At 45.3% G+C, this 72089-nt stretch overlaps 1 protein-coding gene across 1 annotated transcript; it reads right to left on the bottom strand.

The window, feature by feature from the left end:
* Window positions 1–21425: 21425 nt before the first annotated feature.
* On the bottom strand, window positions 21426–69676 carry LOC142301613 (TRPM8 channel-associated factor homolog). The gene is made up of 7 exons (XM_075342641.1): window positions 69060–69676; window positions 67639–68594; window positions 62480–62574; window positions 54149–54362; window positions 43228–43467; window positions 25289–25623; window positions 21426–21671 (listed from the first exon to the last, which is right to left on the bottom strand). Exons 1-7 carry the CDS (start codon window positions 69674–69676, stop codon window positions 21426–21428), a joined length of 2703 nt encoding a protein of 900 aa, XP_075198756.1.
* Between the last annotated feature and the right edge of the window lie 2413 nt (window positions 69677–72089).

Here is a 72089-nt window from a genome sequence, read left to right as displayed (position 1 = left end):
CTGTGAACTACACAAGTCCCCTGAGCAGCATGCACCTGTTCAGACAATTAAAACATCCAGGCCCCTTGAGCTGTTGATGGTGGACTATCTGCTGATTGGGACGGCGAGCAGTGGCTATCAGTACTGCCTAGTCATGGTGGATCACTTCACAAAATTCGCTGTCGCGGTCGCTACCAAAGACCAGACGGCTGAATCGGCTGCTCGGGCCATCTGTCGACAGTTCATCCACGTCTACGGGTGCCCGGAGAGGTTTCACTCCGACCAGGGGGCTTGTTTCGAAGGCCGAGTCATCGAAGAGCTGCATCGGATGTATGGGATCCAGAAGTCGAGGACCACTCCTTACCACCCACAAGGGAACGGTGCATGTGAACGCTTCAACCGGACTCTACTCCAGCTGATCCGCACCTTGGCCGATGATAAGAAAGACCAATGGCCCCAATTCCTTCCCGATCTAGTATGGGCCTACAACAACCAGGTCCACTCCGTGACTGGTTACACCCCCACACACCCTTCTCTTTGGCCGCCCCAGAAAAGGGGTCCATGACCTGAACCTATTCCGCCCTGGAGATGATGTCTGCCATAACTACCCCTCCTGGCTAAATGCTCACCGACAGAAGATGGAGACTGTACACCGGCTGGTGAGCCAACAAATCCGGGGCCAGATACATGCTGACCCACTCCCCGTGCAAGAGCAACCCTTGAAGTTAGGACAGCTAGTCTTGCTCCGTATCAAGAAGCCACAAGGGAAACTTCGAGCCAAGTGGGAGACTGAAGTCTACCGGGTAATCAAACGCCCTACCCCAACGGGCATGTATACCGAGTGCAGGGTGAAGACAGTCGCAACATTCGCACTGTGCACCGAAATATGTTGCGTCCCTGCCGATCCCAGCCTGACTCCCCTACCACAGTACCCGGAGGGGGTGACGCTGCCAACACGACTGACGTCACGGACGTTTCCCAGCATAGTGATCACGTCGATTCTGAGACCGGTGACCCACCTACACAACCCAGTTCTTCCCCCGGAGTGCTGACTGAAGTGGGGCGTAAAGACAGTGACAGGGAAGGGAACAACCGACCCTTGAGACGCACTGACCGCACCACTGCTGGGATCCCGCCCGGGCGGTCTTACAGGGACCAGTATGTGGCCCACTTCTCAACCAACCCCTGTGACATCTGCAGTCATCGCTGCCTGGGAACCGACGGTAGTTGACAGGGACTGCCAACCTTTAAGTGGGGGGGTATGTAATGGGATCAACAATTCAGACTGCATCATTAATGTAGAAATGGATTTGAATATTGCTTCAGCACTTGCCCACAAGGGGGCAGTGTCAGACTGTGCAACCACAAACACAGAGGTGGGAAATCCCCTACTGCAGCTTGTGTGTTTGAACCAGGAAGAAAAAGTGCGGGAAGGTTGTTCAGCTCCGGAGCTCAGCCAGAGGGGAGCTGCGTGTGGTCTTCCTGTACAGAGGGCTCTTTTGCCACCGGAGTCTTGGAGGAATCACCCTGTGGAAGTGGTTTCTGCCATTCCCGGTCTGCAGGACTTTGTTTTCACCAAGGATCTAACCGGACTGCAGAGCATCGCACCCTGAGTGCAAGTGCAGGGGCTGTGATCTCCCTTCTTCTGTTCGGCATGCCCCGGGACTAAAATACTGACTAGAATCCGTTACCAGCGGGAGAAGATCAAAGGAAAAGACCGAGGAGCTGCATCCCTTCAGCGCTGCACCGGGACCCATCATCGTGAGACCCCAGGCCTGCGACGTGGGAGCGGCATCTTCTTCCGGGATAGACTGGTACGTGATTGTAGGGAAAGTTAGGGAAAGTTGCCGCCATTTCTTTGTTGTTTTTTTTTTTCCCTTTCCTCTTGCTGCGTACCCGGAAGGAGTGAAGATCCGGGGACTCCACTATACACATGTGCGCAGATAGTTCGGTTGATTGTATTATAAATATGCTTCCTAGTAAAGAAATGTTACTACCGGTAAAATCTGAGTATGGGGATTTTGTTGGAATAGAGCATACACACACACCCGCGGCCCTACCACCGGTCGCTTCAGCTACACAGACGTTGTTTCTGTTTTCAGGACCTGTCACCTATGGCTCTGACCCTGCCGGTACGAGCCCTTAAAAGGACTGATAGAAAGTGCTATCCCTAAGCTGTCCAGCGCTGTGTATGGAGCGCATACAGCTGTATCGGCGATAGGACAAAGGACGGAGCTGCGCCAGTGATGTCTGACACCAAGGACGCAGAAGAGATAATGGCGTCCAGACGGGCAGATACTCGTTTTTATAATGCAGGGACATGTGACATGGACATCCTATCACACATGCCGTTGCTTCTCTGGCTAAAAGTCCACTTAGCTGTGTGTGTGTCTGGGATTGGCTGACATGCTGGCCCGCGCGCGTTTAGGGAAGGAAGACAAGAAAAAAAAAAAAATGGCGATCGCCATTATCCATACAGCAGTGATCTGAAGGCGCTGTTCCCGCACACTATACACTGAAATTTCATAATAGTGTGAGTCACAGAGTGACTTACACTATTACAGCGGAAAGCCAGCTAGGAATTAGCTGTTTTTTTGCTGCTAGAACCGTTCTCGAACGTTTCTAGAACTATCAAGCTTTTGCAAAAAGCTCGAGTTCTAGTTCGATCTAGAACAGCCCCCAAAATCACTCGAGCCTAGAACTGGAGAACCTCGAACCGCGAACCGCGCTCAACTCTACTCATCACTAATAGCCTTATCAATCTGTCACTTAAAGGGAATCTGTCAGCATGTTTTTGCTATGTAAGCTGAAGCCAGCATGCTGCAAGGGTTAACACAACATGCCTGTTTTGTCACAGTCTAATATTTTGTGTATTTGCTATGTTTGTTTAAGCAGCAGAACCCCTATCATTACAGGACTAGAAACCTATGGGCAGAGAAATCCAGAACCCCTCCAATCATTTCCAAATGAATTGATAAAGCAGGCAGAATCTAAAATTGTGAATCTGATAAGACCCAATGAAGAGTGAATCGATTTTGCACAAATCAAGTTTTGTACAAAATTTTTGAAATCTGAATAATTCTCAGTTCATTTCTGATAAATTTAATAGATTTGCTGCCACTGTGTTACAGTTAGCAGAAGAAAAAAAGGAAAGATTACCTGACTTTAAGCGTGGTCCATAATACCTTGCATTGATGGCCACTTTATAGCACAGTTAATCATGAGGGACTGTAGATCCGAGGTAGATGATGACTGATAACCACTATAAAAGCTCAAGCAGGAGATACTGCTGCTGTTTTGTGGGAAATGAAGATAGGAGATAAGAGCTCAGTCAGTTTATTCGGTTTATTCTAGTTCAGCCTGTGATAATGTTGCTTAGTCCGGGGTCAGACTCGGCTCAGGCTCTGCCGCGAGGGTGACCTAGCTGTCATTCTACTGTGCCCAGATTCTCTCACATGCAAGAATTGGAGCACAGGTGTGGAGAAGGAGGAAATAGTATTGCCATCTTCTCTATTGTCTGTCTCTGCATATATTGGACAGCACGTAGATGACATCCGAGTGCAGTATGATGTTTCACACTCACCCATGGACGTGTATGGGTGCGAGTGAGCCGAGATATACTGCTAATAGCAGCATGCTGCAATTTTTTTCTCATGCTATTTCGGCATGAGAAATAAAAAATTGCAGATCTGCTCTGCCTCATTAAATAAAATTAGTGTGCAATGCAAGATTTTCCCCACACGGCACTCATCCGATTCATACGCTCATGTGACCCCCAGCTTAATTGTGAGGATTGTTGTTATTATAAGAAAATAGATCAATTTAATTACAAGAAATTGATAGAGACAGAGTCAGTGCTATGCAGGAAGCTGCTGCTGTCAATGCTGAGGTATACGCAGTCTCCTCTAAAGCTACGTTCACATGTCCTGTAATTATCTGTTAGAACAGATCCTGCAGAGATCCGGTATTACCCCATTTGCCAACCCACCAGGGCATTGGGATGAGCGGAGGTGAAGCGCAAGGATTGGCGCATCTAATGGATGCGCCACTTCTGAGGCAGCTGCAGTCTGCTATTTGTAAGCTGGGAAGGGACCAATTACCATGGCCCTTCCCGCCCTGAGAATACCAGCCCACAGCTGTCCACTTTACCTTGTTTTGTGATCTAATTTGGGGGGGGGGAGGCAGAAAGTTGTGAGGTTTTTTTTAATTATTGCATTTTAAATAATTTAAAAAAAAAACAGAGTGGGGTGACCTCTGTTTTGGATTAACAGCTAAGGTACAGCTGCCAGCTGCAGGTTACAGCTGCCAGCTGCAGGTTGCAGCTGGCAGCCAAAAATAGGGGGGACCCCACATCCCTTTTTTTCCCATTTAATTTATTTATTTATTTTGTGGCTAAATACAAGGCTAAACACTCTTTTGTGCCATATGAAAGAAGGCACTAAAGGTGCCAGCTTAGACTATGTAGGGGGTAAGACATTATATAGGTTTTTGTCATCTATCTATCCATCCATTCTATTCATTTATCTAGCTTTTGATAGTATGTAAAACTTAATGTTAAAAAACGCATTGTGCACACAAGTCCGTGTGCCGCAGGTTTTTAATCGCACACACTGACTTGTATTGGCGAGGTATGCAGGCACTTGTAGCATGCTGCGATTTGCCCCCCGCGCAAAGAATTTTGCAGAGGAAAAATTAGCAGATGTCCTCTGCCCTAATGTTTAACTTATATGCAAATGTGTCTGAACGCTAATATTCTGCGCACCCACAAGAGAAAATGACATGCTGCAGATTTGAAGCGCACTACAGGTCAGAGTATGCTGAGTAAATTAGAAGCTCAGAGGGCAGGAGAATTCTATAGATCCCAGCTACTTTGCTGGAACTGTAGGATACTGTATTTTTGATGTAATAATGAAAATATGCAGCAAAACTCATTGTGTGCACACAGCCTTATAGATTCACATACATTTTGCTTCATAAGCCTAACATCTTGTATTGTTTATGCTTGCAAGGTGGAAGCAAAACTGAACTTTGGGATACTGAAAATGGCAGGAAAATATAAAGCAGTTAAAAGTCAGCAAAACCTGTTTGGCTACAGCTTTATCACTGCCAAGAAATCAGGGTTTGGCTGCAGACAAACCCTACAAAAGCGCAACATATGAATATAGCCTTGAGTGTATTATATTACACCACTCTGGGGCCATACGTTTATATTTTCTAGTTGAGATGCCACTATGTTGTATGAGCCCTCTGCCATCTAGTGGCTTGTCAATGTAATACTTTACATTTAATAGTACTAAGTCATGCTTCAGCTTGTGGTTTTTATGTACACTAATAAAATATATCATTTTGTCTTATTTTGTACAATAATGGAGTAATTCTTATATGGACATATTGTAAGGTTCTGTAGGCTCTTTTTTAATTTGTATTTGCTTTTCTTGTGTATTAACCATTGATTAATACACAATAACCATTAATTGTCAACCATGTTGAAGCCGCTTTGACATTCCAAATACTTTTTGCATTAAAGCTTGAAAGGTTTTGGAAAAAGACCTATGAGAGTTCAGTGTTAGGCTATGTGCGCACTTTGCGTCGTCCTAGTTGCAGTTCTAAACGCATCCTTTGGCAGAAATTGCTTTTGCCAAAGTAGCTTTTGACCACAAAATCGCGGTAAATACGCATGCGTTTTTACCGCGTTTTAGCCGCATTTTTAGCGCTTTTTACCTGCTTTTCCATTGCGTTTAGACAGATGTGTTTTGAACATTAAGACACAGCTAAATAAAGTTTAAACAGTCAAACACAATGAAAAAAAGGAACACATAATTATTGAAATCATAACGAAAATAGTAATATTTCATATAATTATAGCGGTTTTATACTATTTAAGGCTAAAATAGCAAAAAAAATATATTTTTCAATAATTTAATTGTTGGACTATCTGTGTGTGCAAAGGGACATATCATTTCATTATTTTGATGTCAGAAAAGCATGCGTTTATGTAGTCCAAAATGCATTCTTTCTGCAGCTAAAAAGCAGGTAAAACGCTGGAATTTTGATGTTGCTTGCTTTTTACAACTTCTCATTGACTTCAATGTTAGCAAAACACAGCCCAAATGGCAAAAACCATAGACATGCTGCTTCTTTGAACTGAAATGAATTTTTGCCCAAAATTATGCAAATTAAACGCTGCGTTTGGACACGCAAAGTGCGGACCAGAAATTCACATTTTCCATAGACTTTGCAGGAAAATCAAAACGCATTCCTTTTGGCATGAAAACGCTGCAGTTCAAAACGGACCTAAAAAGCAGCTGAAAAGCAGGTGGAAACGGAAAGTGCGGACACAGCCTTATACCCATCATTTCAGGGTAATTGGAGGTTTCAGGCACTTTCCATTTGTACCAACTTGTTTCAATCCGAAGTATTTTACTCAAATCAGACAAATCAAAACAGCAACTAATTTTTGGAAATTGGCTCATCTCTAATAATAACCATCCACTCTTTAAATAGATAAAATCACTAGTGAAGGAAGGTGTTAAACCACGTACAATGATGAAACTGGCCAAAAATACAAAATGTTTTATGGGTTAATTTATGCCAATTCACAGGGGCTGACACAACTGTATCGAAACAGAACAATTTTAAGTACAATCATTTTAATACTATATAGCATCATATACTGTATACAGCTGCATCTCAATAAATTAGATCATCAAAACTATAATTTATTTCAGTAATTCAATACAAAAAGTGAAATGCATATATTATATAGTCATTACACACAGAGTGATCTATTTCAAGTAAAAAAATTGTTTAAAAGAACAGAGAGTCCTCAGTGGTTGATACCTTTTAATGTACCGCATCTTTATGGAACTAAAGACACTTCTATTAAAAGGTATCAACCACTGAGGACTCTCTGTTCTTTTAAACAATTTTTTTATCTCTACTGGCTAACACGGTACAAAGATATATTTTACCTATTTCAAGTATTTATTTCTGTTATTGTTGATTATGGCTTACAGCCTATGAAAACCCAAAAGTTATTATCTCAAAATAATTAGAATTATTACCACAAAACACCTGCAAATGCTTTGTAAGTGTTTAAAATGGTCCTTTAGTTTGATTCAGTAGGCTACACAATCATGGGGAAGACTGCTGACTTGACAGATGTCCAGAAGGCAGTCATGGACACACTCCACAAGGAGGTAAGCCACAAAAGGTCATTGGTAAAGAAGCTGGCCATTCCCAGAGTGCTGTATACAAACATATTAATGGAAAGTTGAGTGGAAGGAAAAGGTTTGGTAGAAAAAGGTGCACAAGCAACTGGGATAACAGCAGCCTTGATAGAATTGTTAAGAAATGGACATTCAAAAATTTGGGGGGAGATTCACAAGGAGTGGACTGCTACTGGAGTCAGTGCTTCAAGAGCCACCATATACAGACGTATCGGGGTGTGCCGCCCCCACGCCTGTAGCAGCCGAGCTGCTCGGATCCAGACCCACAGTGTGGCTCGAGGGATCCTCCAGACCCGGGGGTCACGCGGACATGCCAAATGAAATGGGGGGGGCGTAGTTGTATGGGCTTGGCCGTATACAGTTCGTGATGCCACCCTCGGTGTGTGGTGAAAGGTTGCACCACCGCTGCTGTTGTGACACCCCGGGGGAGATGTAATGGCAGCTGTATGTTAACCCCTCTGTGGGTAGGGATGGTTGACCCGGGGCCCAGTGGCTCTGTGCAAGGAATGGCGATGGCAGGGGCCTGCGCGCCCGGACGTACCAGGGGATGTTGGTTACTCACAGTTGAGTAAATCACGCGAGTCTTTTGATAAACCAAGGTACTGGTGGCCGGCCGCTGTGGCCGGTTGTACTCTGGTTCCCCACCTGGGCTGGTGGTCGCCGTGTTTTCCCTCTGCACTATTTTTGCTTGTGTTGGACTTCCCGGTATGGAACACGGGAGTCCGCTCCCGGCTTGTTGTGTACCTAAGGAGCTGTGCCCGCTGACGCTAACCCGTGGGATCTATCGGGTCCTGGCGGTTGCCCTATCCCTCTCTGTGGGTGGTTGTCTGCTTTTGGGACTTTGGTTGGGACAGGACCTAAAATCCTGCCCTCAATTGGTTAATTAACTAGGCCGTTGGTTCCAGTCCTGTCTTCAGGGTCCAAGTACCCCCTCTGTGCATGGTTTCCGGGTTGGTTCTCCGGTGTTGGTACCGGCGGGCTCCAACCCTGCCCCGGTCCACCTCGGATCTCCGGCAGCCGTCTTCCCGTCGCCTGCTGATGGAGACCACCATCGTCCACCTAGCCCAAGGCACCAGGGCTCCGACCCTGGTGCCTGTCAACTTGAGCTTCACCTCCGCTGGAGCTACACCTAGCCCCAGCCTCCACTCCTCTCAACTTGAACTCTCGACTTCAACGGCACTGATCTGATCTGCCTGTTTTTCCCGCCCCAGGCTGTCTAGACCCCTAGGTGGGCGTTTCATAACCACCTGGTCCCGCCCACTGGTGTGCCTGTCTTGCCCTGAGGGGGGTGGCCAGGCTTTCAGGTCAGCTGTATGTAACACTGTGAGGGATGGTATTATGCGGGGGCCTCTTGTGTGACTTCCTGGTTTTGCCAGGGTGTCACACAGGACATGGGCTAAAACTGTCACATTCCTTGTGTCAAGCCACTCATGACCAATAGACAATGGCAGAAGTGTCCTTCCTGGGCCAAGGAGAAAAAGAACTGGACTGTTGGTCAGTGGTCCAAGGTGTTATCTTCAGATGAAAGTAAATTTTGCATTTTATTTGGAAATCAAGGTCCCAGAGTCTGGAGGAAGAGTGGAGAGGCCAAAATCCAAGCTGCTTGAGGTCTAGTGTGAAGTTTTCACAATCAGTAATGGTTTGGGGAGCCATATCATCTGCTGGTGAATATCCACTATGTTTTATCAAGACCAAAGTCAGCGCAGCTGTCTACCAGGAAATTTTACAGCACTTCATGCTTCCGTATTTTGGAAATGGAAATGTCATTTTCCAGCAGGACTTGGCACCTGTCCATACTGCCAAAAGTACCAATACCTGGTTTAATCCCCACAGTATCACTGTGTTTAATTGGCCAGCAAACTCACCTGTCCTAAACCCTATAGAGAATCTATGGGGTATTGTCAAGAGGAAGATGAGAAACACCAGACCCAACAATGCAGCCAAGCTAAAGGCTATTATCAAAGCAACCTGGGCTTCCATAACACCTCAGCAGTACCACAGGCTGATCGCCTCCATGTCATGCCGCATTGATGCAGTAATTCATGGAAAAGGAGCCCCAACCAAGTATTGAGTGTATTTACTGTACATACTTTTCAGTAGGTCAACATTTCAGAGGTTAAAATCATTTTTTCAGTTGCTTTTATATAATATTCTAATTTTCTGAGATAATGACTTTTGGGTTTTCATTGGCTGTAAACCATAATCATCAACATTAACAGAAATAAACACTTGAAATAGATCACTCTGTGTGTAATGACTCTATATAATATAATGTGTTTTACTTTTTGAATTGAATTTCTGAAATAAATTAACTTTTTGAGGATATTCTAATTTATTGAGATGCACTTGAAAATCACGCTCACTTATTGCCTGCAGTCATGATTATCAGCAGTGCAAATAATAAGAGACCTCAGAAGCAGCGCAGCGACTCCATGCTGGACTCGTGGAGGATGAGTAAAGTACAGCTGTTTTGCTTTTTTTTTTTTATTAAATTACATCTGGGAAAAGGGCTTTTCATAAACTAACAGAATGATGATGTTTCTGAAGATTTCCATTTGCTCAATAACCTGGGGCTGTAAGTTTTCATTGAAATTATTTGCACTGTTAAAAACACAAGCAATGATTTGCAGGGGAAAAAAAACTTGTTATACAAGTGTTACTAGCTGAAATAACAAAAAAAGCTCAAAGCTAAGACAATGAATGACAAGGATGTCCAGGTACTGTAAAATAGAGCTCTATAGACTCGGCAAACACGTCTCTTTGTAAATACTGAAAGAAAAAAAAATACTGTAGAACAAAAATGTCATTTTAAAAAAAAAATAATTTCAATATAGCGTCAGTCATCAAAGCTAGAAAATCTTTCAGCCATTTTTATCAATGAGATCAGTGCAAAAAGCTTTTACTCTGGACCTATATTGTTGAACTGTGTGTTTCGTCTTTTTTTTTCTCTATGGACTTTAATTTAATTGCAGAACCAAAATTCTTTTGTAGTAAAAGAAATGCATAAAAAAACACTACTTTAAATCTGTATCAAAAATGCATCAAATAAAGGAGAAAACACAGAAAAAAAATACAGTATTCAGAAAGCATTGTTAATGCTTATAATAGGACAGACACCTGCAGAAACCATGCAGACAAAATACAGCAGTCAAAAATGCAGATTTTTCACTTTGTTTTTTTAAAAAAAAAAATGAACAATAATTTCATCATTATAACGTAATTGTACGCATGAAACTTACTTCACAGTTATAGCCATGCGATAAGTAGCACATACTTGTAGAAATAATAATTCAACATATTGATGAATGTCTTGATCAGAGAAATCTTAAGCAATACATGCAAAATTTGGACAACTGGGGGCAATAAAGTTGGAAAGAAATCAGTTACGTTCTGAATGTTCACAGTAGACGGTTGCAGTAATGTTGCTGGATGAACAGCTTAGGCTGCTTTCACACATTCGTTTTTTGCAGTGCGGCACAACACGGCGCTTTGGAGAAAAAACGCAACCGTTTTTTTTGCCGCCGGTTGCCTTTTTTTTCCGCATAGACTTGCATTAGCGCCGTATTGTGCCGCATGGCCTTGCGTTGCGTCCGGTTTTTGCCGGATGCGGCATATTTAGCCCATGCGGCGGCTGGATGGAACGTTGTCTGGCACGTTTTTTTGTGTGGCGAAAAAAACGCGTCGCGGCGCGATTTACAATGCAAGCCTATGGACGCTGTATGCGGCGTCCTGCGGCAAAAACTGCATCTGACGGCCGGATGCGGTTTTTTGCACTGCGCATGCTCAGTATCAAGCCGCATCCGTCAAAAAACGGACGGGCCTCATGGAAAAACGTATGCAACTGATCCGTTTTTTTTCACCGCATCCATTGCATAGGTTTTTGAGCCGGATTGAGCCACACTGCAAATTACAGATGTGTGAAAGCAGCCTTATGTAGATGCATTTTGACGTTTTGGCTCAATATATGCTCTGTGGAGCACTATTATGTCTCATTTTATCATGTCTTTTAGATAAAGGCTGCTTTCTTTACTAAATATAATAGCAAATAAATCATGATATTTTGTATAATGGAGATATACTGTATGTTCTTAATACAGCGCTGTATAAATGTTCTGCCTGTATCTTATGCACAGTACTTATGTGGTTATACTTAATTAAATTGTCTCCAATTGTCTGTACATGTCCCCTCTGAATTGTAAAGCGCTGCGGAATATGTTGGCGCTATAGAAATAAAACTTTATTATTATTATTATTATATTATAATTACAGAACTTAGATCACCAATCGGGTCATGGAGATACTAAATTGTGGCTGTGTTAAAGCTGTGAAACAGGGAATATTCTTTCTACAAATATCCAATTCTAGGGTCTAATCTATCAGAATTCTGAAATTCTACAAATTAGGCAACACTGCGTGAAATGGTCATAAGTGTATTTGGAGGTTTTGGGGGAGAGGCCAAAAAATGGTGTGGACAAATGTTTGTTGGGAGTCTACAGCAAAAAATGAGTTTTTACGGCTATTAAGAGGGAGATAGAAAAATAGCTAAAGAACATTGCTGTTTGTCATGTGGTTTGGGATATGTACAGTACCTGAGACGAGCTGGAAACTGCCACGTAAGACACAACTGATGACCAGTGAGCTCAGAATAGACACAATAGGTGCGGCTCACAATATATAGGCAGCAAGGACGCACAGGGTGGGGAGGGTTGGGGGAGCAGTTGCCTGAGTAAAGGAATGACATAGGCTTTTCAGAGGCTGTTTATCTGAAAAATCTTGTGTTGCACATGTGCTTTATCTGTGTGGTCAGAGCATCTGTTTATCAACAAATGTTGGACAAAAAGTATCAATTATATCTGTTCAATAGACTTTTTATTTTATGATGTGTACATCAGAGGTTGCAAAACAAAAAAATATATATATACAGTACAGACCAAAAGTTTGGACACACCTTCTTTCATGACTCTGAAAATTGTAGATTCACATTGAAGGCATCAAAACTATGAATTAACACATGCGGAATGAAATACTTCACAACAAAAGTGTGAAACAACTGAAAATATGTTTTAAGGGGGCTTTACACGCTGCGATATCACTAGCGATATCGCTAGCGAGCGTACCCAACCCCATCGTTTGCGCGTCATGGGCAAATCGCTGCCCGTGGCGCACAATATCGTTAGGAGCAGTCACACAGACTTACCTGCCTAGCGATGTCGCTGTGGCCAGCGAACCGCCTCCTTTCTAAGGGGTTGCGGTTCGTGCGGCATCACAGCGGCATCACTAAGCGGCCGCTCAATAGAAGCGGAGGGGCGGAGATGAGCAGCCGTAACATCCCGCCCACCTCCTTCCTTCCTTATTGCCGGCAGACGCAGGTAAACTGTAGTTCGTCGTTCCCGAGATGTCACATGTAGCAATGCGTGCTGCCTCGGGAATGATGAACAACCTGCGTCCTCAACAATCAACGATTTTTTGAAAATGAACGACGTGTCAATGATGAACAATTTGGTGAGAATTTTCCATCGTTAACGGTCACTCGTTGGTGTCACATGCATCGACGTCACTAACGATGCCGGATGTGCGTCATGGAATCCGTGACCCCGGTGATATATCGTTAGATACGTCGTTGCAAGTAACGAGGCCTTTATATTCTAGGTTCTTCAAAGTACCCACCTTTTGCTTTGATTACTGCTTTGCACACTCTTGGCATTCTCTTGACGCCCACATACAGCCAACCATAAAGAAAGCATTTCCAGGGGAGAGTGGCTATGTTTTTTTTTCTTTTTACACATTACATCTGAAAACGTTTTAACCTCAGTGAGAGCCATTCAGTGAAATGCTGGAAAGATCTCCACTTATATCACCACCGCATGAATACAATAAGTAAGTGGCTGCTAATATTTGGGTGCTTCTTTAAACAGAGTTATTCCCTGATGTTATTATTGAGTTGTTTATTCTATCTGCAAAAGAGTTGGGCATTGTCTAACATCTTGTATGGCATTCAGTCAGCTTAGCCACTTATTTAAGCTACATTTTTTTGCACTTTACATATGGAGTGCATGGATTATGGATCCTATAAGAAACACAATGTCTATCTAATTTTGTTATTGCACTATAGATAGCCCCTTAGGCCTGTTTCACACGTCAGTGATTCTGGTACGTTTGTGCTTTTTTTTTCTACGTACCAGAATCATTGGCATACAATGGGTCTGCTCACACATCAGTGATTTTTCACTGACCTTGTCTCCGTGCAGTGTTCACGCGTGTCCGTGATTGCCGCACAGAGACATGTCCATTTTTTCTGGCATTACTGATGTCCCACGGACAGTGGTGTGATCCGTGAAACACGTGCCAGAAAAAAACGTGCATATGAAATAAAAATCATTTTTACTCACCCGGCTCCAGCCGCGCTCTCTGCAGTCTATTCTTCCTGTTGCTTCTGAGCCGGCTCATTACAATCGCGCATATTCATGATGCACGACACAGCCAACCCGGAAGCAGCTGCTGCAGAGGTCAGCGCCGGCCGGATGCTGCACCGCGGGAGCGTTCAGCACCATGGAGAGCGGGAGCGGGCACAGGTGAATTAATCTCTATGTGCAATCACGGACCACGGAGAACGGAGCCTGGATTGCACTTAGACAACCCACGTGTGCCGTGAATCACGGCACACGGAGGGACATGTGCGTGTTTTACACGTCAGTAAAGAACGTCTGTGTTTTTCACTGACGTGTGAAACGGGCCTTATGCAGAGGGGTACTCTTCATTGGCAACTTATTTTTTTAGTAGTTGTGAGATTTATTCTGCAGAGAACATTATATTGGTCATGCTTTTAGGTAGCCCAATTATTTACTTTATATTAATATTGTGGAATGTACTTAAATGGATTCTATATATAAGGAGATTAAATGTTCATTTTGATAGTGCTTGTTATTGATCAGCTCTGTCCACACCAGAATTTCCCTGTTATATGTTCTATTATATTAATTATGTACTTAAATTAATACTAAATAGTTTTTATTAATCGTAATTTTACAGTATTTCTTGGGGTTTCCCCTAATTATATTGGATTCCTGATATTAATTTATGGTAACACTTTTTCAATATTGAGATTTTAGATTTTTATTATCCATTTAAGATCCAGGGAATAAAAGTGGTCCGGTCATAGTGTCATGTTCAATGTGCAGCACAACACAAGGGTAACAATAGGAATAGTATAGAAGGAAGACCCTGGCAATAGGGAGAGGGTAAAAGGGACCCCTCCTGCAACTCACTTGAGTCTGTACCCTACACTCCCTAACGGCCCTTTATGGGTCCCTACACCCCTCGCTAATCACGTGACTAGGCCCTAGCTGACCCTGACCTTGCACTGGCCAGTGAGAAGGCTGGTGAGAATACTAGTCTCAGAACTCCAATAATATAATACAGCACAAGGTAAGGGAAACAGACAAAGGAAAGGGAAAATAGACACAAAAAGGAAAATATTCCAAGCTCCTCTAATGCAGCTAAACACTACAGCTGCAATAGTTATGACCTTTCAGCATCTTCCACAGACAAGCTCCTCCCAAAATGGTCAGCCAAGAATTAGAATCTATAACCAGTGTCAGATGGTAAGACATGTGACCTTTTATAGCAAAGGGGAGTGGTCACAAAAGATCTCGACCTGAGAGTAAAGGACAACCAGATAAGAAGAGTCCTTAAGCTCTTGTCATGGGCGGAGGGGTCGGGAACGCCGCTCGCCTGGGATTCGCTGGCACTCGGGTCCGGTGCTTCTGCTCTTCGGTGGCTCAAGCATGGGGCCGGACCCGGGGCTCGAGCAGCGCCTCCTCGCCCACGAGTGAAAAGGGGAGGTTAGTGGTGGGATGTCGGTCGTGCCGCCACCCACGGGGTTGTGGTGACGGTTGGGCACCACCGCTGCTGGTGATGGTGGGGGCTCGTCCGGGATCAGTGTTGTGGCGCAGCTTTGGTGTTAACCCCTCCGTGGGTAGGGGCGGTGTGTCCCAGGGCCCGGTGGGGGGAGAGGGATGCTGCAGGGCGCAGTGCTGCGGTGCGGTGCCTGATGGCACTGGTGTACTCACAGTTAATCCACACAGAGTCACTGGTAAACTAGAAACTGCCGGTGTCCGCAGCCTTCGGTGCGGATGGTGGTTGGGTCCCTCACACAGTGCAGCAGGTTCCGGTTCTTGCCCTGCAGCCAGACGCTTCTTTTTCCTTCCCAGTCGGGAAGGGGGAGCCCACTCCCCTGCAGTGATCCGGGTCTTCCCGGGGTACCGGCGGGCCGCTACCCTGCCCCGGCTATCTCGGGCCCCTTCCTCACCCTTCCCTTTTTCACAGCAGCCAGGAGCTATCCTCCCCTGGTCTGCTCTCTTCACACTCCCCACACACTCTGCTCTCGCCCCTCCCCTCCTGCTCAGTTTAGCTCTTACACTTGGGGGGGGGCTGTCTGTCCTGCTGCACTGGTGTGGGATCGGGTTACCAAGGAGGAGAATGGCCTGCACTTTGCTGGATTTTTACAGGCTCTGTGACACCCTGTTTTGCCAGGGCGTCACACACCCAATTGGTAAAACACAGCCCGTACTCGGGCTGTCCGGGCACCGACATTTATTGAACGGGAACAAGAAAAAGTGTACACATTACAACTATACATCTTCCCACATCGGGAGGTACGTTTTCTTAAACCTTTAATTATCTTGCCACCCCCCCACCTGCTGTGCAGATGGCCTCCTCCGGGAACTTGAGGACATTCAACAGGGGTGACAGTCCATAATACAGTCAACTTTCAACTTGCGGGTAGCCGTCCATGTTCCGCTACCACTGCTGCCGCCACTCCCAGTACGGGGCACGGGTTCCGTGCTCTGCCTCCTGCTCAGGAGCCAGGCCCACTCGGACGCCCTCGGTGCCGGCTACAACCGGCCTCGCTAACTACCGAGGGCCCCATCGCTCAGTGGCCTGCTCCTCCTCTTTGCAGGTGCACTCCGGCTGCTCCACAGCCGGGACGGGGTACCTGTGAGCGGCCGGCGCCGCATCTGGGGCAGACTTCCGGTCAGGTGTCGCCTCTGCTGCGGCCGGGCAGACTGCCGGAGCCGACATCATCACCGTTGCGGCCGGGCGGACTGCCGGAGCCGACGTCATCACCAATGCGGCCGGGCGGACTGCCGGAGCCAGGTGAGATGTCATCGGGGTTGCGGCTACTGCTTCCAGGAACCAGACGAGTGCAGAGTCCTGGCGTCCCTGTGCTTTATCCCCGTGGTCACATGGGGCACGATCTTCACCTGCCCCCCCCCTTGGTTCTCTCTGGCACCTCCTTCTCTCGGGGGCGGGGCTTCACTTTTTGCGCCTTCCCTGCTCGGGGAAGACGACAGGTATTGAGCTCCTTTACATGATCCTTTACATCATGCTGGCTTTTAAGCCTGACAGTTTCCTATAGTCAATCCCTCCACACAGCAGTGGATACTGCTAATGACAGGCTGCAAACCACAGAAATTCTCTTAATAGGTAAGCTTATAGATTGTTGCCTCCAATCCTCCTTTTGGGAAGACACCTAATGTTATACAGTTAGGTCCAGAAATATTTGGACAGTGACACAATTTTCGCGAGTTGGGCTCTGCATGCCACCACATTGGATTTGAAATGAAACCTCTACAACAGAATTCAAGTGCAGATTGTAACGTTTAATTTGAAGGTTTGAACAAAAATATCTGATAGAAATTGTAGGAATTGTACACATTTCTTTACAAACACTCCACATTTTAGGAGGTCAAAAGTAATTGGACAAATAAACCAAACCCAAACAAAAAAATTTTATTTTCAATATTTTGTTGCGAATCCTTTGGAGGCAATCACTGCCTTAAGTCTGGAACCCATGGACATCACCAAACGCTGGGTTTCCTCCTTCTTAATGCTTTGCCAGGCCTTTACAGCCGCAGCCTTCAGGTCTTGCTTGTTTGTGGGTCTTTCCGTCTTAAGTCTGGATTTGAGCAAGTGAAATGCATGCTCAATTGGGTTAAGATCTGGTGATTGACTTGGCCATTGCAGAATGTTCCACTTTTTTGCACTCATGAACTCCTGGGTAGCTTTGGCTGTATGCTTGGCGTCATTGTCCATCTGTACTATGAAGCGTCGTCCGATCAACTTTGCGGCATTTGGCTGAATCTGGGCTGAAAGTATATCCCGGTACACTTCAGAATTCATCCGGCTACTCTTGTCTGCTGTTATGTCATCAATAAACACAAATGACCCAGTGCCATTGAAAGCCATGCATGCCCATGCCATCACGTTGCCTCCACCATGTTTTACAGAGGATGTGGTGTGCCTTGGATCATGTGCCGTTCCCTTTCTTCTCCAAACTTTTTTCTTCCTATCATTCTGGTACAGGTTGATCTTTGTCTCATCTGTCCATAGAATACTTTTCCAGAACTGAGCTGGCTTCATGAGGTGTTTTTCAGCAAATTTAACTCTGGCCTGTCTATTTTTGGAATTGATGAATGGTTTGCATCTAGATGTGAACCCTTTGTATTTACTTTCATGGAGTCTTCTCTTTACTGTTGACTTAGAGACAGATACACCTACTTCACTGAGAGTGTTCTGGACTTCAGTTGATGTTGTGAATGGGTTCTTCTTCACCAAAGAAAGTATGCGGCGATCATCCACCACTGTTGTCATCCGTGGACGCCCAGGCCTTTTTGAGTTCCCAAGCTCACCAGTCAATTCCTTTTTTCTCAGAATGTACCCGACTGTTGATTTTGCTACTCCAAGTATGTCTGCTATCTCTCTGATGGATTTTTTCTTTTTTTTCAGCCTCAGGATGTTCTGCTTCACCTCAATTGAGAGTTCCTTAGACCGCATGTTGTCTGGTCACAGCAACAGCTTCCAAATGCAAAACCACACACCTGTAATCAACCCCAGACCTTTTAACTACTTCATTGATTACAGGTTAACGAGGGAGATGCCTTCAGAGTTAATTGCAGCCCTTAGAGTCCTTTGTCCAATTACTTTTGGTCCCTTTAAAAAGAGGAGGCTATGCATTACAGAGCTATGAATCCTAAACCCTTTCTCCGATTTGGATTTGAAAACTCTCATATTGCAGCTGGGAGTGTGCACTTTCAGCCCATATTATATATATAATTGTATTTCTGAACATGATTTTGTAAACAGCTAAAATAACAAAACTTGTGTCACTGTCCAAATATTTCTGGACCTAACTGTATATCCTTCCTTTATTTAGCATTACTACAACTGCCCATGGCAGAAATAACAGGCTGCAGATCAGTCACATATCTGCTAGGTAAGCTGGGAGGTCTGTGCTGCTCTCTCCATTCCTTTCATGTAAAGGAGCTCAATACCTGACATTTTCCCACATTCATTTTAGCATTCCAAATACTGCCAATGAAAAGAGTGAAACTATTATCTCTCTCTATTCATCTCAGGTGCTAGGTAAGACAGGAACTTTCTTTTTGTCCCATTCTATTACCTCACTATCATCACTATTATTCAAGTATTTTTCACATTATTTTTCACAGTAATTTTTCATGGTTATTTTTCACGATTTTCCTAGTTTTTACTTCTCTATACACCTCTCTGGTCTTCCTTTGGGATCCAGAATTTTTGCTATACAGCACTGTAATCACTTAGAATATATCAATACAATGAATGATATATCATATCTATATCATCTGGTACTATTAACACAGATGTTTAATCTGTTTTGTATAAATCTACTGTACTTGATGTTCCTATTTTGTTTTTAGATTTTTTTTATTCTTTTGATGTAATTTTGGATATTTTGTTAATCTATCCCATATGAAATGAAGGCCATCCAAGGGACTTGGCAGTTTGGAGGAAGAGGAGGTAGTCACGCTGCTCCAGCTACACAGCAAAAGAGTAAGTAGGGTGCAAGCAACTAGCCCTAGCAAGTACATCGGCTGCTACTGCCCACCGCTCCGACAAATCTGATCACACCAAAGCCATCTCAAAGGAGCTCCCTGGCATGGCATTTCTTTAAGCTGGGTTCACACTAAGCGACAGCGACAACGACGTCGCTGTTACGTCACCATTTTCGGTGACGTAACAGCGACCTTGTAAGTCGCTGTTATGATCGCTGCTTAGCTGTCAAACACAGCAGAAGCAGCGATCATAACGTCGCTGTGCTACATGTGCAGAGAGCAGGGAGCCGCGCTTAGCGCTGGCTCCTTGCTCTCCTAGGTACAGTACACATCGGGTTAATTAACCCGATGTGTGCTGCAGCTACATGTCACAGTGCAGAGAGCAGGGAGCCGCGCGCACTGCTTAGCGCTGGCTCCTTGCTCTCCTTGCTACAGTACACATCGGGTTAATTAACCCGATGTGTACTGCAGCCACATGTGCACAGAGCAGGAGCCGGCGCTGGCAGCAAGAGTGGAGCCTGGTAACGAAGGTAAATATCGGGTAACCAGGGAAAGGTCTTCCCTTGGTTACCCGATGTTTACGCTGGTTACAGCTTTCCGCAGCTGCCAGACGCCGGCTCCTGCTCCCTGCTCGCTTCATTTCGTCACTCTCTCGCTGTCACACACAGCGATGTGTGTGTCACAGCGGGAGAGTGACGACCAAAAAATGAAGCTGGATATTCAGCAATGACCGGCGACCTCACAGCAGGGGCCAGGTCGTTGCTGGATGTCACACACAGCGACAGCGACGGGACGTCGCTGCAACGTCACAGAAAATGGTGACGTAGCAGCGACGTCGTTGTCGTTGTCGCTGTATGTGACACCAGCTTTAGCCAATGTGCTGACGACAAGAGATAAGTGGTTTGCGTGCTGTGCTGTCAGAGCCTGAATAAAGGCATAAATGTTCTTATCTTATGCACCATTTGCATAATAAGACATCTGAATCGAAAGCATGAGCTACAGTGGAGGACACTCCCAATAAACCAGGAATGATCTGACGCTCCTCCTGCTCCCTCTTCTGCTGCAGTCTCTGCCTCCTACTCCCGAGCAACAGGGACACCTAACTCCCCAGGAAGAGAGGAATATGACAGCACCACCACTAGCAGTGTCCTCGAGCATCTCCTCTCTGTCCCATGGAAGTGTTCAGCTGAGGATCCTCCAAACACTAGAGAGAAACTGAAAATACCCCCTACCCAACCACGAGCCCTGGTCCTGAATTACAGCATTTCAAAATTCTTGGCCTTTGAAATGCTACAACTCCAGATGAGGGAGACAGATGCTTTTAAAAATTTATGGCGGTGGCTGTCACACAGTACGTGGTTCCCAGCCACCACTACTTTTTCAGGCAGGCCGTTCCAGCCTGGAACGGCCGTTCCACTACTTTTCCAGGCACATGTTATGGACAAAATCAGGAACTAGTGTGATTGCCGTATGTAGAGTCGCTAATATGAAAAAATTAGCCTCAGGCTCATGGGGTTTATGGCTTCCTCTGGCTCAATATGTTAGGTAATATGTTGAGGAGGGCCTTTCCATCAAATACTTAATCTCTTGACATAGGGTATTGTGGGAAGTATGTCTAACGAAAATCGATTCTCCTTACATAAGCCAGTTTTTAGATATAGTGTGTGACTCCCACATCCAAGATGGCCGCCGATGACATCACAGACCCGCCCATCAGCGTCACTGCAGATCTGTCCGTGATGACGTCAAAGACCCGCCCACCAATGTCACAAATCCTCCCATTGGTCAATCCATGGACCGTCCCACTGACCACTGGGCATATACGAACATGCACCTAGCCTATATAAGATGCAGCTCTGAGTAATAAAGCTCTCTCTCATGGTGCCAATCTCTGATCAAGGAGAGATTTCACATCTGACCCGTTGTCTGATGTTATTCTTTCAACCATGCACTTGATCCACGCTAATTAGGTCAGGAGCAGGCAACTTGGGAACATCTCATAGTGTTCAACCTAACAAATAGATTAAACGTAATTGATTTATATCTGCTTTCAACCTTAAAATGTTTGAACTTATGAAAAAATATTAAATAAAATCATGATTGAAGAATAATAATTTATTTAATGTAGCAATTACGGTATTGTGTAAGCAAATGAAAATTATCCAAATGGTATCTTAACATTTTTAAATGTAGTTAATATAATAGTTTCTCACATATTAGTAATATGATTTGATTATTATTTGATTTATTTTGATTTACTAGGAATAATTCATAATTTCTCCAATGTCAATGACAGTCTTAATCAAGAAGTGTTATATTTATATACTGTAGTGTCTTCTCAAATCTATGTAGCATATTTCTTCATTGGATTCTCTTCCCATGCAGGCAATGTAGATAATTTTTTGCTGGTTGGATCATCAATGGGCCATCCCCATGTCTTGAAAAATGGGACCAGGTTTTTATTAACTGCTTGAGAGAATTTCTCTGCCCAAAAATTCATCTTAACATTCTTGTCATTACTGATTTTAGACAAGGTGTGGTACTCTGAGAAAACTCGCTTGAAGGAATCCCATCCAAAGCCCTCTTGTAGCTAAAACAATGAAGACAACATATAGTATGCTTAATGATACAGTTTAATATTAAGGGTATGATTGTTGAATATGTTATAATAAAAAAAGAAGACCCTGTAATATTACAACTGGAGAATAAATCGTACCAGAGGTTCCCTTTGTTTTAACTTGCTCTTTAAAGGGGCCGGGGTCCAACACATAGCACGCCTGCCGATCAGCTGTTCTTGCTCCCTGCGCTGTAGCAGCCAGCCAGAAATGCTCAGCTCTGGAGCTGCTCTGTCTTCTGATAGCGGCCGTGGATAGGTAATGCACATCCATCTCCCATTCAAACCAATAGGAGGCAGATGTAGAGTATCAGGCCACCGCCACTATCAGAAGACGAAGCAGCTCCGGACCTAAACATTTTTTTCCGGCAACCTGCTGACACTACCGGGACCGAGAACAGCTGATCAGCCGGGGTGCAGGGTGTCGGACCCCGACCGATTAGACATTGATGACCTAATGTAAAAGTAGGGGACAACCTCATTAATTTGCCTTGTATTTATATGGTTTTAGTGCCATGATGGAAATTTAAGCTTGAAGGAGGCAGTAAAAGTTTTTCTTGTAGGTCTCTGTACTTACAGAAAACCACAACAAGCCATTGAATTGTAAAGGAGTGTAAGAGCCGTCGGCACCCATTCTGAAGATCTTGTATTAATATAATGCATTGTCTTGTTCTAAATATTATTTTATGCACTTGTGGCCTTCAACAGTTAGTTAGCCTGTAGACAGGGCTAACAAATGGGGCCAGCCCATGGTGGGAGGAATTAAGTGTGCATAGGAAGTTGGTTGTTAGGCAGTTTTTGAGAAGTACTGGAAGATAAAAGGAATGAATTTTGCAGACCAGCATTGATAAGGGTGTTGTGTGTGGAAAAGAGAGAAGACTATACTCAGGTAACATGTTTTGAAGTAACTAAGTGGCAGAATTTATCTTCTACAACAACAAGCAAGCCTAAAGCAAGTATAACTATACTAGATACAAAGGACATGTGTACTGAGGCCTGGGAGCTTGAGTAAGGGAAGACTGGGTGGATAAGGCTGTGATACCTTTTCTTCTAAGGAGATGCAGCTGCACACCTGATGTGTGGCCAATACAAATTGGAAATTGTGAATATTTGTGAAGGGCCGGACAGACATAATTTGATCCATGCAGCCTTCACAATGGAAGATGGATGTTCTCATAACATTCAGTTCTTACAGTGCAATGTGTAACAGAAGCTATGTGCTGCTGCATATACAGTGGGGAAATAAAGTATTTAGTCAGCCACCAATTGTGCAAGTTCTCCCACTTAAAAAGATGAAAAGATGAGAGGCCTGTAATTGACCTCATAGGTAGACCACAACTATGAGAGACAAAACGAGAAAACAAACCCAGAAAATCCCCTTGTCTGATTTGGCAATATTTATTTTGCAAATTATAGTGGAAAAAAGTATTTAGTCACCTAAAAACATGCAAGATTTCTGGCTCTCACAGACCTGAAACTTCTTTAAGGGGCTCCTCTGTCCTCCACTCATTACCTGTAGTAATGGCACCTGTTTGAACTTATTATCAGTATAAGACACATGTCCACAACTTCAAACTGTCACACTCCAAACTCCACTATGGTGAAGACCAAAGAGCTGTCGAAGGACACCAAAAACAAAATTGTAACACTGTAGGCAAGCAGCTTGGTGTGATAAAATCAACTGTGGGAGCAATAATAAGAAAATGGAAGTCATACAAGACCTCTAATAATCTCCCTCGATCTGGGGCTCCACGCAAGATCTCACCCCATGGGGTAAAAATGATCACAAGAACAGTGAGCAAAAATCCCAGAACCACACGGGGGGACCTAGTGAATGACCTGCATAAAGATGAGACCACCGTAGCAAAGGCTACCATTAGTAACACACTACGCCGCCAGCGACTCAGATCCTGCAGTGCCAGACGTGTTCCCCTGCTTAAGCCAGTATATGTATGGGCCCATCTGAAGTTTGCTAGAGAGCATTTGGATTATCCAGAAGAATATTGGGAGAATGTCATATGGTCTGATGAAACCAATGTAGAACTGTTTGTTAGAAACACAACTCGTCATGTTTGGAGGAGACAGAATACTGAGTTGCATCCAAAGAACACGATACCTACTGTGACGCATGGTGGTGACAACATCATGCTTTGGGGCTGTTTCTCTGCAAAGGGACCAGGACGACTGATCCATGTACATGAAAGACTGAATGGGGCCATGTATTGTGAGATATTGAGTGCAAACCTCCTATCATCAGCAAGGGCATTGAAGATGAAACGTGGCTTGAGCTTTCAGAATGATAATGATCACAAGCACACCACTAGGGCAACAAAGGAGTGGCTTCGTAAGAAGCATATGAAGGTCCTGGAGTGGCCTAGCCAGTCTCCAGATCTCAACCCCATTAAAAACCTTTGGAGGGAGTTGAAAGTCCGTGTTGTCCAGTTACAGGCCCAAAACATCAGTGCTCTAGATGAGATCTGCATGGAGGAATGGGCCAACATACCACCAACAGTGTTTGTCAACCTTGTGAAGACTTACAGAAAACGTTTGACCTTTGTCATTGCCAACAAAGGATATATAACAAAATATTGAAATTAACTTTTGTTATTGACCAAATACTTATTTTCCACCATAATTTGCAAAACAAAATCTTGCCAAACCAGAGAAGGTAATTTTCTGGATTTGATTTCTCATTTTGTCTCTCATAGTTGTGGTCTACCTAAGATGTCAATTACAGGCCTCTCTCATCTTTTTAAGTGGGAGAACTTGCACAACTGGTGGCTGACTAAATACGTTTTTCCCCACTGTAACAGTGTAGTTTATGCCTTTGAATCGTGCAGAAGGTTTATTGCTTAAGTGCCATTCCTGGTTTCTCTCAGTAATCCCTATTTTGTCAGGTTCTGACCTGCCATGTAAAGCAGCAGCCTTAAGGTCTGCAGTTGCGGTTACAAGAAGTAATGGCAAACACTAAACCTTTTCTGTAGTGCTTAAAGGTACTCTGTCAGCAAGTTTTTGCTACCTCATCTGACAGTAACATAATGTAGGCAAAGAGATTCTGAATCCAAGGATGTATCACATAGATTACTGGCTGAAGCCATTCTGAAACAATTAAAGAATTTAGATTCAGGAACACAAAAGTGTTGCCCCTGCCCACACCAGGCTCTCTATAGAGATTGTGCATTGATTGAAAGGTGTCAATCACAGCAGGGGGCGTGTTGTCCTGCTGTGCGTGTGAGTTTCTAGTCTTGCAATGTTAATCACAGGGTAATAATAAACCCTTTAATTTGCATAAACAATTGCACACACTGATAAAAGAAGCACAGTTGCTTTTTGTTTTGTTTTTTTTTAAACCCTTACAGCATGCTGTCCTTAGTTTACATAGCAAAAACCTGCTGGCAGATTCTCTTTAAAGTTGTGGAAACAACCCTCTGCCAGAATGTTCCCTTTTATTACAAAATGATGTAAATTCTCAAACTTTTTGTGTGATATCCGAATGCTGTGTTATCTGAGCACATTTAATCTTTGTTAGATCTGTGAATGTGTCCTATGAGAAAGTTTTATAAGGGGTTGCCTGAAAATTATGCCTAAAATACCTGAAGATATGTCTCAAGCGCTGTCCATATGCTCCACTCATTAAGATTGGCTCCATTCTTCACATACTGCTTGATTCGTTTTTCTCTGGCGTCTGGCTTGAGGTTGGGGTGAGCTTTATCCCTTGGGATTCCCAGCACTGTTTCATGCACATATACCGACCACAGGTTACAGGTGGCTTCTGTGGTGTGAGGAGGGAATTCCCAAACTCCTCTCTGCTCATTGTGACCAAGCTCATGTATCGGCCCCCATAGACCTTTCTTTATTTCTGTAACACTTACTAATGTAGGGGCTGATGGTAAATGACACATTACTGGGTATCCAGAATGCAACCAACCTACAGAAACAGCAAAATATAAAACAAACAGATGCAAAGTTAGATTGATTAAAGTAATAAGGGGAATTCTTATTTCCATGTCACTTGCTTTTACCCCTGAAAATTTTGTGTCTGCAAAATAATTATGAATATCGGTTTTTAATCCCTGTTACAGATTAATATTATCCATACTAGTCTAGAGGTCTGTGAAAATCACTGCCATGACATGGATGTCATCTGTAAGCATTATATATGCTGTCCATTTTTAACCCTTCCACCTCCGGGCGATTTTCCGTTTTTCATTTTTTTTCCTCCCCTTCTTCCAAGAGTCATAAGTTTTTTATTATTCTGTCAATATAGCCATATGAGGGTTTATTTTTGTGGGACAAGTTGTACTTTTGAATGAAACTATTAGCTTTACCATATAGTGTACTTGAAAATGGGAAAAAAAATGTCAGAATGGTTTGGGTTTTTTTTAAACACCATGTTCACTATATGGTAAAACTGACATGTATGTATGATTCCTCACGGCAGCAGGAGTTGAGAGATACCAAACATGTATATTTTTACTTTTATATAACGGGTGAAAAAAAAATTCAGAAGTTTGTCCAAAAAAGAATAGCACGTTTGTTGCCATTTTCCGAGACCTGTAGCATTCTGATTTTTCGGAATCTGGGGCTCAGTGATGGCTTATTTTTTGCATCTTTAGCTGATGTTTTTAATTATATCATTTTTGTGCAGATGCGCTGTTTTGATTGCCTATTATTGCATTTTAAAGAACTGTTACGGCAACCAAAAAACGTAGCGGCGGTTAGAATTTATTTCTCACCGAGCTGTGCACTGATCAGATTAATTGATTTTATATTTTGATAGACCGGGCATTTCTGAATGCGGCTATATCAAATATGTGTATTTTCTTAACTGTTTTATTTTCATTGAGGCGAAAGGGGGGCGATTTTAACTTTTAGGTTTTTTTTTATTTTTTTCATATTTTTGAAAACTTTGTTTTACATTTTTTATTGATTTCACTTGGGGGGACTTTATCTCCACACAGTCCGATCTACTGTGCATTTCTGCTGATCAGAGCATCATCGCCCTGATCAACAGAAATGCTCATCTCCTGTGAGTGGCGGCACTCTGTCAGCTCTCACAAGAAGTGAGTCATGGCAGCGTCAGGGCCCATCAGCTGATGTTGCGCTACCATGACAACACATTGGCTCCTCATGATGGCGGTGGGGATCGCATCGTTCCTCGCCATAGCTATTTCAATCACGCTGTCAGTGTTTGACAGCGTGATCTAAGGGGTTAACAGACGCAGGTGGATCTCTGATCCACCTGTGCCTGTCAGCCACACATGTCTGCTGATCAGATCAGCAGACATGTGCAGGGATTACATGTGCAGAGGGAATGGAGCCTGCTGTAACCAAAGGGAGGTGACCAAGGACGTATCAGTACATCCTTGGTCATTAAGGGGTTAATATTGTAATGGGCTAAAGAAGCTTTGTGATTCTATCCCTTGGACATCATTTTTCAGCGTCTTTGCCGCTTCTTTGCCCCCAAAAGCCATCCTCTAGCTTTGATTGATTTGGATGATGCTTGGAAAAGGGCTACAGGTTCATCTGTGAGGAGCAAACTGGCCACAAAGTTTATGTTAATGTTGGGTCTGACAGGCAGGGCCCTGCCCTGACCTGGAGTGATAGGGTCCAGTTCGTCAAGGAGGATGGGCCCTGGGAATGGTTTGCGGTTCCGATACTTCAAGCCCAGCTTGAAGACGCAGTCCGCAGAGTTGGCAGCCAATCACAGCAAGGACCGTCCCTATCCTTGGCCTCGAGATCCCCCAGGCTGATTATGTGAGCCAGGAGCAAAGTAGCAAGACAGAAACCAGAGTGGCCACAACCCCTGTTGAGTCACAGTCCAGAGCCCAGGATTCCCCAAGTCCACCTGCTGTGGTGAAGGTGGCCCAAGGGGCCCACTTGGCCATTTATGATAAAATGGCTGGAGCAAAGGACACCTGGGTGTAAGAGCGGCCACTGTGTTATGTGGCAAAAAGGTGACCCAAGAGTGTTCCAGTGACCACCCTTAGTTGTACTTGTTGCAGGTACAAGAGGGACTGTTCTGCATCCCTAAAACTGGCAGACCTGAAGGCCTTATGCAAAGGAGGTACTGGCCAAAAGAAGTGGAAGAAGAAAAATAATGTTTGTTTTTACCCCTCCCAAATTGTTTTGTGCCCATTGCGCTCACTTCTGCTGGATTGCAAGAATATGGACTGTCCCTGTGTCCCATGGACTGTGCCTTGTCACCTAGGATGGTGCCCCTTTTCCCTATGCCCCTTTTGAACTGTGACTGCTTGTCGGGGCAGTGTTGGGCAATTGCAGGGACTGTTATCCACAAAAGGGGGAGGGAGAAAACTGAGGACTTAAGGGACTTGTCAGGCCCTCTTGCCACTTTATAAGATTAAACTGTAGGACTCAAGGACTTGTAGGGTCCTGTTGTAACGTTGAAAGGGATTGTCAAGGGAGAGAACTGAAACAGAACCTGAGCTCCTTGTGATGTGTTTTTGTTTTAAAGATGTGCCCTGTAGAAATGGACTCAAATGTGACCTGAGCTTCCTGTTTGTATTTATGCTTGTTTTTGTGCTCAGTGAATGGACACCCAGATATTTTGGGCCTTTGGATCCTGGTGTTACCGTATGGGCCTACTGGCCATGTCAACTGGACTTTTAGAAAAATGGATGAATATTATTGGAGTTGCACCTGTTTTAAAAAGTGTGTGTGGGAATTGTCAACAATGCAAATGTTTTATATGGTGTGATGTAAAAAAGTAATTTTCTAATGAATATGCAGATATTATGTACGCTGTGTCAGATATATTTTGTGTCCTGTAGATCAGCATGGTCAGGAAGATCATGGTAAAAGGTGGGAGGAGTGTAAGGTCGTGTAATGCTCGGCCTCCCCTGCCCTGAAATACACTGTTTCTTAAAGTAAATGTGATATGGTACTTTAGTGTGTACTGTGGCTATCTAGTGGTTGGGTTTATAAATGACTGTTCCCTGGTTTCCTCAAGGTAGGGAGAGGGTTAAGGCTTTAGGTAGGCAACCTCTCGAGCGTGGAGCATAGTGGTAAAAAAATAGGCAGCAGCCATGTTTAGTCAGTAGTAGTGGAGGAGAAGGAAAACAGTAAAGCTGCATCTATGGGAGGTGTGGAGACAGTAGTGGACCAAACTGAATTCGTATGACCCGCTGGGTCAACCCTGGGCCCCCGGACATGAAGGAAAGAAGCAGGCAAAGTGGCCTGTTGTCCCAGTGTTACCAGGTCAGGACTCTAAGGAGAACGTCCTTGGGTTAGCAACTGCCACTTGTTAGTGTGGCGCCCCTGACCTGGTCAGGCACCACTGAGTACTGCACCCATGCCTGGGTGGGTACAAACAGGTAATCCCAAAGGCTTACTAGGGTGTCCACACACACAGACACGTAGTATCCAGGACACACATACAGCTTAGAGGGAACCCTTGGGCAGACCCAGGGAGGGGGCAGAGCCCTCGCATTCCAGCTACTGGTGGGTGGTGGGACTGGAAGCTAGAGAGTTGTGCAGTGGCAGTCAGAGGAGTTGGAGTGGAGCAGCCGAGTCTGGAGATGAGGGCTGAAGAGCAGGACACTGTCAGACCCTGCACCTGTAGTGGCTGCTGGCGGGGGAGAGCGGCTACCCTGTGGTGCCGCCTGAAAACCACCTAGTGAAGAGGTGGCTGAGTAAGGGGATTACTGGTAGACCAGGCCCGCATGGGGAAACAAGTCCCCAGAGAAGGAACCCATCTACTTGGCCTGCTAAACCTGCTGGTGGGGGTGCTGGATGTACCCCACCGAACACACAGAGTCCGCAGCATCAACAGCAATGAGGGGGCCCATAAGTAAGAGAAGGCAAGCACCCAGCATTACTTGGTCCACGCCTTCAGCAAACGGGCCAGAAAGGGGAGAAGAGGCAGTTGCAACTTCCCTGGGTGATCTCGGAGCACTCCAAGTCGGGGTCACCCCAAAACTAGAAGAGCTAGGAAGGCGAGTCAGCAGTCACCCCTACATCGGCCTGAAGGATACCTGGTTCCACTCCTGTTTCATCATAGCATCACCTGGGTTGCCTCACTCTACCACCAGAAAGTGAGTAAAAACCCTGAAAGACATTGCTGCCTGTGTGTGAGTTCTTCTGCGACCTGTGAATTATACTATATTGAAAACTATGTGGGGTTCATTATACTATATGGAGGACTTAGAAGAACACATTATACTATATGGAAAGCAATGTGGGGCCCATTATACTGTCTGGAGGACAATGGGGGTGGATTATACTATATGGAGTATTAGGTAGAGTCCATTAAACTATATGGAGGACTATGGAGGGTGCATTATACTATATGGAGGATTATGGAGATTGTATTATACTATATGAAGGGCTATGGGGTGCATTATACTATAAAGAGGACATTTGGGTGTGCATGATACCATATGGAGGACTATGGGGTGTGCATTATACTATATAGAGGACTGGGGGGGGCATTATATAATATGGAGAACTGTGGAGGTGCATTTTACAATACAGAGGACTATTTGGGGCTTATATTATACGGAGTATTATGTAGGGGCCATTATACTATATAGAGGACTATGGGGGGCACATTATACTATATGGAAGGCTATGTAGGACCTTTATATTTGGAGGGCTTTGTGGAGGCCATTGGAATATTTGGATGGCTTTGTGTTGGCCATTATATTATTTGGAGGGCTATGTGGATGCCAGTATACTATTTGGTGGGCTAGTTGGGAGCCTTTATAATATTTGGAGCACTGTGAGGGATTCTTTATACAGTTGAAACCAGACGTTTACCAACACTATTTAAAAAGACACATATGTATGTTTTTTTCACTATCTGACATGAAATCAGAATAAATCTTTCCCATTTTATGTCAATTAGGAACCAAAATTATTTATATTTGACAAATGCCAGAATAATGAGAGAGAGAATATTTTAAGGCGTTGTTATACATTATGCAAGCAATTGTATAGTGTGAAGTAAACCAAAAAAAATCGGTCAAAAAATACAAATGGGTATCTTTCCTTAGCAATAACACAAAACCTACAGAAGAAAGAACTCTATCACAATTACATAGCGAAAATCACTTTTTTTATTTCATAGAAAATAGTAAAAACAAAAAATGCAAAAGAGAAGAAGTGTACAGAACAAAGCCCGAGTAATGGCAAATAAATGAATATACACAAAATATACTCCTTAAGAGATCAAAAAATAAATGCACATAAGATAAATATAAATTGATTAGTACAACAACACCCACATGAAGGTAACCACCAAAAATAAAATCAATCAGTATAAATAGGCAAAATAGTCATATTACATTTAAATAATTATTACCTACAGCCAAAAATTTGTTCAGTATTAAATTGATCAATTCTATTTTGACAAAGAATAGGCACCGGAAGCTCCAACAAGCAAACCTGAGACACATAAATGAACTATGTGCTCGATAGCATCCAAATTCAGCACTAGATGGTAATAAAGCTGAATCTGGAAAGCACACAGCTACAGTGCTGGCCAAAAGTATTGGCACCCCTGCAATTCTGTCAGATACTCAGTTTCTTCTTGAAAATGATTGCAATCACAAATTCTTTGGTATTATTATCTTCATTTAATTTGTCTTCAATGAAAAAATATTTTTTTTTTGTCATAAAGCCAAATTGGATATAATTCCACACCAAACATAAAAAAGGGGGTGGACAAAAGTATTGGCACTGTTTGAAAAATCATGTGATGCTTCTGTAATTTGTGTAATTAACAGCCCCTGTAACTTACCTGTGGCACCTAACAGGTGTTGGCAATAACTAAATCACACTTGCAGCCCGTTGACATGGATTAAAGTTGACTCAACCTCTGTCTTGTGTCCTCTTGTGTACCACATTGAGCATGGAGAAAAGAAAGAAGACCAAAGAACTGTCTGAGGACTTGAGAATCCAAATTGTGAGGAAGCATGAGCAATCTCAAGGCTACAAGTCCATCTCCAAAGACCTGAAAGTTCCTGTGTCTACGGTGCGCAGTGTCATCAAGAAGTTTAAAGCCCATGTGTTACATCTCGTGGCTCTCCTGAGGCAAGGACTGAGGCAGTCTCCCATTCCTTGCCTGCCACGAGCACTCCTGCTCAGCAGCGCCAAAGGTCTGCCAGACTGCGCAGTGTGCAGGAGATACTTTCTCAGAGAGGCAGCAGAAGGGTGACACCTAGTGGTTCTCCTGTTAAAAGGAGTGAAGCGGTCTCCCATTCCTGGACTGCCGCAGACTCTCCTGCTCAGCGGCCCCGAAGGTCTGCGAGGCTGCGCAATGTGCAGAGGTTTACTGCTCAGGGAAGCAGTGAGATTCCCGTTATCTCTGCACATTGTGAGACCGAGGATCCCGCCTCTATTTCCCAGAGGCAGGAGGGTGAGCATGTGCAATGCGTGGTGGGTCCTGATTCGCTCACTGACGTCACACGGCTTGATGACAAGGCTGGTGACGTGGTGAATCCTGACTGGCCAGGCTGGGACGTCGTGGACCCTGATTGGGTCAAGTCCGTCATCTCCGCCTCGCGCCCGCCCTCGGGTGGAGCTGCACCTCCTTAAAAGCTCCCCCTGCCATCATGGCGGCGCGCGACCGTCCTTCTATGTTTGGATGTCTGGCAGCGTGCTGCCACGCCACTGCTCAGGCATTACTGTCTCTTGTGGGCTTGGCCCTTGCTGCTCCGGCAGTACCTCGTTTGCAGGCCGTGTTCCTGCCTTGCTGCTCCGGCAGTACCCCCGTCAACAGGCCGTGTTCCTGTCCCAGGTGAGCTCCTCAAGTCTCCATTGGACTCACCTGGTTATTGAAAGCACACGTGCGTGGGCACCTCTGTGCTACCCTCGTGCCATATTCTCGTGACTTCCACTGGCACACGTGCGTGGGCACCTCTGTGCTTCCCCGTGCAACAGGTACACCGAGCCGTGAGATCTGTGCCATACAACCCTCAGGGGTTAGGGCAGATCGGTGTACATAGATCGTCTGTGACATTCCAGACGATCGCTAGCAGCAACCCGCTCACTCTTCACCCACCATAGCGGCGGTCCCTTACACCGCACAGTGGACCTTGACCGGCGGAAGCAGTCCATTTCCCATCTTGGCACGCTTCCCCGGGTCCCCCTCGTAACACCCATGGCACTATGGCTAACCTATATAACCTGTGGCTAAAAATTGACGAGAGATTTCAACGCAAGATTGTGCGGATGGTGGATAAAGAACCTTGACTAACATCCAAACAAGTTCAAGCTGCCCTGCAGTCCGAGGGTACAACAGTGTCAACCCGTACTATCCGTCGGCGTCTGAATGAAAAGGGACTGTATGGTAGGATACCCAGGAAGAACCCACTTCTTACCCCGAGACATAAAAAAACCAGGCTGGAGTTTGCCAAAACTTACCTGAGAAAGCCTAAAACGTTTTGGAAGAATGTTCTCTGGTCAGATGAGACAAGCTTTTTGGGAAATGCCATCAACATAGAGTTTACAGGAAAAAAAAGAGGGATTCAAAGAAAAGAACACGGTCCCTACAGTCAAACATGGTGGAGGTTCCCTGATGTTTTGGGGTTGCTTTGCTGCCTCTGGCACTGGACTGCTTGACCGTGTGCATGGCATTATGAAGTCTGAAGACTACCAACAAATTTTGCAGCATAATGTAGGGCCCAGTGTGAGAAAGCTGGGTCTCCCGCAGAGGTCATGGGTCTTCCAGCAGGACAATGACCCAAAACACTTCAAAAAGCACTAGAAAATGGTTTGATAGAAAGCACTGGAGACTACTAAAGTGGCCAGCAATGAGTCCAGACTTGAATCCCATAGAACACCTGTGGAGAGATCTCAAAATGGCAGTTTGGAGAAGGCACCCTTGAAATCTCAGGGACCTGGAGCAGTTTGCCAAAGAATAATGGTCTAAAATTCCAGCAGAGCATTGTAAGAAACTCATTGATGGTTACCGGAAGTGGTTGTTCGCAGTTATTTTGGCTAAAGGTTGTGCAACCAAGTATTAGGCTAAGGGTGCCAATACTTTTGTCTGGACCATTCTTGGAGTTTTGTGTGAAATGATGAATGATTTGATTTTTGTTTCATTCTCTTTTGTGTTTTTTCATTGCAAGCAAAATAATTGAAGATAATAATATCAAAGAATTTGTGATTGCAATCATTTTCAAGAAGAAACTGAGTATTATCTGACAGAACTGCAGGGGTGCCAATACTTTTGGCCAGCACTGTATGAATGAATAATGGAATTTTGTTCACACTTGAAATAAAGTGTCAAATATTAAAGCGCGATTCCTAAAACTTAACATGGACAAAACAGAATTCATTGTCTTTCCTCCTCCTCACTCATGGTTGCTAACTCTCCCCAGTCTCACAAGCTCGTTGCCTTGGAGTAACCCTCGACTCTGCTCTATCCTTCAAGCCAAACATCCAAGCCCTCTTCACCTTATGCAGACTACAACTCAAAAATATCTCCTGAATCCGTGCTTTCCTTAAAGGGTACTTTACATGCTGCGATCTCGTTAGCGATGTGAAATTCTAGATCGCAAGTGCGATCTTTAGAGATCGCACATAGGTCATTTTACGCATGTACGATCTCGAAAGATCTCACTTGCGATCTAGAATTGCACATTGCTAATGAGATCGCTAGCGATGTCGCAGCATGTAAAGTACCCTTAACTGTTGTGAATGTCAGTTATGCTTTGGCTGCTGTGAGGTTCCTTCTTGTGGTCAGGAATGGTTTGGTCAGAGACCAGGTGTGTTGAGTAATGGGCGTTTCCATTGCTAACACTCTGCGTATTTAAAATCTGGTCTGATAGCATGCTATGCTGGATGTCAGTTGTTCTTTGTTCACCAGCCTGCTTCATCCTGCTCCAGACAACATCTACATCAGATTAGTGCTTTGCTCTTTATTTGTTGTTTGGTTCTTTTGGCTCTTATCTGAGTTTGTCATTTGCTGTGGTTGTTGTCAGTTTATTTGCATGCAGGGATCTTCCCTCTCAGTTGCTTAGCTGGGAAGCTCCCTGCAGGTATGTTTGGAGTATTGCTCCTATAAGTCCATGTGTTTGTTTCTTTTTAAATTTGTAATGATTACTGCTTTCTATTCATTGGTATGACAAGAGCGCCTGGTATAGGACAGAGTTCAGATCTAGTGATCTGAGGGCCTTTTTGTACTATCAGGTATTTGGATTTTTGCAGGATTTTTCTCTGGCCACCACCAGTCCCTTTCCTGTCCTGTCCTATTTAGTCAGTAGGGCCTCACCTTTTGCTAATACTATCATCTATCTGTGTATTGTGTTTTCCTATATCACCGCAGTCTTTGAATGTGGGAGGCTTGCTATTCTCTATCTATTTTCTGAGGCAGAGAGTTATTCATCCTTCCTTCCTTTAGGATAGCTAGCTTCTCCGGTTGGGTTCACGGTGCACAAGATGTTAGTTCACCCCTCGGCTACTTCTAGTGTTGATGGTTAGTAAGGGGATGGCGGCCAGATTAGTTGCCAATGCTCTTGTCACCTTTTACCAATGATTTATGGTGGTCTTCCATGGTTCCGGATCATAACACTTAACCAAGATTCAGCAAAAATATTAGAGCATGCCCTCATCATCTCCCGCCTCGACTACTGCAACCTCCTGCTCTCTGGCCTCCCTTCCAACACTCTTGCACCCCTCCAATCTATCCTAAACTCTGCGGCCTGCTTAATCCACCTCTCCCCTCGCTATTCCCCAGCCTCGCCACTCTGCCAATCCCTTCACTGGTTTCCCATCGCCCAACGACTCCAGTTCAAAATATTAACCATGACATAAAAAGCCATCCACAACCTGTCTCCTCCCTACATCTGTGACCTAGTCTCCCGGTACCTACCTGCACGCAACCTCAGATCCTCCCAAGATCTCCTTCTCTACTCCTCTCTTATCTTATCTTCCCACAATCGCGTACAAGATTTCTCCCGTGCCTCCCCCATACCCTGGAACGCTCTGCCTCAGCATATCAGACTCTCCCCTACCGTGGAAAGCTTCAAGAGGAAACTCAAGACCCACCTCTTCCAACAAGCCCACAACCTACAATAGCCCTCAGTCCAGTAGACCACTGCGCAACCAGCTTTGTCCTCACCCTTTGTACCATCACCCATTCCCTGTAGACTGTGAGCCCTCACGGGCAGGGTCCTCTCTCTTCCTATACCAGTCTATTTTGTACTCTTAATGATTTTTGTACGTATACCCTCTTTCACTTGTAAAGCGCCATGGAATAAATGGCGCTATAATAATAATAATAATAATAATAATAATAATAATAATAATAAATTGGTAAAATTATAAATTAAAGAACAAAAAAACAAAAAGCTGCTGTGAATAGCATAAATATTATGTATGTGCTGAAAAACATACATATAATATATGGGCTGTATTATTCAAAGTTCAGCAGCAGATGGCAGTGGAGTAGATTATATCAAACACACAGCTGCGTGTAGTAGCAGTGTTGAAAGGACCGTGAGTCACATGTCCAAAATTTCAAACGCAAATGTAGAAAGATATGGATGTCAAAAACCTAGTAATACAAACGAATTAAGTAGAAATAAAGATAACGATTTCCATTACCGTAGGGACCCCCCTTGACACGCGTTTCGCTATCATAGCTTCTTTTCTGAGGGGCGGTCATCACTTGGGGTAGAAGTAGGAGCAACTCTTACACAACTTCTGTCAAGTCGGGGGCCCATCACGACAGAGACCAGTACCCTGAGGCTGCATTAGAACTGTGAGTAAAAAGACCTGGAACCATTTATTTGCCATTACCCTCTAGGGCTTTGTTCTGTACACTTCTCTTTTGTATTTTTTGTTTTTACTATTTTCTATGAAAGAAAGTGATTTTCGCTATGTAATTGTGATAGAGTTCTTTCTTCTGTAGGTTTTGTGTATATAGTGTGAAGGTTTGTGTGGGGTCCATCATACTGTCCGGAGGCCTGTGTGGGGGACATTTTACAGTTTATAGGGCTAATTGAGGCCATTATACAGTGTAAAGACTTGTGAAGGCCATTATACTGTATGTAGGCCCATTATACTGCATGGAGGGCTGTATGGGACTCACAGTTGGTGATCATATTGTGCTGGCGTCATCATACTTTGATGGGATTTGATTGGGACTGGAGGGTACTGTGGAGGAATTGTGGGGGTATCATATGTTTGTGGGGCACTCGTGTTGGCATCATACGTTATCGGTGCAATGTAAGGGAAATTTAGTGGCTTCTGTAGGAAGAAAATTATTTTTGTAAGGGCTGCATGCAAAGTTGTGAGATACAAGTGCATCTGAATAAATTAGTAGCCTATTGAAGCAGACTATTTTAAACGCTTAGGAAGCCTTTGCAGGTGTTTTGTGGTAATTCTAATTTTCTGAGATAATGACTTTTGGGTTTTGGATTTCTTAATCATCAACATTAAACAGAAATAAACACTTGAAATAGATCACTCTGTTTGTAATGACTCTATATAATATATGTGTGGCGCCCCTGAGCCTTCAGTCGCCACAGGGTACTGCACCTCACTTAAGGTGCATTAATTAATCTTGGGTTAATCACCGGTGTTTCCACATTCCACCTTACATACAGCTTAGGTGCCTTCTCACTGGGGATTGGACTAGGGTAGACAGGAGGGTGGCCATCCTGATGCATGGGACTTTCCTGGTCACTAGGACAATCACCTGGGGGGCGGGTACCACTTGGGGTAGAAGTAGGAGCAACTCTTACACAACTTCTATCAAGTCAGGACTACAGTTCTGGCAACACAACACCACCATCTTCCTTCGTTCTTCTTCACGGGGCCTGTGGCTTGGAGCGAGAAGCTCGGCCCGAGTTCCTGACGTCCACAGGGGCAACCCTTAGGAAAGGACATTTCCAAACACCGGTAGCAATCTCCAACTTATCCGGGATCAGCTGGGGCTCATTACGGCAGTGACTGGTACCCTGAGGCTGCATTAGAACTGTGAGTAAAAAGACCTGGAACCATTTATTTGCCATTACCCTCTAGGGCTTTGTTCTGTACACTTCTCTTTTGTATTTTTTGTTTTTACTATTTTCTATGAAAGAAAGTGATTTTCGCTATGTAATTGTGATAGAGTTCTTTCTTCTGTAGGTTTTGTGTATATAGTGTGAAGGTTTGTGTGGGGTCCATCATACTGTGCGGAGGCCTGTGTGGGGGACATTTTACAGTTTATAGGGCTAATTGAGGCCATTATACAGTGTAAAGACTTGTGAAGGCCATTATACTGTATGTAGGCCCATTATACTGCATGGAGGGCTGTATGGGACTCACAGTTGGTGATCATATTGTGCTGGGGTCATCATACTTTGATGGGATTTGATTGGGACTGGAGGGTACTGTGGAGGAATTGTGGGGGTATCATATGTTTGTGGGGCACTCGTGTTGGCATCATACGTTATCGGTGCAAGGTAAGGGAAATTTAGTGGCTTCTGTAGGAAGAAAATTATTTTTGTAAGGGCTGCATGCAAAGTTGTGAGATACAAGTGCATCTGAATAAATTAGTAGCCTATTGAAGCAGACTATTTTAAACGCTTAGGAAGCCTTTGCAGGTGTTTTGTGGTAATTCTAATTTTCTGAGATAATGACTTTTGGGTTTTGGATTTCTTAATCATCAACATTAAACAGAAATAAACACTTGAAATAGATCACTCTGTTTGTAATGACTCTATATAATATATGTGTGGCGCCCCTGAGCCTTCAGTCGCCACAGGGTACTGCACCTCACTTAAGGTGCATTAATTAATCTTGGGTTAATCACCGGTGTTTCCACATTCCACCTTACATACAGCTTAGGTGCCTTCTCACTGGGGATTGGACTAGGGTAGACAGGAGGGTGGCCATCCTGATGCATGGGACTTTCCTGGTCACTAGGACAATCACCTGGGGGGCGGGCACCACTTGGGGTAGAAGTAGGAGCAACTCTTACACAACTTCTATCAAGTCAGGACTACAGTTCTGGCAACACAACACCACCATCTTCCTTCGTTCTTCTGTGGCTTGGAGAGAGAAGCTCGGCTCGGGTTCCTGACTTCCACAGGGGCAACCCTTAGGAAAGGACATTTCCAAACACCGGTAGCAATCTCCAACTTATCCGGGATCAGCTGGGGCTCATTACGGCAGTGACTGGTACCCTGAGGCTGCATTGGAGCTGTGAGTAAAAAGACCTGGAACCGCAGCAGCTGACTCAGCCTCTTATTGCCGTCGCTGTCGCACAGCGCTTCGAGGCCAACAACCATTAATTACAGCCCTCATCATCCTCCCCGGGGCCCGCTCTACCTGTGGGGAGCAGAACCATCTTTGCTGCGACACCATCAGCGGCGGCTAATCCCTGGCCGTGTACCACAGGTGGCATCATGAGACAAACTATCCCCATCATCCCATCCACCATCCTCCTTCCTTTTATTGTACACCTCGGGGCCACGAAACCGGGCAAGGGCCACCCGTAACAACCCCCAGACCCGACATCACCGACCCAGCGACGAGTATCCAACCCCTTGCCCAGTGGGTGCTACATATGCATTTCCCTTTTTGCATTGAATTATTGAAATAAATCAACTTTTTGATGATATTATAATATATTGGGATGCCCTTGTATGATCTTATGTGACCCAGTCGAATATTTTTTTTGTGGGGGGTGTCATAATTAGAAGTTCTGGCATGGGGCCCCATGATTTCTACGTAGACTCCTGACTGCATATTCTAGATGATGTTGAACTAATTTTTTGCAAAGGGCCAATATTTCATTCCTTTCCCGTGACTTCATTCTGTTTTAAATGCATGACAATATTATGCTGGCTTTAGAAGCCGCTGATTACAGACTAAATATTAGTATGCAATGTTAATCTGCAAGTACACCCAGATTATTTTCTACAAAGTGACTCTCCTAGTTTTAATCCCCTAAAATATATGTGGTTTGCATTTTATTAGTGCCCAGGTGCATAACACACACTTCCCCACATTAAACTTCATCTGCCACATGGAAAACCAATCACTCAGTTTGTCCAAGTTATCTTATAAGTTAGGGAGGGACATCTTCTGTAAACTGTATTATACTATATACACTGGATCAACATTCCAGATGCCACAATCAACAACCTGATCAATTCTATGTGAGGCCCCCTTCACACGTCAGTGATTCTGGTACGTATGTTGCAGTTTTTATACATACCAGAATCGCGGACATACGCAGACCCATTAAAATCAATGGGTCTGCGCACACATCAGTGATTTTGTCACTGACCGTATTTCCATGTGGCGCACACGCATGTCCATGTGTTCCGAACGGAGACAAGTCCATTCTTCTCTAACATCACTGCTGTTACACAGACCACACAGTGGTGTGATCCATGTGACACGTACCAGAGAAAACATGCATCTTTGAAATAAAATTATTTTTATACTCACCTGTCTCCAGTGATGCTGTCTTCGGCCACTGCTGTCTCCTGCTTCCAGTCCAGCTAAATTATGCTCATGAACATTCACTGTACGGCGACCCCAAAGTAACAGCAGAGGGGAGACAGTGGCGGCCGGAGACAGCAGAGCCAGAGACATCACCACCACGGACAGCAGCAGCGTGGTCAGGTGAGTATAGAAGTTTCTGATCTCTGAGAACACGTGTGCCAAAATTACGGCACACGGAGGGCCATATGCATCTTTAAACGTCAATGAAAAACGTGTGTTTTTCACTGACATGTGAAAGAGGCCTGAAGGAGATATGTTGCACTATGTGAGGCAAATCACACTAGTGTAATAATTATGCTGTCTAATCAGCATCTTGAGATGTCACACCTGTGAGGTGGATGGATTATCTCGGCAAAGAAGGAGTGCTCACTAACACAGATTAGGAAAAACTTGTAAACAATATATGAGAGAAAAAGGCTTTTTGTGCCTTGTGATTTAGAAAAAGTCTTTGAGTTCAGCTAATGCAAAATTGGAGCAAAAACAAGTTTTGCGCTTATATTTTTGTTCAGTATATATTATAGCGTAGTACAGTTTATGGAAGATGTCCCTAAGGTACAAGATAAAAGAGAGAGAATGGCCTTTTGTGCAAGAAGAAAAAGTCTTAGATCTTAGGCGGGCTTTGCACGTTGCGACATCGCAAGCCGATGCTGCGATGTCGCACGCGATAGTCCCCGCCCCCGTCGCAGGTACGATATCGTGTGATAGCTGGCGTAGCGAAAATTATCGCTACGCCAGCTTCACATGCACTCACCTGCCCTGCGACCGTCGCTCTGACCGGCGACCCGCCACCTTCCTAAGGGGGGCGGTCGTGCGGCGTCATAGCGACGTCACACGGCAGGCGGCCAATAGCAGTGGAGGGGCGGCGATGAGCAGGATGTAAACATCCCGCCCACCTCCGTCCTTCCGCATAGCCGCCGGCGGCAGGTAAGGAGATGTTCCTCGCTCCTGCGGCTTCATACACAGCGATGTGTGCTGCCGCAGGAACGAGGAACAACATCGTACCTGTCGCGGCACCGGCATTATGGAAATGTCGGTGAATGCAACGATGATACGGTAACGACGTTTTTGCACTCGTTCATCGTATCATCTAGCATTTACACAGTACGATGTCGAAAGTGACGCCGGATGTGCGTCACTTTCGATTTGACCCCACCGACATCGCATGTGCGATGTCGCAACGTGCAAAGCCGCCCTTAGAGTTCAGCTCATGAAAAATGGGAGTAAAAATAAGTGCTGTGTTTTTATTTTTGCTCAGTGCAGATTTTCGTCATCTCCAAAAATAGAAACACCTTTAATCTCGTCTTTTCTATTATTAATAAAAAAGCTGAATAATAATTGACCCAGAACTGAACTTAGGGTTGCACCAGTTACACCTGGAGACCCTTCGGGGTACTCATCACTCCCCACAACTCTGCGTGCTGCTTTTGATCCTGATTTAAATCAAACCTCAAAGCTTACTATCAAAGTCTATAGATCTTAATTTAATTTATCAAGTTAGTTTGTCAACTTCGGTCCTTAGTTAAATCAAGCTGGCTATCACTTATTATGTTATTTTATACCACACACTAATATATATAATCCATTACAAGCCCATCAAACAGTTTTCCTATGATGTTAAGGCTTCTTGTCTATAATTACATGGGAAAGACTTAGAGCCGCTTATGAAAAAAGGCAACAGTCACTTCGTACAGTACCAGCCACTAGAGAGTCTCTAAAATGCATGTATAGGGGCACTGCAATAACTGAGTTGAGTTCATTAAGAACTCTTTGAAGCAGTCAATCTAGACCCAGGTCTACATTGATTTTATTACGCTTTGTTTGGACCATTTCTGTGTTGACCAACTGACTATATTAGATGATATATTAAGAGCAACAACATCTACGGCTTCTCCTCTTTGATGTATGCAGAGCCAAAGAATCCATGTTTTTATACTTGGTTTTTATAACTTGAGAAAAACACCAGCCCAGTGCAGAAAGGCAGTGGCATTAAAAAAAATGATTTGGAATCCAGTCTGTTCATTCTCGTAGTGTAGCTACCTAAACATGTCAGTTTATATTTTTGTCAAGAACCCATGTGGCACCATATTTTTCTGATTATAAGACACGCTTATTCTCCCAAATATTTGGAAGGAAAATGAAGCGTGCTTCTTGTAATCTGAATGCAGCTTACCGGAGGAGGTGGAGAGGGGTCACAGGAGATGCTGTTTGCGCTGTTCTGCGGGATTACTGCGGGCACTGTGTTTTGGGCTATGAGGCAGGGACCGCCATTCTGAAAATATCGGTGGTGCGGGCTTCAATTAATGGAACCCCGGAATCGGCGCATGTGCAGATTGAGCTCTCGGCTCAAGAACTCATCTGCACACGTGCCGCCTCCGGCCTATTGATCTCCGTGCAGCGGACTTAAGGCAAATGGCGCCCGGATGCGTCTGCAGATAAGATCTCAGCTTGTCATTGAGCCGAAAGCTTCATCTGCGCATGCACCGACTCTGGCGTCATTTTTTTTTAAGCCTGCACTGCCTACAGTTTCTGGATGCTCCTCCTGGCTCACAGTGCCCGCAGCGAGCATCTGGGACACTCTCTGCATCGCCCACAGTATCGCCCAACTCCAGCTCCCCTGCCTCCTGTGACTCCTGTTCCACCACCACTGTCGCCCCCCCCAGTCCAGTAACACACCACTGGATTATAAGACGGACCCCAATTTTTTCCCCCTTTTATGTTCCTCTAAATTTCGGGTGCGTCTTATAATCCGGTGCATCTTAATAAACTAAAAGTAACGTAATTCTGCCTTCTCTTAATCCTCATTGAACAATTCCCCATTATTTAGGGAACCCACTTGTGAGGACCTAAGTTTTTGTTTTTATTTATTAAAATAATTTTTTGTGATTTTCTTTGCATTCCTTGGCTGCCTGGTATTCATTATTCACATTAGCTGATTTTATTACTATTGTACCTCAATGTTCAGGTTACACATTCTTCTGTCTATATCTTATTATTTAGAATTCATAGCTATTTAGACATACAGCACCTTTACTATGTACTATGTAATATATTGTACAATCCTTACCTGCAGAGATCTGAACATCAGCCACAATTCTTTCTGGACGAGGCAGTTTCTTTGGGATGGATGCAAGATCTAGTATTGCCAACATGATGTCGTCCCAGAAAGACAACAGAGATCCTGGATCCTCTAGTGAGCGAATTGCATCAGAAGGGACGGTAAGGATAATATTGTCAGTGATAAGCTCAGCCCAAGGAGCTGCTAAAAAACGAGTTGTTTTCAACCAAGAAGAATGGTCAGTTTGTCCTGATGAGAAATTAGTTTAGTATGCAATATAAATATAAAATGAATGTTAAAATTATGACCTGAACTTAAAGGGTTATTCTCCAAATATGAAGTTAGTCCTTATTCATATGAGAGGGAATAACTTACTGATTAGATTAGGCTGAGTCTGCCCCCAGAGATCCTGGTAACAGGGCTCCAAAAACTGAAGACCGCCCCTGCAGAGCCTTGTTTGGAATTAAGTAGAGGTGTGCTTGCTCTATCTCCGCTCCATTTATTGCCTATGGGACTTGCCAGAGGAGGCTAAGCATTGTGCTTGGCTGAGCAAGAACCCTCTGCTACAGTATATGCATTGTTTATTTAATATTAGCAAATACTGATTATACGTAACATTAACGGTACCGTAGCAAGCAAATAAATTAAAACAGGCTAGGGAAAATTCTTCTTGACTGTTATTTCATACACCATTGTTTACAGGGTTGTCCCGCTTTAAAAAACGCTCTACTTTAAAGGGAAGGTGCCACGATTGTATTTTTTGTATTAATAGTTACTGAGTATGGATTCAATTATTTTTAATATAAAATTAACTTCATTGTTTATTTTTTAAATTAATTCTATTTTTCTCAAACACTGGGGGTTACACACTGCAAATACGGCAGCTCCTGTGCATAAGGGCTAATAGTCGGCCTCCGACCCTATCTCCTGCACTGTGGCTACTCCCTGCTGTCACCTGTACATGCCCCCTTTGTTGTCCTATCAAAGCAGAGGGAGGATACTGCCACCATCTCTGTGGAGCCCACAGCATATGCTGTGCAGTCCACTTTCTCCCTGAGCACGGGGTCGGCAGCGAGCGGTGATCTATAGTACAATATACCAGGCAGCTCAGGCTCCAGATCGCTGCTGGCTGCCACCAGTACTTACCTCGGACATCCGCTCCTGGTAGTTCCTCCTGTCAGCTCTCTGTGCTCAGCACAGGGGGCACAAAGAGCGCTGGGGAACCAGGGGCACAAAGTGCTGGGGAACAGAGCACTGGGGGACACTCTAGGGGCACAGAGAGCACTGAGGAATGCTGGAGTAGCGCCGAGAGCACTGGAGAATGCTGGAGTGGTACAGAGAGCACTGGGGGATGCTGGATGCATAGCCAGACTTGGAGGAAGCTGAGGGCACAGAGAGCACTGGGGGATGCTGGAGGGTCACAGAGCACTGGAGGACGCTGGACGCATAGCTAGACCTGGGGGATGATGGGGCATAGCCAGACCTGGGGGATGCTGGAGATGCACAGAGAGCACTGAGGGACACTGGGGGCACAGAGAGCGCAGGGGGACACTGGAGAGGCACAGAGCACTGGGGGACACTGGGCACATAGCCAGAGCTGGGGGTTGCTAAGGGCAGAGAGCACTGGGGGATGCTCAAAGGGCACAGAGGACTGGGGGACACTGGAGGGGCACAAAGAACTGGGGGATGCTGGAGGGGCACAGAGCACTGGGGACACTGGGCACATAGCCAGACCTGGGGGATGCTAGGGGCAGAGAGCACTGGGGGACGCTGAAAGGGCACACAGAGAGGACTGGAGGATGGTGGAGGGGCACAGAACACTGAGGGATGCTAAATGCTTAGCCAGACCTGCGAGTACAGAGATCACTCGGGATGCTGAAGGGGTACAGAACACTTAGGGAAACTGGGCTCATAGCTAGACCTGGGGAATGCTGGAGGTGCACAGGAAGCACTGGGGGACAATGGATGCATAGCCATACCTGGGAGACGCTAGGGGCACAGAGCGCACTGGGGGCCCTTGAAGAACTGAGCACTAGGGGACACTGGAGGGGCACAGAGAGAACTGAGGGACGCTGGCTGCATAGCCAGACCTGGGGGACATTGGAGGCATGGAAAGCACTGGGAGATGCTGGAGGGGCACAGAGAGCACTGAGGGATGCTGGAGGGGCACAGAGTGCACTGGTGAATGCTGGACGCATATGTACCGCTCCGTGCTTGGCTGCAACCGAGACGCTCGGATCCGGGCTCGTTGGTGGGTGGCTCGAGCGCCTCCGGAACCGGGGTCACTTTGTTCTGAAAGGGGATGCTGGCGCTTTTGGTGGGGGTTAGGTAGGTGCACGGTTGGAGCCGCGCTTGAGTTCGTTACACCACCCATGGGATGTGGTGAAGGTAGACACCACCGCTGCCGTTACGGGGCACCCGGGGGAGATGGTAGTGCAGCAATATGTTAACTCCTCCATGGGCAGGGATGGTGGCCCCGGGGCCCGTTTTGGGTAACTGGACGGTGCAGGGCGGTGCACAGCCGGATGACACTGTTGTACTCACTGTTATTAACACACACAAGTCTCTGGTAAACCAAGTTGATGGTGGTCGGTGCCCGCAACCAGCTGAGTCTGGTCTTGGCCTTTCTCCTGCACCATGTTGTGTATTTGGGCTGCCTGCGCTTCAGCGACAGGAGTCCGCTCCCCGGCTTTGTGGATGTCGGGAGAGCCCTTTTGCCCGCAGACGCTGGCCCGTGGGATCTCTCTGCCTGTGCGGTGGCTTTCTATCCCCCTCTGTGGGCTGTTGTCTTCAGTCGGGACTTGGGTGGGAAAGGACCTATAGTCCAGACCGCAATCAGTTAATTAACTCAGTCCAGTGGATTCTGGACCTCTTTTCAGGGTCTGAGTACCCCCCTGTGTGCTCCGGTTTCCGAGTTGGTTGCCTGGGTCGGTACCGGCAGGCCACTACCCTGTCCCGGTCCACCACGGTTCCACAGAGCAGTCTTCCCGGCTCCTGCAGGCTAAGGTCACCATTTGCCTCCTAGCCAGAGGTACCCGGGCTCCAACCCCGGCACCTGTCAGACTCCTTCACTCCACTCAACTACTACTGAACTGCCTGTTTCCTGCCTCAGGCCCTCTGAACTCCTCGGTGGACATGGTCAACCGCCTGGCTCCGCCCCCTGGTGTGTCCATTAAGCACTGAGGGAGGTGACTAGGTTTTAATGGTTGGCTGATGACACCTTTCTGGGGGACAGGTGTAGTGCGGAGGTCTGTGACTACCTGGCTAGTCCAGGGCATCACACAGACAGACCTGGGGCCATTGGGGGCACAGAAAGCACTAAGGGACACTGGAGTGGCACAGAACACTGGGGGATGCTGGGCGCATAGCCAGACCTGGGGGATGCTGGAGGGGCAGGGAGCACTGGGGAATGCTGGACGCATAGCCAGACCTGGGAGATGCTAGGGGCACAGAACACTGGAGAAAGCTGGATGCATAGGCAGACCTAGGGGATGCTAGGGGCACAGAGAGTAACAGGGGGATACTGGGCACAAAGCCAGACCTAGGGGACGGTAGGGGCACAGCCAGACTTGGGGGACGCTGGAGGTGCACAGAGCATTGGAGTACACAGGGGGTATAGCCAGACCTGGGGGACACTTGAGGGGCACATAGAGCACTGGGGGATGCTGGAGGGGCTCAGAGCATTGGGGTATGCTCAGCGCATAGCCAGACCTGGGGAATGCTAGGAACATAGCCAGACCTGGGGGATGTTGGTAACATAGAGCATTGGGGGATGCTGGAGGGACAAGGGGAGCACTGGGGGATGCTTGGCGCATAGCCAGACCTGGGGAACTCTGGAGGGGCAAATAGAGCACTGTGAGAACAGAGCAGTTGGGGACGCTGGAGGGGCACAGAGAGCACTAGGGGACGCTGGATGCATAGACCGACCTGGGGGATACTGGGGGTACACAAAGCACTGAGGGTCGCTGGAGTGGTACAGACACTGGGGGATGCTGGGCGCACTCTGGAGGGGCAGAGAGCACTGGAGAATGCTGAACGCATAGCCTGACCTGGGGGATGCTAGGGGCACAGAAAGCACTGGGGAAAGCTGGATGCATAGGCAGACTTAGGGTTTGCTAGGGGCACAGAGAGCACTGGGGGATACTGGCACATAGCCAGACCTGGAGGACGCTGGGGGCATAGCCAGACCTGGGGAATGCTTGTGTGCACTCAGGTCCGGGATGGTTACTCGCTCGTAGCTTGAGGATCTCTGCACCCGGGGGCTCGGGTCCACTCTCAAATGGAAACGAGGGGGGGGTTATTTACAAGGGAGAGATAGAGTTCGTGACGCCATGCGTGGTGTGCGGTAACGAGGATTACCACCGCTGCCGATCGGAGTACCCGTGGGAGATGGAATAGGGGCAGCCAGATGACGTTTCCCTCCACGGGTAGGGAAGGCCCCGGGCCTCTGGATAGTGGGGTGCAGGGGAGCACAGGGCTTGTTGAAAGCATGAGAGAACCGTGTGCTCACTCAGGCAGCATCGGTGATGAAAAGCAGACTCTGACAATGAGGTAAACAAAGTCTCTGGGTGCCGCTGCCCTCTTGGGGGAGCCGGTCCGGGTATCCGTCCCCTATAGTACTGCCGGGTGGTCCGGAGCCTGCCTCCATGCACAAATTAGAAGTTTTCGGGTGGCCCGTAGGCATAAAGCTGTCCGGGCCCCACTCCCTACTGTTGGTGGTGGAGCTGTGCTCTCAAGGGCTCACGCTTGGGATTTCTGTGGGCTGCGTGGGTTGGAAAGCCCTATCTCCCTTGTTGCGCTAGTGCCTCTGATTTCTGAGCTTCGTTGGGGACAGTCCATAAAGTCACTATCCTCCGCAGGTTAATTGCCGGGTTGCTTGAAGCTACTTCCCGACCGAGGGTCCAGTACCCCGCCGTGCTTTTGGTCTCAGACCAGCTATTATACTCGAGCTGCTGACCATCCTCCAAGACCAGGTCTAGGCACCCAGCCCCAATACCCCGCGACCGGGTCTCTGACTCCTCCGGGCCCAGACCACCGTCTGCAACCCAATCTTTAATTCCACGGGAGCCACACACTCCCCAGCTCTTCACTGCTCGAGGGCTACCACTGCTCCGTTCTACTTCCCTCCCACCAGTCTGCCTGACCCCTAGGTGGGCGGCCCTATTCCAGCTCAGCAGCCCACTGGTGTGTCTAACAGGGTATCGTGTGAGGTGTGGTTGGGATTTTGGATGCTTATAGAGGCAGTACTAAAGGTTGGGAACCCAGAACCATAGGGAGTTGAGGTAAAGAGCGTGCAGTACCCTGTGACGCCCTGACTAGTCCAGGGGCGCCACACTTGGGGGGCACACAGAGCATTGGAGGACACTGGAGGGGCACAGAGCATTGGGGGACTCTAGGAGCATAACCAGACCTGGGGGATGCTGGAGGGGCACAGAGAGTTCTGGGGGATGCTGGAGGGGCACAGAGATCACTGGGGGACACTGGCGGGGCACAGAGAGCACTGGAGAACGCTGGACGCATAGTCAGACCTGGGGGATGCTGGGGCCACAGAGATCACTGGGGGACACTGGGCGCAGACCTATTAATCAAACGCTCTAAAATAAGTAACTTTTTTAAATCAGATTAAAACTAGAATACTTAAAACCATGTAGTGTAAATAGCCACCATAGTTATAGTTCAGACAAATGTAATAGTTAATCTGTTCTAATAGTTTAATCTGATCTAATAAAGTTACTTGCTTTAGAGGTGTTGATTAGGTCTGTGACATACATTTCTTCTTTGGTTAACCTCATATGGTCTTTAACAGCACTGGGGGAATAGACAGACCTGGAGGATACTGGGGGCACAGAGCACTGGGGGATACAGTAATTTTGGGGCACAGTAATATGATGGCAGAATATATGGGGTACAGTATACAGTGGGGTACATTATACAGTGGAGCACTATGCCAGCTGTGCTTGGTGACACTGTCCACAGTTCAGGATCACTTTGCAGTCACCAACAAAATGGCTCCACACTGAGATCCTAAACGTCATGCTCCCTTATCCTTTTGCAGACACTCAGAAAGGGAGGGGTGTCACATCATACACATGAGAGCAGATTCCACCCACTTTTACTGCAGCTGTAATCCAGGCTAATTGTACACTAGGTTTTCAGCACCTGCTCCCCATAGGGTTTAAGAGTAGAAAATATCAAACTTTTTAAATTATTTTATATATTTTGCTTAATTAAAAACAAATGATAGTATTTAAACTATACATTAAAAGATGAATACTTTTCATTTTTTCAGTTATTCAAAAATGGATTTGGGGATTGCACCTTCCTTTTAAGCTGTGGTAGCTATAAAGAAAAACAAATATTTCTTACTCTCCCTGGATACAGCCCTGTGATTCCACTGCTGCCTCTGTCTCAGATGTTGGTATGCAGCCCTGAGGTCACATCGACAGCACTGCAGCTAATCATTGAGCTTGGTAGCTTGTGCATTCTACACAGACAGAACCGCTGAGCTCCGTGATGGGCTGCAGCACTCTTGATGTTACGTCGGCATTGAAGACAAACCACAAAAACCAGAACAGTGTTAGATAGTTGGCACTGGACCCAGCAAGACTAAGTAATAATCAGGTTGGGGGGTTATTTATAACTACTGCAGCTCATAACAGAAAATTTAGGAAAAGTGCACTGTCGTAAGATGCAATAAATTCTTTAGGATGCATATACCTCTTAATGAATTTGGTGCACCTATTGGCTGCATGTGCACCATTATCAGATATCTACTCCAGCTATGAGCGGGTTTACTTGTCTGTTATATTTTACACCATTTCCTTACATGAATTATAGCAAATGTGTCATTGGCCATGTCCTTCCCATTATGTGTCCCACTTTTTAGAGAAGTGGTAGGCCGGCACATAAACATCAAATATTGTAAAATTATTGCACAACTTCGTGTTGAACAAAATGTGCAACTTTTATATACAGAAAATTGATGTAAAGTTTCCAATGATTTCCTATCTTTACATGGGGCATTTCCCATTTCTTTCTTAAAGAGAACCTGTCATCAGGTATGGTAAAGTAAAAGGTATGGCCATAAAGGCGCTGTTATACTGATTTAATAGATACTTATGGTGAAGAAATATGTAGCCTAGGTTTTGTTAGATCATAATTCGATGTTCTTGGTTTCCATGCTTTGGCGTGAGACTGTTGGGCGTGACTGTGGGTAGGTTCTTCAGCTCTGCCACAACCCCTCTGCTGCCTTTGGTGTCTTTATCCTCCACCTCTAAATTTTCTGCCGGCACCATCCTAGCTGCAGGTGCCACTTATGATTGATCTACAGTCCCTGACAAAACTTCTGTCGCTTATCCATGTTATGTAAATAAAAGCTTAGAACCTCACTTTAAATTCATCCATTGGTTTTATAAATTACTCTTTTGAAAGCTGAAACCCTCCCAAATTTGGTTTAGGTTATGAAAATAAAGTTGCTGCAAAGCTGAAATATTGATCATTGAATGAACACAGAAAGGTCAGATTTTGGCAAGAGAAAAGTTGTCGCCCACAGAAAGTAATGTGAAATTCAAACAAATAATTAACTTCTAATACAAAGATATGTTGCATAACATTTGTGAATGAAGTTGTGGTGCTATTACAGCCATATTTAATATTTTGTGTAACTTCCATGAGCTTGAAGAACTGCATCCATGAGGTTCAACAATGATTCATAAAATTTATTGATGAAGTCATCAGGAATAGCAAAGAATGCAGTCTTACATGCCTCCCAGAGTTCATCTAGATTCTTTGGTTTTGTCTTCCAAGCTTCCTCTTTCATCCTACCCCAAACATGCTCAATTATGTTCATGTCTGGTGACTGGGCTGGCTAGTCCTTGAGCACCTTGATAGTCTTTGCCAGGAGGAACTTTGTTGTAAAGATGGATGTATGAGATGGAGCACCATTCTGCTGCAGAATTTGACCCTTTTATGATTGGGAATGTAAGAGGTAGCTAATGCTTCTTGATATTTTAGGCTATTGATATTGCCTTCCACCTTGCAAATGTTTTGCACACCCCCATACTGAATGTAACCCCAGACCATAATCTTCCCACCACCAAACAACTGTTTTCTGGATCCATACAGGTTCCAGTAGGTCTTCTGCAGTATTTGCAGCTTATGTGGTGTAATTCAACTGAAGATTCATCAGAGAAATCCACCTTCTGCCACTTTTCCAGCGTCCATATGTTTAGAAGGCTGTGGGACTTAGCAAATGCCACACGGGTTTTTAATTGCCTTTTGTTTACTCCTGGCTTCTGGGGACTGATTCGACCATGGAGGCCATTGCGAGACAGAATCCTACAAACTGTTTTAGTTGACACAGGGACTTGAGATGACCAGGCCTGTCGGAACTCTGCTGCAGTGGAAGAGGGGCTGGCTTTGGATTTTGTAACCAACAAACGTTCCTCCTGAGCAGTTGTCTTGTAGGGTCTGCCGGACCTGGGCTTGTCAAAAACATCTCCAGTCTCTTCAAATCTTTTTCTAATTCTTTGTACTTGACGCTGAGACACATTAAAGGTGCCATTCACTTCTGAAGTGGATCTGGTCTTCAGCCTCTTGATAATCAAGGCTTTGGTCGCAGGGTGGATTTTTGGCATGTTGTCAGAGGTCAAGTTGCAGTTCAAGTGAAGGTCTGGGGTGCTGGGTTTCTTTTTATACAAACCCACTAATTAACCGATCATTTAGTGAGCACAGGTGAGGATGTAAACTAGGATTGGGTGCATTATATGACAAGGCAACAAAACTTTGTCTTGCCAAAATCTGACCTTTTTGTGTTCATTCAATGATCAATATTTCAGCTTTGCAGCAACTTTATTTTCATAACCTAAACCAAATTTGGGAGGGTTTCAGCTTTCAAAAAAGAGTAATTTATGAAACCAATGGATGAATTTAAAGTCAGGTTATAAGCTTTTATTTACATAACATGGATAAGCAACAGAACCTTTGTCAGGGACTGTAGCCCAGTTTAATCTCAGGGGTCTTCAGTAAAATATCGTCAGTGGCAGCGCATAGGCGGATTGAAATTTCGGCTCATTATTAAGCCGAGATCTAAGGGGTACTTTGCACGTTGCGACATTGCTAGCAAATGCTAGCGATGCCGAGCGCGATAGCCCCGCCCCCATCGCACATGCGATATGAACTGATAATGTTCGCTACTGCAGCTTCACACGCACATACCTGGTCGGCGACGTCACTGTGACTGCCGAAGAATCCCTCCTTCAAGGAGGTGGTGCGTTCGACGTCACTAAGCGGCTGGCCAATAGAAATGGAGCGGCAGAGATGAGCGGGATGTAAACATCCCACCCACCTTCTCCCTTCCACATTGCCGGTGGACGGCGGGCGTAGGTAAGGAGATGTTTGTTGGTACTGCGGCTTCACACACAGCGATGTGTGGAGCTGCAGGAACGACAAACAACATCGTACCTGCGGACGTACCGACATTATGAAAATGAACAACGTGACACAAATCAGCGATTTTTGACTGTTTCACGCTCGTTCATCTTCTCTCCTAGGCTTTACACGTTGCGATGTAGTTACCGGCGCCGGATGTGCGGCACTTTCGATTTGACCCCGATGATATCGCAGTAGCGATGTCTCAACATGCAAAGTACCCCTAAATCTGTGCATGCACAACCACCGGTGCCACTTTCTTGAAGACTTTCAGAAGAGCTCTCTGCGCAAGAGCTGCCCTCGGCTAGAATGGCAGCTAAAATTTAAAACAGAAAGAGGATAAAGACACCAGAGGCATTAGAGGAGCCTCCATTAGGTGACTCTGTGGGAGGTAGCCAGATTGTACCACTCCTGCGGTAGTTGTGTATGTATATATACTGTGTGTATATATATATATATGTCCAATGTATTTTGTGTTGTGTGCATTGTAGTGGTTATGTTTTGGAAGGTGAATGTCTGGGTGTTGCAGAGCCTGAGCATCTGGAGGCAAGGAGTTTATTTTATTGAAGATTGCATTTTATTATAATGTGTGATTAATATATTAAGAGTGTAGTGTGGAATATGGGAGTGTTGGGTAGATGTACATTGGAGTACGTGAAGGTGTGGTGTGTACAGTGTGGCGGATGCTTTCCAGTTGCTATGGGAGCAGAGGACAAGGATGGGGGGTGTGGCTAGGAGCCAGAAGGTTGGCTGGTGGGACAGGCCTGGGAGGGGTAGGTTCTGCAGTGAGATTCCTGGTGTGTGGATGGTGCTTGGTAGCTTGGGCACATCGGGGAACCAGGAGGTATCCTCTAAGTGTCTGGAGCCTATAGCTCACCTTGAGATGGGTTTAGAAGAGTCCACAGACTAGACGAACATTTCTTCAGAGAGAAATTCTCAAGACAGACCTAGGGAAGTCAAGAGGCTGAAGTCGACTGAGGCAGTGTTTGGACATGGGTAGCCGTGGAGAAAAGAATGGGGTTAAGTATAGGCTTAGGCTTGGTTGTTGTAAAGAGACTCTGTGTGATGTGTTGCCCTGCCACATCTACAGCGGTGACTGACTGTGGGGAGGTGGACGCTCCCCTGAAGACCGAAGTAAGTGTTGCACCCCCATCCGGGGTGGATCACAAACACAGGTTCTGTATGTCGTCCTGGTGTTTGCTAGCTTCTACAACTCTGTGGCAACTTTGGCAAAGAATCAGCAGGATGTTATGCTGTGTTCTCCCTTAAAATAATGGGTACCTCAAAAGGAAGCAACTGGACTATTATAGATAATGAGGTCCATCTTGTCAAGGTAAGTATTCTTCATAAGATGGACCCATATATTGCAGAAAAGGAATAGACAAATAAAACAGAAAAATGGAACTCCTAACGCTAGTGTGGTCCCAGCATTAACTTGTGGCGCATCATAATAACACTGAGCACAACTATTACAAAGTTTTTATCAGACAGTGATGGGTACCTTTTATAAATGTCGGAGCTGGCTCTGCCCCATAGACTGTAACTGGAACAATTCCTAGTTGACTTTTCCCCTTGACAATAACATAAAGGAGTCCTCCCCAGACACTGGATATCACAACCTTCTCAGCTATGACATTCTTTTTATGTACAACCACTGGGGCACGACACAACTGTTCTGCTGAGCTCAGGTCATCAGAATGACAGCCAACCTGTACCTGCAATACACAACAAAGGGAAGACTACAAGGTATCGTACAGCTAGTAAGCAGCATGCACCAGAGCATGTTCAGGTTAATGTCACAGTTCATTATCACAAAATCATTGCTAGTTAGTGTGTAGCTTGTATAGCAATCTACGCTAGAAGCAATTGAGGAAAATACATTTTTCTCATGGATTCAATATGAGTGTTGTAGGATCTGGCAGACAAATTTTAGCCTGGGATCAAGCACACAGCAGTGGCTCATGAATAGCAGCCTGTAGGAGTTGACAGAACTTAATCTGCAAGTTTATAGTCTCTCAGTGTGACTGCAGACTTGTAAATCCTTACATCGTGGGCACTGTGAGGATTTCCTAGTGCCAGCGCTGGGAGTAGGCAGGCAAGTATGGAATATGTATACTCCTGACCACATTCTGACTAGAATGTTTCCAACCTTGCTCAATACACTTGCATTAAGTGATATTGTGCAAGTTTAGTCGGCACGTGACTGCATGTATGCAAATCACATACTTGCGGTCACGCGCCTGCCAAATCATCACAGCACTGTATGCAATATAAAGATTCACAATTCTACAGTCACACAGAGTGACGGCAGACTTAGGGGTACTTTGCACACTACGACATCGCAGGTGCGATGTCGGTGGGGGTCAAATTGAAAGTGACGCACATCCAGCATCGCAGGCGACATCGTAGTGTGTAAAGCCTAGATGATACGATTAACGAGCGAAAAAGCGTCGTAATCGTATCATTGGTGTAGCGTCGGCGTAATCCATAATTACGGTGACGCGATGGTCCGATGTTGTTCCTCGCTCTAGCAGCAGCAAACTTCGCTGTGTGTGAAGCCGCAGGAGCGAGGAACATCTCCTACCAGCGTCATCACGGCTCCCGTAGGATATGCGGAAGGGAGAAGGTGGGTGAGATGTTTACATCCCGCTCATCTCCGCCCCTCCGCTCCTATTGGCCGCCTGCCGTGTGACGTCGCAGTGACGCCGTGCGACCCGCCCCCTTAATAAGGAGGCGGGTCGCCGGCCAGAGAGACGTCCCAGGACAGGTGAGTGCATGTGAAGCTGCCGTAGCGATAATGTTCGCTACGGCAGCTATCACAAAGATATCGCAGCTGCGACGGGGGCGGGGACTATCGCGCTTGGCATCGCAGCATCGGCTTGCGATGTCACAGCGTGCAAAGTACCCCTTAGTTTAAAATCAGACAACTCCTTTAACATGTTTACCTCTGGTTGCTTCCTAGGTTACCATATATTCATACGACCGCACTGGCGAACACAGATAGAAAAGGGCCCCTCTGCAAAACAATTATCTGGGCCCTTTGAATCCCAATAGCTCATCATATTTCATAATTCCACCTGTTTTAGAGGTGGAAATGGGTCCCCTTAGCTCTTGGTCCGCTATGCGACTGCACAGGTTGCACCAATGACATGTCCGCCCCTGTACGACTATATTGCCTGTCTAAGTGCTGCCCATGAAAAAAGCTGACAGCACTCAGACCAGCTAAGATGAGCGTTTATAGTGGTCAGACATAGTACATATTATGCTTATGTGCCACCCCCGTGTCAGCAGCCGGGCTGCTCGGATCCGGATCTGCAGTGGCTCGAGGGGCGTCTGGACCCGGGGGTCGTGCGGCCACTCAAATGAAGGGGGTATTTAGAGTTCGTGATGCCACCCATGGTATGTGGTAATTTTGAGTTCCACCGCTGCAATTGGGAGTACCCGGGGGCAATGGAGTGGGGCAGCCAGTTATTAGAACCCTCCATGGGTAGGGGGGAATGCCCCGGGACTCGGTGATGGGAGCTGGCGAGTGCCGTAGGGAGCAAAGGGGGTCACTTTCGTACTCACTCAGTCCAGTAACTGACACCGACAACTGGATAAAGCAAAGTTCTGGATGCCGCTGAGGGGAGCTAGTTCGGGTCCCGTCCCCAATGGTGCTGCCTGGTGATCCGTGACCTTCCTCCTGGCACTTAGTTCACTTCTCTGTTGGCCCCGGTAGTGTAAAACTAGTCGGGTGCCGCTCCCCAGTATGTCTAACTGTGGGAGCTTGCTCTCAGGGTTCACGCTTGGGATTTTCTGGACCGTTTTTGTGGAAAGTCCTATCCCCCTCGTTGCGCTAGTACCCAGATTTTGGAGCGGGTGGAGAGTGGATCTTGAAGGCTCCGTTCTCGTCGGGTAAATTGTCATGTTGCCTGAAGCTACTCCCTGACCTAGGGTTCATGTACCCCTTCGTGCCCTGGTCCCAGCCCAGTGATGGTACAAGGCCGCCGGCTGTCCTCCTCGTCACGATCCCCTGCGACCGAGGGTCCAGCTCCTACTAGGTCTAGACCACTGTCTGCTACCTAGATGCTTCCAAGGAGCCTGGCTCCTGACCTCCTCTCTCCTTCACTTCCACTCTACTTCTCATTTCTGACACTTCTGACCTCCCCTTAACCAACCTCCCAAGTGGGCGATCCTATTCCACTTAGGCTGTCCACTGGTGTGTCTGGTGGGTGTGGTGCAGAGTGTACCTAGGATTTTAATCAGCTGATGTAGGCAACACCATGTAGTTGGGAACCCATAACCAAGGAGGAGGTGGATATTGCACGGGAGGGCAGATTGCACAATAACCTGTGATGACCTGATAGTCCAGGGGCGTCACACTTACGTATTACTATTTTTAAGCTGGATATATTTTTTCAGATATTTAGTAATGCAAGGTACGCTGTGATTTTCTATACTCCTAAAAAAAAAAAACATATCACCAGAGTAAAAATGGTCACACATAAGCATAGATGTATTAGATAGTTACCTATGAATATTTTTGGGGTGTTTTTTCCAAACATATCTAATCAACCAAGTCATCAATGTAAACTTCAACTCCACAGCAATGTAAAAAAGTTATTTTATGTGATGTTCCACTCCCTTATCCTGAGTATACCATCTGATGTCTATGCACGTAATGTATATGAAAGGAAATAAATGTGTTTTTTCTGAGCTGCTGTTAAAGACTTCAGGAAACATCAATAGATCACATGCAGTTTATTCTACACATTTCAAAGCTATAAAGTTCCTTGCACAGGATATAACCACAGTACAAGGAATGCAAGAACACTGTTAGTAGACCTCTTATAAATTATTGCTATTTACAAAAAGATGGCTCAACTCCTAACAGGAAAGAGTGAACCCTGCAAGTCTGGCCTTGTGTTTTCCTAGGTCTTTGATGAGCCGGGTCATGTCCCCTCTGCAGCATTCTCACTTTTTAGCCTGCGTCAGGGTAGCCTGACTATTAGTCAATATTTGGTCTAATTACGTATCCCGTCTTCTGGACTTGTATGGAACAATGAGCTGCTGGTGGCAGGCTTCTGGGAGGGTCTATCCAGAAAGATTAAGGACGAACTGGCTGGTCGAGAAATTTCCGCTACCCGAGATGACCTGATTACCCTGGCTATCCAGTTGAAACTCAGGTTCCAGGAACACTCCAGAGAGGATATCTGTGAGAGGAAATCGATGCGTCTGGCTATGACCTTCCTGGGACCACTCATTCCGCAGCCTTCTGCGTCCGTTGTTGCTCCTGAACCTATGCAGGTTGACCGCATAAAGTTGGCTGAGCAACAGCAGCAATAACGTCATGTTAAGAGATTGTGCTACTTCTCCGGTACCACAAAACATCTTATCCGTTCCTGTACCCAGAAGTCAGGAACATCCAAAGCCTAGGGTCTGCTGGAGAAGCAACCCTAGGTGAGAGTAATTCTTCTCTGCCATTGACTGTCTATGTGCGCCATGTGGAGGATACCTGGTTCACTGAGACGACCTATCTAGATTTTAGATTGGCTGAGAACGTCAAGCAAAGGGCTGTTTATTATAGCCATTTTTGCACTCCAAAATGATCCATTCTCTCCTGTTACCTTTGTAAAAATGAAAAATTTGGGACTAAAGCAATATATTTGTGGGAAAAAATAAAATTTTAGATTTTTCCTTCCACATTTCTTTATTTTCTGTTAAGCACCTAAAGGGTTAATAAACTTCTTGGATGTGATTTTGAGCAGTGTGAGGGGTGCAGTTTTTAGAATTGTGTCACTTTTGGATATTTTCTGTCACATGGGACCTTTAAAGTCACTTCAATTGTGATGTGGTCCCTAAAAAATTGTTTTTGTAAATTTTGTTGGAAAAATGAGAAATTGTTGATAAAGTTTTAACCCTTCTAATGTTTTAACAAAAACCTATTTTTCAAAAATGGTGCTTATGTAGAGTAGTCTTTTGGTAAATGTATTTAGTAATGATTTTGTGTGATATACAGTAACTACTGTATCTGATTTAATGGCATAAAAATGCAAAGTTTAAAAATTGCGAAATTTTCACATTTTTGTTACATTTTCGTTATTTTCACAAATAAACATAAATCCTATGGACCAAAATTTACCACTAACATGAAGCACAATGAGTCATGAAAAAACAGTCTCAGAATCACTAGGAAATATTGAAGCGTCCAGTTGTTACCACATAAAGTGACACTCGTCAGAATTGTAAAATTTGGCCTGTTCAGGAAGGTGAAAACAGGCTCGGGGGTAAAGGAGGTATAGAGGAGAATAATATAGGACTGGTATATAGGTATGAGCAACTTAATTTGCAGTACCCTATTTCAGTGGTCAGATCACTAATCAGTGGCTACTGGATAGTAGCCCTGTGACCACCTCCTATCTGACAGGAGCAACTGCAACCCGGCATAATGATAAATATGTGTCATGTCACAAAGATGGTATAGTAGGTAAACTGACTACAGACATCAAATATTATACCAGTCACATATTATCATGTATATAACATCTGATGCCTGTACACATAGTATATTACGACCAGTATACAAGAAAATACATGACAGCATTGAGCTGGCGGCTCTGATGAGAGTTGTCATCACTACCCAGCACCCCTACATAGCTGTACTTTACACAACTATTCACATTCACAGCAGCTGCATTTGGGAAATGTGGACTACAATGGAACTTTGTGGGAACATTTTTGATAATAAATTGGTGAATGAGGGATAGTATGGGGGGAGTCTTTATTCAAATAAACATTTTTTTTCCTGCCTTTTGTTTTTATTTTTGATTATTGGGTTAGAAATGGAGGTGTCTGATAGAAGCCTCTCCACTGCTAACCCCTGGATGTTATGCCAGCTGACATTACACAGCTGACATCAACCTCAAAAATATTACCCCGATTGCCATCACACCAGGGCAATCGGGAAGACCCAGGCAAAGCATCACAATTGGTGCATGTGTGATGCCCTGGACTAGCCAGGTAGTCACATACATACCAACATACGCACCCCCACCCTAGACAGTTACAACAGTCAATCAAAAAACCCTTGTTGCCTCCCTCCAGGGTCTGATGTCCACACCAGGTGGAGCGGAGCCAGGCGGTTGGCCCCACCCACCGAGGAGTTCACAGGCCTGGAGGCGGGAAAAGTGACAGTTTAGTTTTGGATGTGGAAGTGAGAGGAGTAAACACTTGAGGTGCCTGGGTAGGAGCCCAGGCACTGACAGCAAGGTTGGCAGACGGTGGTGGCCGTCTGCAGGAGTTGGTGGAACTCCACAGAGCCGTAAGGACCGGGGTCGGGCGTCGGCCCACCGGTACCGGACCGGGGAACGGAGTGAAGCTAAGCACACAGGCAGGGCCATCGGACCCCGACCAGGCTTGGAGCCACTGTCAATAGTCAAATCCGAATGTGACAGGAACCCCAGGGGTTTCCTAACAACCAAGTCCCGATTGAAGGCAACAGTCCACCCAGAGAGGATATACAGCCACCGCCACAGGCTAGAGATCCAAGGGCCAGCGCCTGCGGGCAAAGCGGGCTCCTACGGCACCTATACGCTGGGGAGCGGACTACCGGTGGGCAACCACAGGAGTCAAGAACATCTTTACAGGTGCAGGGAAAGCCAGCCACCAGCCGTCCGGGGAGGGCACAACAACAACACTGCAGCTGGCTGCGGGACCCATCCATCCGGCCGTTCTTGGTTTACCAACGACTCTGTCAGTGATTGTCTGAGTGAGTACACCAGTGCCGTCTGGCACCGCGCCGCGCAGTCCCTGCACCCCAGCCATCCGGCCTCCCTGTTACACCACCGGGCCCCGGGATCACCAACCCCCCTACCCACGGAGGGGACAACATCCTAGCTGCACCCTACCATCTCTCCCGGGATTCCCGTTACCAACAGCGGTGGTGCCATCATCACCACGTCCCGTGGGTGGCGTCACGAACAATCTCCCTAAAGATACCACCCCCTTTTCACTCACGGGTGAGGAGCGCTGCTCCAGTCCCCGGGTCCGGTCTACCCCTAGAGCCACCGAGCAGCAGCAGCAGAAGCCCCGGACCCGAGCGTGGCGAGCGCGTCCCCTCCGCCCGCGACACATGTTATGTGATGCGCCAATTCTGAGGGTGGCTGCTGGTATTTTTAATCTGGGAATGGTCAAATAACCATGGACCTTCACTGCTTGATAATATCAGCCCCCAGCTGTCTGCGTCACCTTGGCTGGTTATCAAAAATTGGAGTTAGAGATGCATCCAGGCATCTTCTCCAAGCTGTTCTCATTCCATTTGAGTGATGTTTCCATTCAGTTAAGCAATTTTTCACCTACCTATTAGTGTATTCCGGAAAAATGTTTAAGCTTTCCATTGACTTCAATTATATTTGCTAATAAAAAGTATTCTGCATTCGAGTATATGACCTGCCTTATATCAGATATTATACCATTCACATATTAAATTTACATAACATCTGATATCTGTACACATAGTGCATTACATTCAGTTTACAGGAAAATACTTGACTGCCGTGTGTATTATATATATATATATATATATATATATATACGTATATACACAGTACAGACCAAAAGTTTGGACACACCTTCTCATCTCTAGAACAACTATTAAGAGGAGACTTTGTGCAGCAGGCCTTCATGGTAAAATAGCTGCTAGGAAACCACTGCTAAGGACAGGCAACAAGCAGAAGAGACTTATTTGGGCTAAAGAACACAATGAATGGACATTAGACCAGTGGAAATCTGTGCTTTGGTCTGGTGAGTCCAAATTTGAGATCTTTGGATCCAACCACCCTGTCTTTGTAGAAACGGTGAACGGATGGACTCTACATGCCTGGTTGCCATCGTGAAGCATGGAGGAGGAGGTGTGATGGTGTGGGGGGTGCTTTGCTGGTGATACTGTTGGGGATTTATTCAAAATTGAAGGCATACTAAACCAGCATGGCTACCACAGCATCGTGCAGCGGCATTGCGTTTAGTTGGACCATCATTTATTTTTCAACAGGACAAGGACCCTAAACACACCTCCAGGCTGTGTAAGGGCTATTTGACTAAGAAGGAGAGTGATGGGGTGCTATGCCAGATGACCTGGCCTCCACATTCACCAGCCCTGAACCCAATCGAGATGGTTTGGGGTGAGCTGGACCACAGAGTGAAGCCAAAAGGGCCAACAAGTGCTAAGCATTTCTGGGGGAACTCCTTCAAGACTGTTGGAAAACCAATTCCAGTGACAACCTCTTGAAGCTCATCAAGAGAATGCCAAGTGTGTGCAAAGCAGTAATCAAAGCAAAAGGTGGCTACTTTGAAGAACCTAGAATATAAGACATATTTGCAGTTGTTTCACACTTTAAGTATTTCATTCCACATGTTTTCATTCATAGTTTTGATGTCTTCAATGTGAATCTACAATTTTTAGAGTCATGAAAATAAAAGAAAACTCTGAATGAGGTGTGTCCAAACTTTTGGTCTGTACTAATTATATATATATATATTATAGTACTGTGTCCCCGGTGGGCCTGACTAGCTGGCTGGGGACCGGGGTCTGTAGTAAATATAAACCTATGTATGAAAACAGAGGCACACTGAGGTATAGAACACAGATGTATAGTATGAGCCCATAGAACTGGACATAACAATATAACCTCATAAATTATCTACTTATGTCTATTATTGGAAAAAAGAACCTTATCGTCATATATAAGGCATAATTTGGTTATAGATTATTGGGGAAGATGCAAAAAATATACAAACTGTACCGATATAAAAAAAAAAGAAGCTATTATATTTCATTATAAAGAAGCTGAATTACCTGAAGACCTTTCCCAATAACTGAGGCTGGAAAAACGAATGTCGCTTTCTTGTTGGGAGGCAAGTAAAGTCCTGTACTTCTCCACGCATCACCGCCTGGAAGCACAACAGAAGTGTTAATATAGTGCACACTTTCTGCAGTGTCACTTTAGTTTTAAGACTAATAATTTTCTAGTATCTATATTTGACTAAGAAAAAACAATATAATATGTAGATGATCCCTATCTCCAGTCTCAAACAGAGTCCAGTGTCACAACAGATGCCTAAACTATAATCTGCTGGTTTGTGGCAATTAATATGTACTGAATTCGCCAGCTTCACAGAGAAGGGATTGTCTAACCAGCCACTAAAGGGGGCTTTACACGCTACGATATCGTTAATGTTTGGTCGCTGGGGTCAAATTGTTAGTGACGCACATCCGGCGTCATTAACGATATCGCAGCGCGTAATACTTACCAGCGACCTTAGGCGACCTCAAAAATGGTGAAAATCGTTCACCATGGAGAGGTCGTCCCAAAGTCAAAAATCGTTAAGGGTTGTTTTGCGTTGTGGTTCATCGCTCATGCGGCAGCACACATCGCTATGTGTGACACCGCATGAGCGAGGAACGTCTCCTTACCTGCCGCCGGCCCCAATGAGGAAGGAAGGAGGTGGGCGAGATGTTACGTCCTGCTCATCTCCGCCCCTCCGCTTTGATTGGCCGGCCGCTTAGTGACGTTGCGGTGACGTCGCTGTGATGCCGAACGTCCCTCCCCCTTGAAGGAGGGATTGTTCGGCAGTCACAGCGACGCCGCCGACCAGGTAAGTATGTGTGACGCTGCGTAGCGATAATGTTCACTACGGCAGCGATCACAAACAATCGCATGCGCGACGGGGGCGGGTACTTACACGGTCACTATCGCTAGAAATTGCTAGCGATATCGCTACCGTGTAAAGCCCCCTTTACAATAAATCTTGGCTAATCTATGTAGTCTGAGGTTGATGCAATTCATTGTTATCCTTATGATAGAACTCCTTGGCATCCCAAGGTACAAATAAGGCTGTAAACATAACATTGTTATAGCAGTGACACAAAAAGACGACAAAAGTGCCCCACACTTGTCAGATGCCTGACCTCTGAGCTTAGACTTGGCAATCTGTTAAAGGAACCGGTCATTAGATTCCACGGGCAGCATCTTTGCTGTGTGACTGCAACTAAGTATGTCTTTCTCCAAAACGCAGCAACATTTTAGAGAAAATATAGTTTGAAAAGCCAGCTGGGAACTCTAGTGAGAGATCTGACTAGTCCAGCTCTGCTCAGGGGTGGCCTCTCCCTGCACTGTTACTGTTGATTGACAGGTCTCTCCCTATGTTCTCTTCAAATTCTCGTTAATGGCAGCCATGAATCTTAGAGAACCTGATATTTGAGATGAGCGTTCAAGTGTTTTGGACACTTTTTTGGGTCAGTAAATACAAACAGCAATTCAAACTTGGACAACGCCATAAGTTGTTCTGAGTCTAAGTGCCCTCCTCTCTGTGAGCTAGTGAGATCAAATAATAATTTGTATAAATGATTAAATTTTTTAATTATGGTCCTGCAGGGAAAATGTAATCTTTAGGGTACATATAATCAATCCATTTCCTTTACTTATGCATAATGGGTATACAGACTGCACACTGACCAATGCAAGTAAGTGTGGTAAGCAAAAAGAACCAAGTAAATCCCGGTCACTACATGTTGACTTGATTAAGATCGAAGCATGGAAAGCATTTCTGCCAAAGGCGCCAAAAATATGGAGATTATGGTAAATGAGCCAGATGCATGGACGTAAAATAATTTTCATTTATTGATGCAATGTTAAAATTTTGATAATATCCACAATAGTGTTAAAGTGTAAAACACCGACACATTTCTTGTGCATCAAGGCAACATTACAGTTTTTTCACACAGAACAGTTACAGCATACATTACATTAATCAGGGGAATATCGTCAATGTGAAAGACCACGTAGCCACTATGGGGCCTCCATCACCAAATGTTCAATTGTATCAGTATCCTGGATAACAATACAATTGAAAGCAATGACAAAAGAGGGAGCCATCCACTTCATCCACTATCGTTCTCCTACTGAATCTGAGCTCTGATAGCTCAGTGCCGCAGGCACCAAATAGTCACTTCATCGCGAACGCTGTGACGAACAGTACGAAGCTTCAGAACACTATGGAGACTGGTGGAGCGGGGGAATGAGGATAGGTGAGTATTTCTTTTATTTTGTGAGTACATTATGGTGTCCATAGTACTGTAGGAAGGACTAAAGCCTGCTTTACACGTTGCAATACGATTTTGTATGCGATTTGCAACGCCCCCATCGTATGTGAGGCACGTTCAATTTGTTGAACGTGCCGCACATACGAGTAACCCCCGTCACAAATACTTACCTTCCATACGACCTCGATGTGGGCGGCGAACATCCACTTCCTGGAGTGGGAGGGACGTTTGGCGTCACAACGATGTCACGCGGCAGCCGGCCAATAAAAGTGGAGGGGTGGAGCTGAGTGGGACGTAAACATCCTGCCCACCTCCTTCCTTCCGCATTGTGGGCCGGGAGCCGCAGGAAGCAGGTGAGATCTGTTCATCGTTCCCGGGGTGTCACACGCTGCGATGTGTGCTACCCCAGGTACGATGAACAACCCGACGTGCAATTCTAGAGAAAGGTACGATGTGTATGTGATGAACGTTTTAACGTTCAATCGCAATCGCACGTATCTGTCACACACTGCAATGTACCTTACGATGCCGAATGTGCGTCACTTACGACGTGACCCCGCCGACACATTGTAAGATACATTGCAGCGTGTAAAGCGGGCTTAAGAGGCGTGCATTATACTATATGGAGGGCTATGGAGTGTGCGTTATACTATAAGGAGAACTATGGGGTGTGCCTTATACTATATGGAGGAGTGTGGGTGCATTATACTGTATGGAGGATCATGGGGAGTGCATTATACTATATGGAGATCTATGGGGTGCATTATACTATGTATATAGGGTGCATTATACTATATGGAGGATTATGGGGTGTTCATTAAACTATATGGAGGACTATGGGCTGCATTTTAATATATGGAGGATTATGGGGAGAGCATTATTCTATATTGAGGACAATGAGGTCCATTATACTTTTTAGAGCACTATGGGTTGCATTCTACTATATGGAGGACTATGGGGTACATTATACTATATAGCAGACTATGGGTGTGCATTAAACTATATGGAGGACTATGGGGTGTATTATATTATATGAATGACTTTGGGGGTGCATTATACTATATGCAGGACTATGTGGTGCCCATTATACTATAATACTATATGGAGGTTATGGAGGACATAAAACTATATGGAAGGCAATGTGAGCCCCATTATAATATATGGAAGGCAATGTTTGGCCAATTATACTATATGGAAGGCTATATGGGGGCAAATATAATATTTGCAGGGCTATGAGGGAGCCTTTATATTTTATAAGCAACTTTTTCAGGGCTATTATATTGTATGCAAGCAATTATACTGTGGAAAGGTTTGTGTGGGGTCCATAATACTGTGAACAGACCATTATACTGTTTGGAGGGCTAGTTGTGGCCATTATACAGTGTTAAGAGGTGTGGAGCCCATTATAAAGTACCGTATATAGGCTTTTATACTCCATGAAGGGCTGTTTAGGGGTAACAGCTGAGGTCACCATACTTTGCCAGGATAGTTGAAGGGCAGTTACAATTGGGTCATCATACTATGTATGGAGGAATTCACTGAGGGTGTATCATACTGTGTTAGGGGGCACTTTTGTTGGCATCATACTTTATGGGTGCAATGAAAGAGAAATCTAGGGACTCAATAGGAGGAAAAATACTTTAGAATGGTTGCAAATGTGTGCTTTTCAGTGACCTCGCCAAATATTTTTGTTTAAGGGGGGCAATTAGAACTTCTGCTATGGGGTCCTCACTTGATTTCTATTTACACCCCTGACTTTGATCCATATTTTGGATTAGACTCGTCTATATGTCAATGAATGTGCAAAAGAAAACGAATCTTTTGCAATTATTAGCATAGTAAACTAATTAGCCATTCATAATATTTTCTATTGTTGATGCACAATTGAATATTGTACATATATTGAAAATGCAGTTATCCTTTCAGTCAATAGTAGCTGAATAAATGTATACACATTTACATTGAGCCCCCCCCCATTTTATGTGATCGGAAGGAGGAGATTTATAGCTGTATAGGGTTTTTTGCATACAAATAAGATGTGTAAAGAAAGCATAATTTCAGGGCAGAGAGGGGAAGACGCAAATTTTGATGCCTGGAAACCTTGTTTTATTAATATTTTGTTTGTCTTTGAACTGTATGTCCTTGACTCCTTGACTAACCATTTTCTACTTGACAATTAAACTCTTTGCTATCATTACTTTTGCAGATAAAGGTAACTTGTGGTACTTTAAGTGCTATCATAGTTACACAGGTTGAAAAAAGACCTAGGTCCATCTAGTTCAACCTTCCAACTTGTGGCATTTTAAGTGCTATCATTAAGTCACACAAAACTTATTTCATTTTCGAAAGCTTCTTAGGCTGCTTTCACACCTCCGTTTTTTCCTGTGCGGCACAATCCGGCACTTTGCAGGAAAAACGCAACCGTTTTTTTTTTTGCTGCCGGTTGCGTTTTTCCTGCATAGACTTTAATTAGTGCCACATTGTGCCGCATGGGCTTGCGTTCCGTCCGGTTTTTGTCGCATGCGGCAGATTTAGCCGATGCGGCGGCTGGATGGAACGTTGCCTGGCACGTTTTTTTGTGCGGCAAAAAAAAAACACATCCGGCCGACGCAGCGCATTTTTCAATGCATGTCTATGGACGCCGGATGCGGCGCGATGCGGCAAAAAACTCATCTGGCCGCCGCATGCGGTTTTTGCCACTGCGCATGCTCAGTAGCATGCCGCAAGCGGCAAAAACCGGACGGGCCGCATTTAAAAAACTTATGCAAAGGATGCGGCTTTTTCGCCGCATCCGTTGCATAGGTTTTAGAGCCGGACTGGCCGGCTCTGCACTTACCGGATGTGTGAAAGCAACCTTATCTATTTTCTAACACTTTCTTGTGACACTTGCACATAGGTGTTCCATACTTTACCAGGGTTTGTGGCATCAATCTCCTCTGAGGCAGTGGGTTTCTCTTGAACATCATGCTTTCCTGGGTCATCTTGATCTGATTGATGTAAGCAGCAGTTAACATCTTGAGCCACTTGCATTATGAAAGCTTCTTTTGAGCAGCTTTTCACTGGATGCTCTTTACTGACTTTGGGTAAATTACATATATTTATCAGACATGAAAGCTCCTGCCATAGGGACACAATAAGAGGGCTGGCTGGCAACTTCAGATAGCTTGAGACGTCCCGTCTAAGCTTTAACAGCCACAAACTTAGAGGGGGACTGAGCTCCACTTGATATCTCAGATCATTCAGTAGCTGACAGACTGCTCTGAGAAAATGATAAGTGTTCGTAGGTGACTCAGAAACTTTATAAACGCCATTGCTTAAGGTTGTTTCCAGAATACTTATCCCAAATTTATTGAGGATTTTGTTTCCTGGGTAATTGGAAAGCACATCTTGATGAGAATAAGACCAATACCAGGCATGGCCAGCAATGAGGAGGCCTCCTCCTTGTATAACAAACTGCTGGATGCTGTCTAAGTCAGCATCACTGTATGAACTGCAGCAATAGACGCTGAACTCAGAACTCACACTGGATGTCGCGCACGAGATACCTTCACCCTGCAGCATGGAAGGCAGATTTTTCAAGTCTTTATTCACACCTATCTTCCCATTCCTTCCTGCATCTAGCCACGAAATGGCATTAAGGATGAAAGACTTCAGCTCTTGTCTTGAAAGGAGGTTTTCATGTGTCCCGACTATAACGCGGCCTCGGCCATAGTATGCAGCGGCAAAAAAACACTGCTGATTGTCGGTCAGCCCAATTGGAAATGTCAAAGGCCCGTGCAGCAGAAGTTCAGAAGCAGTACAATTCCAATTGAGATCCAGGCTGGAAACACCTTTCAAGAGCTGCTTGAGATCCACTGAGAAATCCACACTGCAAAAAGATTAAATATTCCTTACCTACTGATGCAGTTAAAAAATGTATTTTTGAATAACATGTATGCTAAAAAATGTTAATAGGTAAAAGTAAGAAAAAACAGTAATAATAAAGTAGTATAAAATAAACTATTATGACATAGGAGACATAGAAGGAAATCTGTTTCTAGATTTTAGGGCCAGTACTCTTTTTCTCACTGCACATGCTCCAGATGCCACTGGGCCCTTCTCCGAACTCTTCTATTGTGACTTACATAGAGCATGTCCGGTATTGAGTCTTATTTTAAGTCAAAGTGTTAAACCGGACAATTTTGATGGGAGCCTGTCTAGAACGATAGACCCCAGCAGTATAATGAAATGTTGGTGGTTAACTGCCCTAAAATCTAGAGACATGTCCCCTATAAATCATATAATTAAAATTGAAAGCCTGATTAGTGTATATATGATACATATATATACTTACTCGTCAAATGAGGGAAATGGTGGCAGATTCTCATTCACACTGAAATTCCCATTTTCTCCTCTCATATTTGTGAAATAAACACCAGCTAGAGATGTTATTTTGTTTCCAGGAAAATGGTGGAAAATGTTTAATTCTGGATGGCATTCAGACCAATGCCAGGCTTGAGCACCAATAAGAAGACCCCCACCTTCTTTCAAAAATGAACCAATTTCCAATACTTGACTGTCATCATATCCAGTCATACAGAGCACTCCTAAATCTTTCTTAAAGCCAGAGATCATGTCAATCTCATGGCCAAAAATAGACAGAGTGTTTGCCAGAAGTCCTAGGCTGTTATCTATTCCGATAATTGCTTCTGACGATGGTTTCAACCAAGATATCGCATTCTGCAAAAAATCCATAAGTTGTGGCCCATTAAGATATGATTCATGACTCATGACAACCAAGCGGCCCTTGCCATACCGAGATGCAGCAATGAGTACATGATTTTCTGGAGTCACCAACACTGGGAATGCTGTGTCACCAGTAACAAGAAGCCTACAAGGGATGCTGTCTCCCCTGAAATTCAGATTAGAGATTCCTTGAATGAGTGAACTGAAATCTTCATTAACAAACATGATTTCTGAGTAACTGTAAGATAAGAAGTAGAAAGAAAAATATACGATTAAAAAATAATTCAGCAAAAAACAAGAAAATACAGAATGATCCATTTTATATTATAAATACATTTCCCATACTATAGTGAGGATATCGGCAGGGGCAGCTAAATATTAAGTTTCAAAAGTTGTGAATGATTTCGTGTACGTCTACTGTATAATTTACAGTGAAGTTTTGTTTCTTATGAGAAGAACCCTCTGGAGGCCTCAAAGCCAGAAGTCCAGCTCAGTGTAAAGACCCAAGGAGTTCAGCCTTCACAGTAGGAATCAAAAGAGGAGACGAGGAATGGATAAGTAATGGTGAGTAGCAAAGGGGTTATAGAGCTGAGCCATAAACTGATTATACAATGTCTTGAAAGTGTATTCATACCCTGTGAACATTTCCAGATTTTTTACCGTTACACACACAATCTTAAATGTACTTTATTGGGAATTTATGTTATATACCAACACTAAGTAGTTGTCACGCACGTGGGTGTGGACCCACTGAGCCACAGACCGGGCTTACCCTGCAGGGGCTTGACTAAGTGCCTACCGGGTATTCACCAGAGCCTCTGATGGTGACGCTAGACTTGGCTGCCGGCAGACACCAGGTCCCAATCGAGGGCAGTGGCTGACTTCAGGGCTCAGATGCAGTTACAGAGGCTCAGGGTAAGGCCCCGGTTACACTTGCATTTTTCACAGATGAGTGCAATCCGATAAAACATTGGATTGCTCTCACTCTAGTGCAAAACAATAGAGCAATGTCCATCTGTGATTGATTTCTCATGCCATAGCGGCATGAGAAATGAATCGCAGCATGCTGCATTTGGCAGTGAGTATCGGCGCACGTGCACCCATACAAGTGTGTGTGTGTGTGTGTGTGTGTGTGTGAGAAACATCGCACTGCACTCACATGTCATCCAAGTGCAACGAAACATATGCAGAGATAGGCCACAGTGAAGAGGTAGAAAGTGCTCCCCTTCTTCTCCGCAGCTGTGACCCGATTGCAAGATCGGATCACAGTCGCATGACCCTCGGCTGATGCTGGCAGCAGAGGGTTATTAGCATATTGCTTCACATGCTCTCGCATGGGAAGCAATGTGCAAGTAAAAACAGAGACCTTACAGGTAGGACGGGATAACCATCACAGGCAGGGTGGACAGTGGTACTGGTACAGACGAGACAGCTGCCTCAGACTGGATGGCAGGATCAAACAAGGCAGGTTCAGGAGCGGACTAGGGTACAAGGACTCAGGCAGGATTGGATAATGGGGATGGACAGGTTCAGGCTCAGGCTGAATAAGTTCAGGCAGGCAGGACAGGTTTGGGTGATTGCGGGGCACAGGTACAAGGACCAGATAACAATCTGGTAGGGGCAGAACTAACTAGGATCAATGTTGCTCAGGCACCTTCTTAAGGGGGCGGAGGCCTTAAGTACCTAGTGCCTCTCAGCCATATACTGGAGGCATTTCCAGATTAAGTACGCTGCCTCGCTAAGAGGCAGGGATCGCGCACGTGCGCCCACTAAGTGCGCTCCTTGGAGACCTGTGCAGCAACGCAGGAACTGGGGGCCAGAAGGCATTGGGGTGGGCTGCTCTGAACGGAGGTGAATTTCATCACCATCCCTGCCAAGTTGGGGGAAGGCCGGCATTTGTAGTAAGTATTTTTGAAGTGTGAAGGAAATGCTACAGGATTTTCTAAATATCTTAAAAATATAAATCTGAAAATTGTGATGTGCATTTGTAAAACCCCCCCTCAGTTAATACTTTTTAGGGCCACCTTTCATTGCAGTTACTGCTGCAAGTCTTTTGGAGTATGTCTCTATCAGCTTTGCACATTTAGAGGCTGACATTTTTGGCCATTTGGCTTTGCAAACTAGTTCTAGCTCTAAGGGGTACTTTGCACACTACGACATCGCAGGTGCGATGTCGGTGGGGTCATGTAGAAAGTGACGCACTTCCTGCGTCGCTCTCGACATCGTAGTGTGCAAATCCTAGATGATACGATTAACGAGCGCAAAAGCGTCGTAATCGTATCATCGGTGTAGCGTCGGCGAATTCCATAATTACGCTGACGCGACGGTCCGATGTTGTTCCTCGCTCCTACGGCAGCACACATCGCTGTGTGTGAAGTCGCAGGAGCGAGGAACATCTACCTGCGTCACCGCGGCTCCCGTCACCTATGCCGAAGGAAGGAGGTGGGCGGGATGTTTACATCCCGCTCATCTCCGCCCCTCCACTCCTATTGGCCGCCTGCCATGTGACATCGCAGTGACGCCGCACAACCCAATAAGGAGGCGGTTCGCCGGCCAGAGCGACGTCGCACGGCAGGTGAGTGCATGTGAAGCTGCTGTAGCGATAATATTCGCTACGGCAGCTATCACAAGGATATCG

The sequence above is a fragment of the Anomaloglossus baeobatrachus genome, chromosome 4 (genome assembly GCF_048569485.1).
Source record: "Anomaloglossus baeobatrachus isolate aAnoBae1 chromosome 4, aAnoBae1.hap1, whole genome shotgun sequence".
Classification (NCBI taxonomy): Eukaryota; Metazoa; Chordata; class Amphibia; order Anura; family Aromobatidae; genus Anomaloglossus; species Anomaloglossus baeobatrachus.
Note: the sequence above shows the minus strand (reverse complement) of the source record. Positions and strands in the feature narration are given on the sequence as shown.

Bases quoted from the DNA above. Each gene is read 5' to 3' on its own strand.
- LOC142301613 (XM_075342641.1), bottom strand. From the start codon at position 69,676: ATGTTTGTTAATGAAGATTTCAGTTCACTCATTCAAGGAATCTCTAAT. The intron at 68,595-69,059 runs GTAAGTATATAT...ATCTTTTTGCAG, and splicing joins CCATTTCCCTCATTTGACGA to TGTGGATTTCTCAGTGGATC. The intron at 62,575-67,638 runs GTAAAGTATGGA...TTGTGCTTCCAG, and splicing joins GATTGATGCCACAAACCCTG to GCGGTGATGCGTGGAGAAGT.